General features: G+C 35.2%; 10 protein-coding genes, 2 non-coding genes and 1 pseudogene across 12 annotated transcripts; 5 read left to right on the forward strand and 8 right to left on the reverse strand.

The window, feature by feature from the left end:
• Positions 1–520: 520 nt before the first annotated feature.
• Positions 521–2,434, reverse strand: LOC105558844. Its single transcript, XM_012006766.1, has one exon. It carries the CDS (start codon positions 2,432–2,434, stop codon positions 521–523), a length of 1,914 nt encoding a protein of 637 aa, XP_011862156.1.
• A 254-nt stretch (positions 2,435–2,688) lies between these two features.
• On the reverse strand, positions 2,689–3,357 carry LOC105558845 (annotated as a pseudogene).
• A 92-nt stretch (positions 3,358–3,449) lies between these two features.
• LOC105558846 (cytochrome b-like) lies at positions 3,450–4,682 on the reverse strand. Its single transcript, XM_012006767.1, has one exon. It carries the CDS (start codon positions 4,680–4,682, stop codon positions 3,450–3,452), a length of 1,233 nt encoding a protein of 410 aa, XP_011862157.1.
• A 362-nt stretch (positions 4,683–5,044) lies between these two features.
• Positions 5,045–6,022, reverse strand: LOC105558848 (ankyrin-1-like). The gene has a single exon (XM_012006768.1). The coding sequence runs from the start codon at positions 6,020–6,022 to the stop codon at positions 5,045–5,047; it is 978 nt and encodes a 325-aa protein (XP_011862158.1).
• A 2,297-nt stretch (positions 6,023–8,319) lies between these two features.
• Positions 8,320–8,904, forward strand: LOC105558849 (NFU1 iron-sulfur cluster scaffold homolog, mitochondrial-like). The gene has a single exon (XM_012006769.1). It carries the CDS (start codon positions 8,320–8,322, stop codon positions 8,902–8,904), a length of 585 nt encoding a protein of 194 aa, XP_011862159.1.
• LOC105558850 (histidine--tRNA ligase, chloroplastic-like) lies at positions 8,901–10,127 on the forward strand. Its single transcript, XM_012006770.1, has one exon. The coding sequence runs from the start codon at positions 8,901–8,903 to the stop codon at positions 10,125–10,127; it is 1,227 nt and encodes a 408-aa protein (XP_011862160.1).
• A 12,616-nt stretch (positions 10,128–22,743) lies between these two features.
• On the reverse strand, positions 22,744–24,396 carry LOC105558851. The gene has a single exon (XM_012006772.1). It carries the CDS (start codon positions 24,394–24,396, stop codon positions 22,744–22,746), a length of 1,653 nt encoding a protein of 550 aa, XP_011862162.1.
• A 5,168-nt stretch (positions 24,397–29,564) lies between these two features.
• Trnam-cau lies at positions 29,565–29,638 on the reverse strand. The gene has a single exon. It is a non-coding gene; the product is annotated as a tRNA-Met (tRNA).
• Positions 29,639–30,919: 1,281 nt separating this feature from the next.
• Trnag-gcc lies at positions 30,920–30,992 on the forward strand. Its single transcript has one exon. It is a non-coding gene; the product is annotated as a tRNA-Gly (tRNA).
• A 4,057-nt stretch (positions 30,993–35,049) lies between these two features.
• LOC105558852 (dihydrolipoyllysine-residue acetyltransferase component of pyruvate dehydrogenase complex, mitochondrial-like) lies at positions 35,050–36,345 on the reverse strand. Its single transcript, XM_012006773.1, has one exon. The coding sequence runs from the start codon at positions 36,343–36,345 to the stop codon at positions 35,050–35,052; it is 1,296 nt and encodes a 431-aa protein (XP_011862163.1).
• Positions 36,346–44,502: 8,157 nt separating this feature from the next.
• LOC105558853 lies at positions 44,503–45,498 on the reverse strand. Its single transcript, XM_012006774.1, has one exon. It carries the CDS (start codon positions 45,496–45,498, stop codon positions 44,503–44,505), a length of 996 nt encoding a protein of 331 aa, XP_011862164.1.
• A 1,107-nt stretch (positions 45,499–46,605) lies between these two features.
• Positions 46,606–48,926, forward strand: LOC105558854 (tropinone reductase homolog At2g29150-like). The gene is made up of 3 exons (XM_012006775.1): positions 46,606–46,664; positions 46,859–47,086; positions 48,158–48,926. The coding sequence occupies exons 1-3, from the start codon at positions 46,606–46,608 to the stop codon at positions 48,924–48,926; spliced, it is 1,056 nt and encodes a 351-aa protein (XP_011862165.1).
• Positions 48,927–49,324: 398 nt separating this feature from the next.
• LOC105558855 (carbamoyl-phosphate synthase large chain, chloroplastic-like) lies at positions 49,325–52,618 on the forward strand. Its single transcript, XM_012006776.1, has one exon. It carries the CDS (start codon positions 49,325–49,327, stop codon positions 52,616–52,618), a length of 3,294 nt encoding a protein of 1,097 aa, XP_011862166.1.
• The last annotated feature ends 965 nt before the right edge of the window (positions 52,619–53,583 follow it).

Here is a 53,583-nt window from a genome sequence, read left to right on the forward strand (position 1 = left end):
CCTTTTGTATTTGGATCAGCTCCTGCTTCTAGAACAAGCATTATATGTTGAATACCACTGAGATTATTTAATAGACTGATATTCCGTTCTAACTGATCTAAAATGCTAGATAATTCCTCATTTAAGTAATCTAACGCAGTTTTTCCATCTTGGCCTTTTGTATTTGGATCAGCTCCCATTCGTAGAAAAAACATTATATGTTGAATATAATTGTAATCGCTTAATGAATTGCTATTGCTTGCTAACTGATCTAAAACATTACGTAGATCTCTAGTGCTTGGTAACTGATCTAAAATATCACATAATTCCTTATTTGGTACCCCACCATTCATATTCTATAACCATTACTCACTAATTCTTTAGTAATTACCGTAATACATAGATAAGTCAATAAAAAAATGCACCTTTCCTTCTTCAATTCTAAGAAATTGTCAAAAATCTCAAAAAGATGAGCTAAAATAAGAAGGAGAATAGCAGGTTGTTTACACTTTCATGCTATGCCCATAGCATCATATATTACTTAACCTTGCAATAATTTTTTTATTCTTGCTGCTTCTTCAAACTCTAAATTTTCAGCATGCTCTATCATTTGCTTTCTCAAATCATCCTTATTAGTATTTACTTTCGGTTCTGCTATTGCCTTCTCCTGTAAGGTGTTTGATATAGGTTTTATTATAGTCTTTGGGACAATATTGTGCAATATATTATGTTCTTCTTGTTTTTTTCTTCTTCTTTCGGTCTCTCTTAATGCACGATCTAAAGAACCAGTGATTTTATCTGCATATAAAATTACTCTACCTTCAGCATTACGTGCAGCACGACCGATCGTTTGAATGAGCGATGTTTCTGATCGTAAAAATCCTTCTTTATCAGCATCTAAAATTGCAACCAAACCACACTCTGGAATATCAAGACCTTCCCTAAGCAAGTTAACACCTACTAAAACGTCAATTTCTTTAGATCTTAATTTACATATAATTTCTATTCTCTCTAGCGCACCAATATCAGAATGCAAATAACTCACTCTCATATTTAATTCACTCATATATTCAGCTAAATTTTCAGCCATTTTTTTTGTCAGTGTAGTGATTAAAACACAAAATCCCTTTCCTATTGTCACTTGTGCCTCATGAATTACATCATCAATTTGACTCTCTATTGGTTTCACAATGCAGATTGGGTCTGTAAGCCCTGTTGGACGAATAACTTGCTCTATAAATACGTTATTGGTTTGTGCTAACTCATACTTTCCGGGAGTAGCTGAAATGTAAATAGTCTGCGGCCTAACTTTCTCCCATTCTTCAAATTTTAATGGACGATTATCAAAAGCGGAAGGGAGCCTGAAGCCATAGTCAATCAATTTCTTTTTACGCGCCTCATTACCACTGTACATTGCACCAATCTGAGGAACGGTGACATGACTCTCATCAACAAATAAAATTACGTCTTTGGGTAAATATTCAAACAAAGTAGGCGGTGGATCCCCAGCTTCCATTCCATAGAGATAACGCGAATAATTTTCAATACCTTTACATATTCTTGTTGTTCTCATCATTTCAATATCAAAATTAGTGCGTTGCTCGAGGCGCTTTGCTTCAACAATCTTGTTTTGCAAGTAGTAATAATCCAAGCGTTCATGCAGCTCTTTTTTGATTAGCCCAACTGTCTGCAACAGAGTCTCACGTGATGTAATGTGATAGCTGTTTGGAAAAATGGTGATTGTATTTAGGCTTTTGGTAATATTACTCGTTATAGCATCAATTTCAGAAATTTCTTCTATTTCATCACCAAGCAGCGATAAACGCCAAGCTTTATTTTCATAATAGGCAGGAAATATATCGATAATATCGCCACGCACCCTGAAATATCCTCTCTCAAACCTGGTATCAGAGCGCTTGTATTGAAGATCAGCTAAGTTACTCAAGAAATCATTAACATGAATTTTATCTCCAACACTTAAAGATATAGTCATGCTGCGGTAGCTTTCAGGCGAACCAAGACCGTATATGCAAGAAACACTGGCAACTACGATCGTGTCCCTGCGCTCCAAGAGGGAGCAGACAGCAGAATAACGCAGCATGTCAATTCTGTCGTTGATTGCAGAGTCTTTTTCGATATAAGTATCAGTTTGCGGCAAATAAGCTTCGGGCTGATAGTAATCATAATAAGAAATGAAATATCCAACAGCATTATTGGGAAACAATCCTTTCATTTCCTCATAAAGTTGTGCTGCTAAGGTTTTATTGTGTGCCATGATCAGCGCAGGTCTGTTTGTCCTTGCTATAACATTTGCCATAGTGAAAGTTTTCCCAGAACCAGTAACCCCAAGTAAAACTTGGTCTCTTTTATTGCTATTTAGCCCCGCAATTAAACTATCGATTGCTTGCGGTTGATCTCCAGCGGGTCGAAAATGTGTAGTGATTTGAAATTTCATAGACTTCACTTACTATCTTTGATTCATTACATAGTGAACACTATATTGTTTTTAAGATAAGTTGTATAGCTATAAACTTTCCGTAAAGCCATAAAACATTAACCAACAATAGACTTCTTGCATAACCATATAACGAACTTTTCTTGGGAATAGAAACGAAAAAACTTGCTTGACACCTCTGGGCACTGCCGTCATAAAGGAACCAGTGTTAGCTACTTGGATGACAACCATTGTATTTAAGGCAAAATTGACTATCACTTCTTTTTATAGAGCTTGCTCCAAATTCTATTGTTAGTTAATACAAAAAACACTGTTAAAATTATAAAATACGCCACTACTTTTAATCCAAGTTTATGCCGGCGCTCTAATTCTGGCTCTGCTGCCCATTGTAAAAAATTTATCACATCATACGCCGTATTTTCAACTGTGGCTTGTCTTGCACCATCATATTCCACCATTCCTTCAGAAAGTGGTGGCGCCATAGCTAACCTGCCTGTTGAAAAGTAAGGGTTGAAGTATAAATCATTTTCATCGTGCTCGCCGTTTTGATAGCCTGTTAACAGTGAATAGATATAATTTGCACCATCATGCCTTGCTTTAATAATTAACGATAAGTCTGGTGGAACTGCACCATTATTGCTCGCTGCAGCTGCTTCTTTTGTATCAAAAGGTGCAATAAAATAATCCGAAGGTATTCCAGGTCTATCGAACATTTCACCCAAATCATTCGGACCATCTTTAACTTGGTAAGAAGCTGCAATCTGTTTTACATCTTCTTCAGAAAAACCAACATCTTGCAAATTACGAAATGCTATCCTATTCATTGAATGACAAGCAGCACAGACTTCTTTATACACTTTATAGCCTCGTTGAATTGACTCTCTATCGAAAGATCCGGTAATTCCATCAAATTTCCAGTCCATTTTTTTGTTTGGTGATGGCTTGAATTCTTCTGCACACACAAAATTAGCAAAAAACGATATGCAAAGTATAGCTAACATATTTCTCATCAGCATTACTTCATCTCTGGCACAGAATCACTTAAGGTTTTTGGTGGTTCTTTTGGCTTTTCATATTTACTAAGCAGTGGTAAAATTATCACAAAGTATGCAAAATAATAAAGAGTAGATAGCCTACTCATAGTGATGTAAGGCTCTTTCACCTCTTGTCCTCCAAGCCAGGCAAGAAGTGCAAAATTTATTGAAAAAACCCAAAAAAATTTCTTGAATACCGGGCGATAAGTACCACTTTTAACTTTTGATTTATCAAGCCAAGGTAACAAAAACCACACCAAAATAGACGCAAACATGGTAAGCACACCAGTAAGTTTATCTGGAATTGAACGTAGCATTGCATAAAAAGGTAAAAAATACCACTCTGGCACTATATGTACCGGAGTGACCATAGAATCAGCTTCTATATAATTGTCTGGATGTCCAAGATAATTAGGAGTATAGAAAACAAATGCAAACAAAACTACAAAAAACAGACCAAAAGTTATGCAATCCTTGACTATATAATAAGGATAGAGAGGAATGGTATCCTTATCTGATTTTACCTCCACTCCACTTGGGTTACCAGAGCCAAACCTATGCAAAGCTATCACATGAAGCATAGCTAAAGCAATAATAACAAAAGGCAGAAGATAATGCAGAGCGAAAAAACGGTTAAGTGTTGGGTTATCCACTGAAAAACCACCCCATAACCATATAACTATTTTATTGCCAATTAAAGGTATAGCTGAAAATAAGTTGGTTATGACTGTTGCACCCCAGAAACTCATCTGTCCCCAAGGAAGAACATATCCCATAAAGGCAGTTGCCATCATTGCAAAAAATATAAATATACCAACAAACCACACCATCTCTCTAGGTCTTTTATAAGATCCGTAATATAATCCACGCATTATATGAACATAGACTACCATAAAGAAGAGCGATGCTCCAACAGCATGAGTGTAGCGTATTAACCACCCGTAATTCACATCCCGCATTATACGTTCCACGCTATTAAACGCATAATCAACATGTGGAGTATAGTGCATGGCAAGAAATATACCTGTTATTACCTGTAAAATCAGTGCTATACCAGCCAAAGAACCAAAATTCCAAGCATAATTTAAATTTTTTGGCACTTGATAAGAAGCAGTATGTTTTAGAAAAGAAAATATAGGCAGTCTATACTCTATCCATCCTAATATGCCTTTTTCTTCTTCTATCGTTGTGTTTTTTTTAGTATCATCTTGCATAACTTAAAGCTTTCTCACCTTTAACTCGTTTTATTGTAGCAACTTATCCCCAGCACACAATAAAAAGTTTAAATTTAAAGGATGGAAATCTGTTTTTTTTCAAAAAATAAGCACTCAAGTTTGAGTGCTTATTTTAACTATAGCTTAAAAGAACTTTTGGTGATTTATGCCTTTAGATACTGTTGTGTTACTTAGTGAACTCCCAGGACACTGATTAAGCTCTTCAAACTTACTAATTGCCATTTTGACATCTCTTTCTATGGCGCTAAGCTTTCTTTCTTTAATTTGCTCCAATGTCAAAAGCGAATCATCCAATGGTCTTGAATATTTTCCCCCAGTGAACTTTCTGACTACCACATCAGCTAGCAGAGCTGTTCCACAAAATTGACTTGCGAAGAACCAGCTAGGCTTCCAGCCGAATGAGTAACAGGCTGCTGATCAGAAGATAAAGCAGGAGCACTTTGGAACAAGCGACTGAGTGCAGCAGTAGTTGAAGCTCCCATCCAATTAAATATACTATTAATAAAAAAGGAAGGTTTTACCGCGCTGCTTGCTACAGATATGGATTGCATAGCGTTGTCTAGACTTACATTTACACTCTCTGCTTCTGCAGCAATTTCTTTTATCGTTTTATCGGGATAAAATGTCTTAGCAAAATCTGAAGGTGTCTGGTTCCTTATATCTTTAACATTGTCAATATCAGCACCATTATCGTATAGCAGCTTTATTATCTTAGGATGTTTAAATCTAATAGCCAAATGTAGAGGTGTTTCGCCCTGTTTATTTTGAGCATTGACATTAGCATGATATTTAATGAAAACTTTTACCATTTCTGGATTATTCTTTATAACAGCAACATGTAAGGACGTATAATCGCCTCGGGAAGCATAAGGAAACTTTTCATTCGGGTTAGCACCATGCTTAAGCAGAATCTCTGCTTTTTCTGGGCTACCATCTTGTACAGCCCAAGCTAAAAGGCTAAAAAACTCATCACCATCTGTAAATTTACCACTAGCACTAGCACCATTATTAATCAGAAACTCTACCATTTGTGCAGAACAATACTTTGATGTAACGCAATGATACAAAACAGGACGTTCAGCATAATCTTTAGCATTAACATCAGCATAATTATCAATTAACAACTTTACCATTTCAAAGTTGTTCTTTAGGACAGCAACTTGTAAAGGTGTGTCTCCCTGTCTTTTAGAGTTAACAATCTTACTAATATTTTCTTCTGGTATTTTTTCAATACATTCTTTAGCTTTCTGAAGATTATCTTCCTTTACTGCAACAAATAATTCATTTTTTAACTGCTCAATTTCTGTATTTGTTACCATAAAACCCCTTAAAATATAATATTTTGGACTTATGTCATATAACTTGAGTATGTGCAAGTAAAATTTACAGAAAAAACTAATAATTTCTAATGGTTGAAAATCAATTCTTCAGCAACCTATCACGTGCCGCATTTAATTTTTGTGCAAAATATTCTGAGCCTCCCTTATCTGGGTGAACTGATTTCATTAAATTTTGATATGCTTTATTGATTTCATTTTGGTTCGCTCCAGAATCTATTCCTAGCACTTTAAACGCTCCATCTCTGAACATGTTACTACTACCGGACTAGTATGATTTTGTCTTGCAAATTTATTCAACAACCCTATTCTAACTATAGAATGAAAAATTATCTACAAAGTGTTTATAAAGATGGTATGAAAATCCAACTATCTAAAGTTAACAAATATTTATTAGTTTTACTGATTACTGTTTCAGCATTTCTCATATCTGGGCAGGTATCCAGTTCAAGCAATATCGAGAATGATTTTCAAGATTTACAAGAAAAGTTACCATTATTGAAAGATCATGATTTGTTATTTTTAGATCCAGCTTCAGCTTTAAATTATGGTGATAGGGCAGGTAAAAAAGTGTTAATGGTTATAGTTCACCATACTGAAACATCAACACTAAAAGGTACAAAAGATACGCTGAATGCTAGAGGATTGTCAGTTCATTTTATTGTCGATAGGGATGGCAGCATCACCTTAATGGTTCCATTAGAGAAAGAAGCATGGCATGCTGGTATTAGTTATGCAAGAGTTAAGGTAGATAGTAAGCTTGAAGAGTTACGGAAGCTTAACAACTATTCTGTAGGTATTGAAATTGTAAACACAGGACTTGAGCCTTTTCCGGAAGAGCAAATGAGGTCCGTTAAAGAGCTGATTTTATACCTTATGGAGCGTTTTAAAATTAAAAGGGATATGATATTTAGTCATTCTGAAATAGGAACTATAGTGTATGATCCAGAGCTTGGCTATACAATGCGTAAACCAGATCCACACAAATTGTTTGATTGGGAGTTATTAGAGAAAAATGAAATTGGATTGCACATAAGTGACAGAATAAACCCTAAAGATGCTAAACACAAAATGGGCAAAACATTGTATAAAGCAGGTGATAGAAATGAAGGTATTTTGAAATTAAAACAAAGGCTGAACAGATTTTTCTATAAGATAGAACCTTGGAATAATAAGAAAGGTAATGTAATTTTTCCTGATAATAATGCTGATTACTCAGATGAGTTTGATGAGAATTTTGTATGGGTTACTTATCAGTTTTCAATACATAATTTACCAAGAGAAATTAGAAAAGATCTACCTCTTAAATTAGAACAAGCAGATATATTTCCTGAATTCTTTAGTGAATATAGTCATGGCATTTCTTCTAGTTATCTAACCTTTAGTGAAAAAATTAAATCGACTCTACAACCATGTTTAAGCAAAGTAGATTATGAGAATTTATTATCTTCTCTTGCACAATATGAGAATAACATTTCTCCTGATGCATCTACCACTTTAATGTACAAAATTAAGTTATACTATGATTCTTATTTAAGATATCGCATATGGTCTTCACTCTATAAACCATTTAAGCTTAATGTATTGGAAGAGTTAGAGATTTTAAAGAGTGGAGTATTATCTTTAAAATCACTAGATAGCTCTGAAGCTGCAGAAGTTTCCGGTTTAATTGATAGCTTTAAAGAATATATTTCCTTAGAATTTCAGGATTTTGAGAAGCAGTGGTTTCAAGAGTTTAAGAATGCTTGGAGACAAGAATTTATACCTTCCCTGGAAGAACAGATAACATGGACTGCACTACATGAAGCAATATTGGAGTATTTAGAAAAAGCAAAGGAAGAAATTCGTTAAACGAAAACTTTTTTTTAGATCACTTTTTTAACAATTTATCACGTGCCGCATTTAGCTTTTGCGCAAAATATTCCGAGCCTCCCTTATCTGGGTGAACTAATTTCATTAAATTTTGATATGCTTTATTGATTTCATTTTGACTTGCCTCAGGATTCAGCCCCAGTATCTTTAATGCTTCATCCTTGGACATGTTATCACCAGTGTAATTTTCAGTATAACTTCTACTGCTACTAAATTCGTTCAAAAATTTACTCAATATAGAGTTCATCATGAAACTTATATTATTTTTTTTTGTCAGGAAAAGAAAAAATATAACAACGCTAGGCAAGACAAATGTAATTACTATGAATACTAAAAAAAGAAAAAAGATGAATGACATGTATATTTTTTTATCATTTTATGATTAAATAGTAACAATTATAATTGTCATGGTAAATAACATGTTCATCCAGATCGAAGAAACACCAAACCCAAATACGCTAAAATTCCTTCCTGGATTTGAAATTTTAAACGAAGGAGAAACTGCTGATTTTTCAAATGCGAATGAGATAAAAAATTCTAAACTAGCAGCAAATCTTTTTCAAATAGAGCATGTGGTAAGAGTATTTTTCGGTCATGATTTTATTTCAGTAACAAAATTGGATGGAATTAATTGGGATATATTAAAAGTAGAAGTTTTAACTACAATCATGAATCACTTTACTTCTGGTGGAAAAGCACTAGATAAAGAAGGAGTTAATGACAACAACGTGCCAGATGAAGAATTTTTCGATGAGAATGATATAGAAATTGTAAATAGAATAAAAGAATTGATGGAAAGTTATATCAAACCTGCAGTTGCTCAAGACGGTGGTGATATCAAATTCCGTGGCTATAAAGATGGAATAGTTTATGTTGAGTTACAAGGAGCTTGCTCTGGATGCCCAAGTGCTGCAATTACTTTAAAGCAAGGAGTGCAGAATATGCTGAGCTACCACATACCAGAGGTTGCAGGTATAGAGACCACACTATGACTAATCAAACGGTTAGAGGAACAAAAGATCTCCTGTTTGATGAATGGTACAAGTTTAAACACATAGAGCAAACAGCAAGCAGAATCTCAAGTCTATATGGCTTTTTGCCTGCTCAAACTCCAATATTTGAATATACGGAAGTTTTCACAAAAACTTTAGGTGATAGCTCAGACATCATCACTAAAGAGATGTATACCTTTAATGATAAAGGGGGAAAGAGCATAACTTTACGTCCTGAGTTCACTGCAGCAGTTGTCAGGCTACTCATTGAAAAAAAACTGCAAACGCCGATAAAATTATTTTCAACAGGGCCTGCATTTCGTTACGAAAGACCGCAAAAGGGAAGACAGAGGCAATTTCATCAGATAAATTTTGAGATTTTTGGTGTAGAAGATTCAAAAGCCGATGTTGAATTGATATCACTCGCTCAGCACTTACTAACTGAATTTGGCATCAATAAAAATGTAAAGCTGGAAATCAACTCTCTGGGTGATAGTGAAACAATAACTAAGTATAGAGAAGCTTTGATCTTATACTTTACAAAGTATCAAAACAATCTATCAGAAGATAGCAAAAATAGGTTGATCAAAAATCCACTCAGAATACTGGATTCTAAGGATGAGAAAGATAGATTAATAATTTCTGATGCACCTAAAATCAGTGATCACTATACAAAAGAATCTTCATATTTCTTTGACCAGGTGTTAAATGGACTGCAAGCTCTTGGCACACCTTACACTGTAAATAGCAAATTAGTTCGAGGTCTAGACTATTATTGTCACACAGTATTTGAATTTGTCACAGAAGATTTAGGTGCACAAGGGGCAGTTTTTGCCGGTGGAAGATACGATAATCTAGTATCTTCAGTAGGTGGAAAACACACTCCAGCAATAGGATTTGCTGGAGGTATTGAACGCATAATGGAGTTAATTAATTATTCTCCGAAAGAAGAGCGACCTATTTACCTAATTCCGATCGGCAGAGAGGCTGATGAACATGCTCTAACACTTGCGAATGAATTGCGCAGAAATGGTTTATATGTAGTCTACGAATATAGCGGAGCACTTAGAAACCGAATGAAAAAAGCAAATCAAGCAAATGCTAAAGCTGCTTTAATCCTTGGTGATGAAGAATTGAGTAGTAAAACTTTAAAGATTAAAAACATGGATACAGGTGAAGAAAAAATAATTGCTCGCGATAACACAATAGAAAACATCAATTAGGAGCAATGCAAATGTTTTTCTTAGTCAGCTATAGAAGAAAACTCGTCTGCACAAGAATTTTTCATAGCATTCAATGTATCATAATCTGTAAAATCTAATTTTACTGGTGTGATAGTAATAAATCCTTCTTTTATTTTATTTACACTACCACTGCCTGAGTGCTCTCGAGACCAATTTAAGCTAAAAGAGCCATTCGAATTTTCAGTAAAAGTTAAATCCCCATCAATGTTATATTCACCTTGTTCAGCAAATTCTACTCCTTTTACTTTTTCCGTAGCAGGAAAATTTACACTCATCACTATGTTTTTAGGCCAACCAACCTTAACGAGCTTGGCAATAACCTTTGGTGCAAAAACCTTTGTATTGTGCCAGTCTATTTTATCATGATAAACTTGGCTCAGCGCAATAGAAGGTATAGACCTTGCAGCACCTTCCATTACAGCACCAATTGTTCCTGAATAACAAATATCGTCCCCGACATTTGATCCAATATTTACTCCGGACAATATTAAGTCTGGTTTTTTATTCATAACTTTATTTAGCGCAATAATGACACAATCTGCAGGAGTACCAGACACACTAAATTCCCTTTCACTATGTTGTTTTATTCCAATAGATTGTTTCACTGGATAATCAAGAGATCTTGCAGCCCCGCTTCTATCAGTATCTGGTGCCACTATCCATATTTCTGACGCAAAATTCCGTGCAACCTCTTTGAGTAATTTTATTCCTTCGCTTCCAAAACCATCATCGTTTGTTATTAATATTATCATATACAATACTCAGCTATACAGTTCCAAATTATGTAAATCACTGGCTGTAAATAAACTCATGAGGCTTTAAGTTTCTTTGCATAACTATGAACTGTAACAAAGAACCTGCTGTTAATCAATAAGAAAAGGTTAGGAGTGCAAACAGGGAAGCTGTAAATTTTTTGCAAGACCTAAGCCGGCTTTTGATATAGCTAAAGGTAAGGTCACTCACTTTCTGCTCAGCATATCCATTAAATCAGATTCTTTGAGTTTACTATGGTCAACTTTACTGAACTTATTTACCATAGAGCTCATTTGATTATACTGCTTAATCAGAAGATTAACGTCAGTTACACTTGTTCCGGACCCCTTAGAAATTCTAAGTCTTCTTTTGCCATTTAAAATATCTGGATTTTGCCTTTCTTTTTCAGTCATTGAGCTTATGATAGCTATATATTTTTTCACTTTATTGTCATCTGGCACACTGCTACTTAGCTTTTTTGTGAATGAACTAGGAATGAATTTCATTATGTTACTAATACCATCCATTTTATTGAGAGTTTTTAACATTCCCACTAGGTCATTTAGGTCAAATTTACCCTTTTTTACTTTCTTTTGTAACTTATCAATTTCTTCCTGACCAACAATCTCAGCAGCTTTTTCAACCAATGAGACAACATCACCCATGCTAAGTATCCTTTTTGCAATTCTATCGGGGTAAAAATCATCGAGGTCACTTAATTTTTCACCACAAGCAATAAATTTAATTGGACAATCGGCGATCATTTTCATAGAAAGAGCAGCACCACCACGTGCATCACCATCAACACGGGTAAGAATAATGCCGGTTACACCTATTGCCTCATTGAATGATTTGGCAATGTTGACCGCATCCTGGCCTATCATTGCGTCGGCTACTAAAATAACTTCTGCAGGTGAAGCTATTTCCTTTACGACTTTCAACTCATTCATCATATTATTGTCAATATGAAGCCTGCCTGCGGTGTCTAGTATTAATACATCACAATTATCGTTCTTTGCTGCTGCCAGTGCCCTTTTTGTAATTGCAATAGGCCCCTCATTTATTACTATAGATAAAGTTTGTACGTCTATTTGTTTACCCACCACCTCAAGTTGTTTCTGGGCAGCCGGCCTATAAATGTCTAAAGAGGCAAGCATCACTTTTTTCTTTTGCTTTTTTAGCTTTAAAGCAAGCTTTCCTGAGGTAGTTGTTTTACCTGCACCTTGTAAGCCCACCATCATAATCACAGCAGGGGGTTTAACTGCTAGATTTAAGTCACTTTTCTCTGATCCGAGAACTGCAACTAAATTATCCTGCACAATTTTAATTATCATTTGTGCTGGAGAAACACTTTTTATGACTTTTTCCCCAATCACTTTATCTTTAATGTCATTGATGAATTTTTTCGCAACTTCAAGTGAAACGTCAGCTTCAATTAAAGCTATACGTATTTCACGCATGGCAAGATTAAAATCACCTTCAGAAATGATTGACTTTCCTCTCAGTTTACTAAATACAGAATTTAAACTTTCAGTTAACGATTTAAACATAATAGCGTTAGTAGAATACTCATTAAAAAGAGAGAAGAAGCTGAAACAAAACTCACTGAGTTATAATCCAGCACTTCTTTAAGTTTAGTAATATTATTAAAGTATAAACCAGCAAGTGAATTAGTCAAGTTTTGCACTATGCTGGCAAACATTTCTCTAGTTTTAGAGACTAACTGATTGAACAGCAAGACAATATAGGGTATGAAAGCTCTAAAAGTCCAATCAACATCCATTTTAAAATTTATTCTCGGGTAAAATAACTTGCGTAAAGGAATAAACAATAAAGTGGTACATAATAACAAATTAAATTGCGACAAAATATTTTTTGTGTTGTACACAAAATCGAAAATCGAAGATTTATTGTAAATAGGCAAGTAAGGATTGCCAGTGATTACGCATATAAATGCTAAAATGATCATAGTCGTTTTGCCCCCCCTCTCTGCTAAAGGTTTTGACTTACTTTTTGCAATAAATAAGTAATAAAGAAACTTTAGCCCCACGCTTAAATAAAGCAGCAAATTTAGAACCTTATATAAATTTTTATACCCTTTTAAGGCAACAGTGTTCATTTCAATTTCAGCTGTGATATATGATTTACTGATAAATCCAGCGGTTCCAGGAAATGCAGCCATTGTAAGTATTGCGATTATAGCACACATGCCTTCCACTGACATCAGTTTACCTACTCCATTAAAACTAATTGTTTTTGTTCGTGAAATAATTGAATTGCTGACCACAAACAATAATGATTGATAAACAAGGGAGAAGATTATATGCAGTATCAAAATTGGTATTGCCTTTTCCGAAGGGCTGAGTAAACCTCCTGCAATAATCAGCGAGCCCATTTGTCCGACAATATTATAGCATAAAAATCTACGAATATTTTGCTCAAGAGAAGCAAATATAATGCTGTAAATTGCAGTGATGGCGCCTACAAGCGCTAATATTTCAGTACAATCTTGCCATAGGTTATAAGTGTGTAAAAGCATCACTAAAAAAGAGACTTTAGTGGTAAATAAAGAGAGATATGTAGTGCCATGTAGCGATGCAGCAGGATATGCATCAACAACCCAAAACGAAAAAGGGAAATAAGCGCAGTTTATCAATAAACCTAAAATTATCAGGTTAGTGCTTTGAAGTGCCAATCCTGCTATTAATATAACTCCAACGAAAAAGTGTACACAAGCGTACCTTATTGCAGGTCCACTATCTCTACAGCCAGCTGCGATAGTAAAAAATGCACTGACGGTCATTAATTCACAGAATATTATAACCAATATCATATGTTCAGATAAAACTGCATAAAGTGAACTAATAGTGTAAGCAGCAAAAGATAGCATCTCTGAAAAAGTCAAATTTTGTGCTGGTAGAATAGCTAAAAATGCAGCTGATAAAAAAGATATTAGTATGGTACGAAAAGATAAATCAAAATCTAGAATTGGGAGAGACCAATTTACTGCAATGCTCAAATTTTCAGGTAATTTTAGGACTATAACTATTAATACAGTCAGTAGAAGTAACAGTGACGATTTATAAAGTTGCACAATAATTAAAACTAATATGGTTTATGCTATCTCAATATATGAATAAAATCAATTTGCATATTAACCACTAATTAAACTAATTATCATATAATTATATCAGAGTTTAGAGGGTTATAGAGAAACCGGTCAGATTAGGTTTTTAATCTAATCTGACCGATAGCTTTAATAGTGAGGTAAGCTTTAATATAGCATTCTTAATTCACAATGCTACACTCGTGCATAATTTATTTTTAATTTGTGCACGAGCGTTAATAAATTATTTACTTTTTGAAATAAAATTTGGCATCACTTTAATATCCAGACTTAGTAAACCTCAGTAGGGCTGCCAGTTGGACCCATAAGAATTACTTGTTCACCTTCTTTAAAACATTTACATAAATTAGTGGAACCACCAGTTTCAAGCACAATAGTGGAAATAATTCCTTTTTTTTTGTCTACTTCAGTGCCGGTTACGGCTATACCTTCCATAGCAAGGTTTGTATTATTGGCTTTTCTGCCATTGGTTTCAAAATTTTGCAATCTAAAGAATTGCCCAGGCTTAAAATTCTTTGCCGCAAGTGGTGCTTTGATCACTATTTCCACAACTTTGTCTGTTAAATATTGAACTTTTATAACCTTTGCAGTGAATTGCTCTTTGATTCTATTAAAGAATTCTTTATTAGCCAGGTCTTCAACACTTGACCACGCATTTTTTTTCTGGCCCACAACATCACACACTGGAATGACAGAAACGAAGCTATTAACTCCACTCAAAAGCTGAGAAATAATAGGGTAGCCGTTCTTAGCACTTGCCATAGCTTTCACGACGCTGCCGCTATACGAAGGGTGAAGATCACCAAAAAAGCTGATTGTTTTATTGCCTTGCTTGTACACTAATATTCTATCTTTATTTTGCATTTTAGGAGAGAATATTGGATCTATTTCTTTTCCTGATGAATTCAAATGAGTAAAATACCCATTACTTAATTTAAAATGCTTTTCATCTTCTGTTGCAATAACCGTATTTGGCTCAGTACCTGCTGCTATAAAAATAGAACGTGCTTTTATACGTTTGATTTCGCCGGATTTTGTGTCTATCAGTTTTATTGACTCAGCATGGTTATATTTATCTGTCACAACTTCAACTGGCTCTAAGTTTTCAATAAAGTAAATCCCTTCTGATAATGCGTTTTGCACCTCCTCGCTATTTAATCGATAACTTGGCGAGTCTTTCAGCTCTTTTCTATATATAACTTTCACTCCCCCAAGACTCTGCATTAACTCTAATATTTTTATTTCTCTACTCTCTTTTTTTGCTAACTTTTGCTTTTCTCGGATCAATTGTGCGTGTGATATAAACTCATTCGCAATTTCGCGCTCTTCCTCTGTCCAATCTTTTTCAACACAGTCCTTTCCATACTTATCAACTAATATCTCATAACGAAGAAGAAATTTTTCTGCTTGAATTGGATAATACGCTAAAGCTTCAGTGGCAGTGTCAATCGCAGTAAGCCCCGCACCTATGACAACTATCGGCATACGAACTTGCAGATTTGCTATAGAATCAAATTTAAGAGCGCCAGTCAGTTGTAACGACATCAGAAAGTCAGATGCCATACGCACTCCACGAGCTAGTATATTCTTTATTTTGATCATTCGTTGCTTGCCAGAGCCAAGTGCTAGTGCGATGTGATCAAAACCCAAGTTGAAAGCATCATCAACATTAATCGTGCCACCAAAACGAATGCCCCCATAAAGTGCGAAATTCTCACGTCTTTCCAGCAGTAATCTAATAATCTTTAAGTAATTTTTATCCCACCTAGAAGTAATGCCATATTCTGCCACTCCACCAAACCCACCTGCCGTGCGTTCACTCAATTTTTCGTATTCAAAATCTTTAATTAGCTGGAAATTATCGATTAAAGGTTCAATCTTCAGTCCATCAATGGCGATAACGTTATGCCCATCATTCAACAAATGATGAGCTAAATTAAAACCAGCAGGACCAAGGCCTACAACTAGAACGTTTTTTCCGGTGTTTTCTCTTGGCAATGAACGCTGAAAATTTAAAGGATTCCAACGGCTGAGCAGAGAATATATTTCAAATCCGTACGGTAAACTAAGCACATCATCCAAAATCCTTGTTTCAATCATTGGCACATTCACGGGTTCTTGTTTCTGATATATGCACGAGTTCATGCAGTCATTGCATATTCTGTGCCCAGTAGCCGCACATAATGGGTTATCTATCATCACAATTGCAAGGCTTGCTATGCTGTAACCTTCGCTTTTCACCAGATTCATTTCCGATATTTTCTGTTCTAGTGGACAGCCATGCAGCTCAACTTTTAGTGGGGACTGTTTAAAAGTATTGTCGTTATTAATTAGCCCCTTTGAGCAGCTGTCCTTATTTTGCTTATGACAGAATATGCAGTAGTGAGCGTTATCTAATGCTTTATTCAAACTCACCTTTTTGCTTGTTAGATCAAAACCATATCGTCTTTTTACTTCATTTGAATACAGCACTTCAGCTTTGTCTACTTCTTTTTTAGAAAATGGTATGAGGTTTTCGTGGTCGATTTTTTTATGAATACTGAATAATATACTCTGTTTATTTTTTACTCTCCACACTGCATATTGTGCCGCAAGTTCTATTTCTTCTTTGTGATTTTCTTTATCTTCAAACCAACGCATCACCTGCTCGGCAAAATTTTTTTCTGTTGTTGGCAAAGTGAGAAAATGACTTAGTTTGTTAGTAATATCTATATTCGCCACATTAATGTATTTCTTCAATGCGTAGCGTTGGACAAATAACCTTTTGCATTTATATATCACAGCAAAGTCATTATGTTTTTTCTTTAGCTCTTCTATTTCTTTTTTAATGTTGAAAAGTTTTGCAATAAATTCATCAAGTAAATACGAAAGGTCTATTATTAACTGACTATTACAACCATCTGTCATCCCAGTAGCTGACACTGGGATCCGTCCTTCTTGTTTTCTAGATCCCAGTGCTCGACACTGGGATGACGGGGGGTGACACTGGGATGACGGGGGGTGGCACTGAGATGACATCGAAGAAGAAGCTGCTTTTTCTCTTGCTTCAATTAATGAACAAAACAAGCTCTCATCACATGATTTGATATAATTCAAAAATGCCTCATCTAATTTTATTAATCCATCACGAGTATATAGATTCGAAAATGAGATTTTGAAATTCAGCTTCATTGCTATACTATAAAGTGTACATGCTGTTTCTTACAGATGAAGATTTTATTTATTTTGCAGTACTGCTGAGATTGTTGCTTCTGCAACTTTTTCTTCGCTAACAGATGCAATACACCTAAATTTGTGTACACCTAAACACACACTTTGAATGTTAGCTTGAAGAATCAATGTGTCCCCTGGAGTAACTAGCTTTCTGAATTTTGCATTTTCAATGGATCTCAAGTAAACAACTTTATTTTCTATTGTTTCTTTACCAAGAACACATATAGCAGATGCTTGAGCTAGAGATTCAATTATCAAGACTCCTGGCATTATTGGATGACCAGGAAAATGACCAATAAAAAATGGCTCATTGAAAGTCACATTTTTGATTGCTTTTATACTTTTGCCAGGGTCGCATTCTATAACCCTATCTACTAAGAGGAACGGATAAGAATGTGGTAATATTTTTATAATATCACTGATATTAAATTGCATAAGTCTATTCAATGCCTTTTAAAGCAAATTCAGGTATTTCCTTGTTTATATTGTTTAATACCATATCCGATAAATCAACTTTATCCATAGAGTATAAAACTTGGTCCTTTTTTGAAATAAATAGTACCAAATCTATGTTGTCTTTTTCTGCCGTTTTTTTAGCAACTTCTTTTATCTTATTAAAAACACTCTCTACTGCATCTCTATAACTTTCTTCTAAATACAACATTTTTTTAGCGTAAGCATCTCTAGCATTTACAGTATGCTTATTAAACTGTTCTGTCTTTTCCTTTTTTGCTTCTTCTGACAAAAGTTCAAATTCTTCTTTTGATGGCTTAAGTTTTTCTAACTCACTTTCAAATTCTTGTTGTAATCTAGAATTCTGCTCCTTTATTTGTTGTTGTATATTTTGCAGAGCAAGAGATTCATTGATGACTTTGTCACTATCGATAATTGCAGCCTTTGTGTTCTGAGGTTGATATCCTGCAAACTTATACCCCACAAATAAGGAAATAATTAAGGCAATAACTGATATAAATAACTGTATATATTTCATTCAAATCCCCGCTTCAATAGAAAATTTAACATTTGGTGATGGTATTATATCATAAGATTCCTTTACTAAAGGAAACCCAAAATCTAATCTAAGTCTACCAAAAGGAGAAGGCATTGAAAAGCCAAAACCTGGTGACACTCTTATAAGCTTACTATCATTATATTTCTCATTTTTATCATCTAAGCCAAAAAGTGTTGCATAGTCAACAAATAATGAGCCTTTGATACCAGCATAGTCATATAGTTTTGGTAGTGGGAAATCTACTTGCTGTGTTAAATTAAGATAAGTTTTGCCTCCTAACGAGCTTTTATTGTTGTCTATTGCTCTTGGTCCTATACCAGAAAGATCAAACCCTCTAATCTCATTACCCCCTTTAAAAAAGTGCTGGCCAATGTTTAAATCTTCATCGGTATAAGAAAAAATATGACCTGCCGCCATCTTAAAGCGTAGTATTATGCTATCGTCAATTTTACTTAATATAGGATGCGTGTAAAAAGACAAGAACTCAGATTTTAGGAAGTTTACATTCCCTCCCAATCCTGAAATATCCTGACTTATACGCAATAAATATCCTTCTTTTGGAGCATAAAGATTATCCAGTTTATTATATGCCAATGTGTATCCTACTGATGAAATCTGATGTTCACCTTCTTGCCCCTTTATTATATCAGAGATGTCATTGTCTTTTCCACCCTTATTATCCATGTGTATACGGTTATACTTGTAAGAGTAGCGAATAGAACTAGTTAAGTTTTCTATAACTTTGTATGATAATTTTGTTGAAAATCCCATGTCACAACTGTCGAAGCTAGTGTGTGGTTTATCTTGTTTTTCATAAAATACACCCACACCTAGTGATGTATCAGAATCGTTAAAATTATTTTCAACAACCTCTACATTAGTAGAAAGTGAATATTTATTTTTCTCAAGAGCAAAAGAGAGCTCTTTACCACTACCAAATAAATTACGATCTGTGAAATCAGTTTTTACAAATGCTCCGCCAGGAAAGGACATACCTCCTGCTAAAGATAATGAGGCAGTTCTTTTTTCTTTAACATTTAAGTCAAGATTTACTGCATTGTCATTAACTGCATAACTATTTACTTTTACTGTTTCAAAAAAATCACTACTCATTAGTTTTTTACGTGATTTTTGAATCTCAGATATATTGTACGCATCACCTTCTGCTATACTTAGCTTACTTCTGATCACCTTATCTAAAGTGCGATCATTACCATCAATTGTAATTTGATTTATATAAATCTTTTTACCCGGCAGCACTTTGTAAGTTACATCCACAACATTGTCACGTTGTGCATACTCTGGATTAACTTTTGCAAATATATATCCTTTCTCATTTAAATACTTGTTTATTTTTTCTACTGTATTATTAATTTTAACTCTATTAAATATCTTATCGTTTTCCTCTGTTATAAAGTCCAATATTTCTTTTTTTAGGCTCAAATCCTGAATTTCAGTTTCAATATTAACCTCATTATTTCCAAACAAATATTGCTGTCCTTCGTCAATCAAAAAAGTCAATTCTATCTGATTGTTATTATCAACCTCAACAATTGGTTGAATATTATTTTGAATATATCCCTTAGACGAATAAAAACGATCGAGCAATTCTGTGTTAATCAATAAATGCTGTGGTGAATAATGATTTCCGCCTTTAAAAATGGCTCTAAATAACTTACTAAATATATCGTTACTATGTCTTTTGATAACTTGCTCCAGCTCATTTTCGGAAAAGTTTTTGTTGCCTATAAATCTTATATCCTTAATTTTAGAGGTTTTACCTTCTTTTATTTTAAAAATTAGATTGACCCTATTACTATCAAGCTTATTCAGCTCATATGCAACGTTAACACCAACCTTACCGTTATTTCTATAAGCAGTGATTAAATTCATTAAATCGTTTTGCAATTTTGTTTCAGTGAAAATAGTTAGCGATTTTGACTGAATTACATTATTTAGCAGCTCTTTGCTGTTAAATAACTTATTACCCTTTAATATTACCTTGTTAATTAGTGGATTTTCTTGAATTTTTATTACCAAATTTTTTTTATCATCGATATAAGCGTTAACACTAGCAAACAACTTTGTTTTATATAAACCTTTTATAATCGAATCTATATCATCGTCGTCTACATAGCTACCAGGTTCTAACTTTATATAAAACCCTATTGTTTGATTGCTTACTCGCTCATTGCCAATACATTTGATATCTCTTATCTGTACTTTTTCCTTATTTTCTAAAGCAACAAGTAGAGCGGGAAAGGAGATAAAAATTACTATTAGTATGTAAAATAGCTTTTTCATATTTATTTTAAAAAAGACTCCTAATATCATTCGAAATTGCAATTGCCATCAGCAAGAACAAAATGAAAGCACCAAAGGTAGCCTCATATTTTTGATATTTCAAACTTAAATCTCTACGTATAACTGCTTCTATAATATAACGAAATAAATGCCCACCATCCAGTAGCGGAATTGGTAGCAAGTTAATCGCAGCTAAATTAGCTGAAATAATTGCCATGAGATACACAACCATAATAAATCCTTTTTTGGCTGATTGCCCTGAATATTTTGCAATTTTTATTGGTCCACCTATTTCACTTGCACTTCTCTTACCAATGATAATTTGAAAGATAGCTTTGATCGTTAAGCACATAGTGTGGTAAGTTTCACTGACTGATAAGCTCACAGCCCCAAGAAAAGATGACTGCTTTAATGTATTGACTGAAATAATCCCTATAGTTTCTCTTTCTATTACGTTGCCAAAAACATCTCTACTCTCAATTGTCAATGGAGTCAGGCTAGTTCTACGCTCCTCATTATTTCTGCTATATTTAATTTCCATTCTCGTCTTGGGGTTCGACATTATCACACGTGAAATATCTTCAAAGTATTTTATTTTATGCTCATTGATTTGTGTAATAGTGTCACCTGGTAATAGGCCAGCTTGTTTGGCTGCACTTCCTTCAATTACATCCCTAATCACCGGTGGAGTGCGGTAATAACCTGCCGTGCTAAAAAATATTGTAAAAGCTATAACAGCAAGTATCATATTTGCAAAGGGTCCTGCAAAAATCACTGCTGCTTTTTTATACCGCGGTTTTGTATGAAATGAATACAACTTTTCTTCTTCAGTTAATTCTTTTTGATCAGCTGGGACACTCGCTGCATTAGTATCCCCTAACATTTTAACATAACCACCCAATGGAACAGCGCTTAATTTCCATCTAGTTCCAGACTTATCGTTAAAACCAAACATTTCAGGACCAAAACCTATAGAAAAAGATTCAACTTTAACTTTGCATGCTTTGGCAACAACATAATGCCCATATTCATGCACAAACACTATAACAGAAATGATTAAGGCAAATGACAAAAAACAATATATTCCATTGCCAAACTGATGAATGAAATTCGAAATTAACTCCACCTGTGCATTTAGATCTTAAACAAATGTTAAGTATATTAAAACGCGCCTCGCTTGACAAGTATTTAATTTAACTTTTAAATTAAAAAAAAGTTTAATTGTAATGACAGATACCTCACTACTCAGAAGAAAATTGATGTATAGAAGCTGGCATAGGGGTTGCAAAGAAACCGATATACTTTTAGGGCATTTCGCATTGAAATATCTTGATAAATTTTCCTTGAGCGAACTAACCGAATACGAAAAAATAGTTGATCTTGATGATTACGAATTATATTGTTACATAACTCGTAAGACAAACCTCCCTCCTGGCTTAAATAGTCAGATAGTCAATTTAATTGCTTGCTTTATTGAAGCTAATCCTTTATGCACTCAAGATTAGTGATAATCTTATTTACCTTATCTAGTACCTCAATATATTCTATTCTTTTCTCGTTTCTATACTTTTCGCGCTCTTGATTTGCTTCATCCAACCGCTTTGTTAATTCTAAAATTTTATCCTCAAGAATTAGCGCTGCAAGTAAGAAATTTAATGCATTCGAACCCTTACCTCCAGTTTTTTGAGATACAGAACCAACTAGCTTATCAAAACTATTAGCAAGACGTAATAAATGGCTCTTCTTCCCACTTTCGCAAGATATTTTGTATGTGTTATTACGTATAATTATTTCTACTACTTGCATATGGTGCTAAAAATTTCTATCGTACAGTATAAACTCAAACCCCTACTTTCATCTTATTTATGGTATAAGTTTTTATTCATTTATCAAATCAGATAATTTTTTACTGCTACGAAAATATGTTTTAAAGTATTGATTCTTTGTAAACTTCTGTAACATTAAATGGCTTGTTTCTTTCAAGTTATAACTTCTAACTGAAAAAGAACCAAACCCCCTAATTTCAACTCTATTATGATGCTTCAATGTGCTTGAAAGTATCCCAAAAAATCTATCAACTATAGCTGCTATAACAATCTTATCTAAAAAAGGATGTCTTTTTGCTACCCTCGCTATTATATCAGACTTTGTTGCCATTTATATGAAGCCAAAATAAGTAAACCTTATCACTTAGCAGATAATACTATGTTATATTCTCCAACACCCAATACTTCAACTTCTATTTTTTCTGATATAGAGAACTTTTTATTTTCCGGCAAATGCTCTTGATCTATTAGAAGGGTTACATCGTTCTCAACTTCAACGACTAGTCCATTATCTTCTCTCTTACCTACAATAACCTGTATTTTATCGCCTACCTTAACTTTCTTTATCAGTTCTTCAAGAGGATCATACTCTATTTGTTTTACTCCAAGATAAATTCTTGCCCGATTCACGTTAGCCCTTATTACTTTTGCTTCTATTTTATCACCTACATTATACTTCTTTATCTCATCTGAGCTATTTTTAGACCAACTTAAATCTTTCACATATATTGTCCCTTCTACGTTCTCATCTATTTCAGAATCATTGAAAGCAATAGATACGTATGAGCCAGTATTATTCTTCACTTCACCAGAAACAATAGAACCAGGAGGATATTTCTTGATAAATACTTGCCAAGGGTTGTCTACACACCTTTTCATGCTTAAACTCATCCTACTCTTAGCAATGTCAATACTGAGAATTTTTACATACACTTCTTGTCCCCTTGTTACGAGACTACTAACTGGTAAATTACTCTTAACCCAAGTTATTTCTGACGAGTGCACTAAACCTTCAATTCCAGGTCTAAGCTCAACAAACAATCCATAATCTTCTATGCTTGTTACATAACCTTTATGCACACTATCAACTGGATATTTTGACTCTGCATCTTGCCAAGGGCTATCTTCTAGCTGCTTCACACCCAAGGAAATTTTAGCATTTTCCTTATCTATTTTTATGATTTTAACTTTTATAGTCTGGCCACAAGCAAAAACTGCAGATGGATGACTCACTCTACTCCAAGAGATATCTGTAATATGTAGCAATCCATCTATAACTCCCACTACATCTGATTCATGAATACCGACAAATACACCGTAATGAGTGATGCTTTTTATTTTTCCTTCTATTATATCGCCTTCATTTAAAGATTCTAAAAATTTAATTTTTTCACCAGCGTGCAATTTTTCTAACACCAGCTTTCTTGATACTACAATATTACCTTGCTTCTTATCCATTTTAAGCACGATGAACTTTTGTTCAGTTTCAATAAGGTGCTTCGCGTCTTTTACTTGCTTCAAATCCACATGACTCAGCGGTAAAAAAGAGCTTATTCCGTCACCAAGATCAACAATAAAACCACATTTAATTGAGCGTTTAATAACTCCGCTTACTTCAGCTCTTGTAACTGTATCTTCTTCCAACTTATTCCATTGCTCGTCTCTAATTGCTTTTTCACGGCTAAGAACAACATTACCATGATAATCTTCAATTCTTTCCACATAAACTCTAATTTTCGAGCCAATAATGATCTCATCATTACAACCGAGTTCCTTGATCAGAATTCTCCCGTCAGACTTTAAACCAATATCAACCACAACGTCGTTAGGGTTTATTCTTGTAATTACACCTTCTACCACATCTCCTTCTTTAATTTTGTTAACAAAAGAATCTTCAAACAAGGCATTATCTTGATCCTCAAATTGGCCTTGACATATCTCTTCTATAAACTTGTTTGATGATAGCTTTCTGATAGTAACCGGTAGATTTATAACTGGATCATTATTATTCATGCAATGTGACCTTTAATTTAAACTTTATTAGAACTCATATATTATATAATATTAATAATTATTGACAAGTAATTTTTCGTTAATTCATTTCGAGAATTGTTTAAGCTATATAAAATATAGTGAGAAAATTATATATGTATCAAGAATATGCTATTTAAGAATAGCAAGTGGATTAGATCATTCTCCAGAAGGTCCAGGTTAAAACCGGATGTTGATGAAATATTGGAAAAATATTCTATTCAAAACAGCAAGGAATCTATAGAGAAGATTGTAAATTCACGAAAAAGAATATGGGTAGAAATAGGCTTTGGCAACGGTGAAAATACGCTTTACCAGGTGCTCAATGAACCTGATCTATTATTTATAGGATGTGAGCCCTACTTAAAGGGGGTTTCTCGCTTGCTAACAAACATAGAAATACAAAACATAAAAAACATTTTAATATGGACAGAAGATGCAAGAGAATTGATTGCAAATTTTCCTGACAACAGTGTTGAAAGATTCTTTATCCTCTTTCCAGATCCATGGCCAAAAAGAAGTCACAATAAAAGACGATTAATTAATATGGTATTTTTAAATTTATTAGCAGAAAAAATACTTATAACAGGAGAAATATTCATTGCAACCGATCATCAGGACTATGCAGAGTGGATAGCATCACATATAAAGCAGTGTAACTCTTTGATTTATAGGGAAGACGATTTCACAAGTTATACTCTTACAAAATACCACAGAAGAGCACTCAAAGATCAGCGTAAAGTGAGGTTCTTTAAAGTAAGTAAACTTCTTGCATAACCCAAAGTAAGTAGAAAAAGGTATCATCCAAGTAGCTGACACTGGTTCCTTTATGACGGCAGTGCCCAGACACTGGAATCCAGGAAAAAGAATGGTGTCATCCAAGTGCCCTGACTACTTGGATCCAGAAGACTTAATTTCAACCAAGTGACTGCATAATAAAGACTAGATCCCAGTGTCACGCACTGGGATGACAAAAAAGGAGCACTGGCATGATACCTCTCTTGGGCTCTTTTAGCATAAATATTAAGAAATTTACCAAATAAAAAAAAGGCAAAAGAAGCCCCGTGGGCGAGTTTTGACCCTATATTACTGTAAGTGGCGCTGTAATAATGTGCTAACGCTTAAAATAAGCGCGATTTGGCTGAATGTAGAAAAAATAAAAAAGACATGCAGCCGCTATAATTTTATGTAATCCGCCAATAAATACTCTGAGTTTTTTACTGAATTTTGTCATTGAGCCTGCAGGTCAAAAACAAGTTTTGAGTCATAAATACCCTTGGCATTACAATAAGGGACCTGGCAAAGTTTGTCAAGTAAGTTTTTTGTTTCTATTCCCAATAAAAGTGTGTTATATGGTTATGCAAGAAGTCTAATAGCAAATTTTTAAGTTCCTCTTTAACTCTTTAACCAACGGGCTCCCATGAGGAGAGGAGAGTAAAGATCCTTTTTCATAGATATCTTAACACTTTTTTCTTCTTTTGTAGTTGGCGGACGAGTAAGAAAGTGAACCTTTGGTGCACCACTAATTATTGCCATTGGTGTTTGCTCTGCCCCTTCTCCCATAACTAAAACAGCAGATGTTGCCAGTGCATCAAGAAGATTGACTTGTGTTACTTGCAGTGATTGATTATAAAGATCTGGCTTGCCTATATAGGAATAAAGTGGTTCAAATCCACACCAACCAAGAGCAACGCCCGTAACCCCACGACGCATAGGTGTTACATTACTATCTGTAATCAAAATACCAAGATGTTTTATGCAGTGTTTTGTCTTGAGATAGTTCCATATTGATAGAGCTGTTTTCTGAACATCTTTTGGATATAGAATATACACCTCATTACCATTTGATTCATCAATACCAGCAGATGGAATTAAGATATTATCTTTAATCGTTAAACGGATACTGTGAGCCACATCAATAATTGCATCAGCTTCTCTTTTGATTAGCTCTTCTTTAGAACAAGCAGTTTTGCAAACTACTTGTTTTTGACAAACGGAAATGATTTTTGATGTGATAGCAAGAACAACTTCCTCTTTTAGCAACTCTGAAACATAGCAGTCAAGAACTTGCTCTAATACTTCTCCATATTCAATGCGGTGGGTATAAATTGCTTTAACATACATACTATTACATCAAAAAGTTTCTCATAAAGCCCTCTTGCCTGTTGTTTCAGTTGGCATAATTTACAATTAAGAGACTTAATGAGCTTCACAATTTTTTCTTCCATCTTTATCACGTGTTAACCTACATATAGTATAATCTTTTGTTTTAGCAAGAGCGGTTTTATACCATCCATCAAGAAGTGTTAAGTTGAAATATACATCACCTTTATAAAGTCTGTGAATTTCTGTTATGATAAACTCTGAAATTAGATCATACTCCAAGAAAAGGTGCGCTATTTGTGCTCCACCAATAATGAAGATTTGAGGGTAACTCCAATTACCTTGGATTGACAAGAACTCTTGCATAGAAGAAACAATAGTGCATTCTATGCCTTTATTAAAACAAGGACTTAATTTGTTACGAGAAAAAACAATAGGCTTTAATATGTTTTGTGGTATTGTTTCAAATGTTTTTCTTCCCATAACAATAACTTGCCCGTAAGTCACCTTACGAAAGTGATCTAACTCACTTGGATAATGCCAGGACAATCCATTATTTATTCCAATCACCCCCTTGGGATCAACAGCCATAATTCCGATAATCTTCATTCCTGTAAAGCAGCTTGAGCTACAAAAAATCGCATGTGATCACGCACATTATGCACTCGAAGAAAATCAACCTTATTGTGCAATACAGATGATAAAGCAATTGTTTCTAAATCTCGGTTAAAGACAGGTTCTGTAGAAAAAGAAGAAATAAATGACTTTCTAGAATGACCAACCAGAACTTTGCAGCCAAAACTTTGCAATGCTTCTATATTGCGTAAAAGCCAGATATTTTGATATAGAGATTTTCCAAAACCAATACCAGGATCAATAATTATTGAACTTTGATCAAAACCTAGAGCTAGTAATCTATTAATGTTCCTTTCTGCCCAATGGTTTATGGTACTAGTGTCATCTGGAATAATGTTATCCTTATGTGGTGGTATGGAGAGCGAATGCATAATAACGATGCTACATCCACTGCTAGCAACTGCTTTTAAGGTATTATCATCTAGATCTCCCTTCTGATTGTTTACCCAGGCAATGTTGTAGTGTTCCAAAACATTTAAAATAACGTCTGGCCAGAAGCTATCAATGCTGACTTTAATATCACCAACTTTCGTATACTGATTGAGATGATCAAATACTGGTTTTAAGCGTGCATATTCTGCTTTTGGAGTTTGCATTAAGGAGCCAGGTCTTGTTGATTGAGCACCAAGATCAACTATACTTGCACCGTCTGATACCAGTTGCAGTGCCTGCTTAGTTGCTTGATCTGCATCATAATAAAGACCACCATCTGAAAATGAATCAGGAGTAATATTGACAATACCTACAAACTCTGGTGAAAGCGTAAAACTCTTTAAAAAACAATCTTGAATGTTAGGGACATCATAAGCAACAGTACCGAACGTCTTGTTGATTATTGTAGTATTATCCATAGGGTTCAGCATTGCCATCAAGTGAAGCAAAAATGGTCTGTTTATCAATTCTGGGTGAGGAATTCTAAGGTAGGGTGTATCGAGCGTTAGATCATCCCATAACAAAATATCCAAATCAATAACGCGAGGTGCCCACTTTTCATAGACCTGCAGGCGGCCAATATCACACTCAATTTGTTTTAGGCCTTTTAATAGCTCTTCAGGAGAAGAAGAACAACTTCCATAGACAATCATGTTGAGAAATGGCTTATCCCACCCAGATGGTGCACCATCTGGTAAAATTGCCTTAGTTTCTAGAATGATCGAAGATTTTAAATCTTTAAAATAGCGTTCCTTTAGTAACTGAGCAGCCCTTTGTAAATGGGAAAAGCGATTTCCTATATTTGAGCCAACAGAAATGTAAATCATTCTTGCAACGCATTACGATAAGTAAAGAAAACACCTCCATGCACACTGGGGACAGGTGGTGCAACTTTGTGAATAGTTACGCCTATAGAAGAAATAATATGCTTTTTTTGCATCACAAAGTTATTAATGGTCCTGTATATATCATGAGTTAAATGCTCGATTAAGTTGAATTGCTTGCTTTGAACGAGAGATTGAATACTCTGAACTACCTCCAAGTAGCATATAGTATCCTCAAGCCGGTCAGTTGTAAGTCCTAAAGGGGGGGATTTAAAGGTAAAATCAATATTAACACTAACTAATTGAGAATGAAACTTCTCTTCTGCACTACATCCTAAATGAACCCAAAGCCGCAGGTCAGATATAAGAAAATTACATTGCATTTTAATATCACTGAGTTTAATCTACTTACAATTAATGACACACACTAGCGTTCATCATCCCGTCAAGAAAACCCCACAAGAGTTTTGCTCCTTTTTTAGCGCCTTGCATGGCTTTCTCTTGCTCTTCTTCGCTTAAGTCTGCAATAAGATTTGCACATTCCTCAGAATGCCATTCATCAGCATGCATATGAACTACAAAAAATTGAAGAGAACGCTCATCACTTATTGAATAGTGTTTTTTTAAACCTTCAATTTTAGACTTAGAAACCTCTGGAGTTTGACGTTCATAAGCATAAAGTGCACCCAAACCGGAAGCAAAGTCTGACCGTACAATATCAAAGTAACCATCAACTAACTTCTGTGTCTCTTTAATCTGTGCATCCTTACGGAGATCAGACCGTGTTACACCAAGCCCTTCAGCAAAACGTTTCCATAACTCTGGGTGATTTTCATCACCTTGTTCTTCTTCTATCAAATTACCAAGCAAAACCTGTCGCATTTTTAGATCTGGGCACAGAAAATGTATACCACTGATATAACGAGGAAACGCAGCAACGTGGTGATAATATTCTTTAGCGTAGGTTTGTAAAGCTTGCAAGCTTAAGCTTCCTGTATTCCATGATTGGTAGAATGGATGATTTAGTAAGTGCAACTCATCTAACTCATTATTCAAAGATTTAGTAAACTCCATTATTCCCCCTATTATATCAACATATAATTCATATACTATAGTTTTCTCATTGTCACGATCATGCTAAGATCAACACAATGGTGGGATTGGTAGGACTCGAACCTACGACCACTTCGTTATGAGCGAAATGCTCTAACCGACTGAGCTACAATCCCTTTTATCAATATTTATAATACACACAAAAGCAAATTTGTCTATTAGCTTATTTCACTATCAACCCAACTTAGCAAATCATTTGTTGCACCAATTTTGCGTGCAATTTCCTTACCATCTTGAAATATGATTAAAGTAGGTATAGATTGCACTCCATACCTACTTGGCACTTCAGTCCCTTCATCTATGTCGAACTTGCAGATCTTAATCTTGCCTTTTCTGTCTTTAGCCAACTGTTCAATACGCGGCATTAGACTTTTACATGGCCCACACCATTCTGCCCAAAAGTCTATCAGAACAAACCCTTTATAGTCAGTGACTTCAGATTTGAAACTTTGATCATTTACCAATGTAATATCATCACTCATAAAATACCTAAATTTTTGTAAAATATAGCGCATCAATCAACAGTTAATCAACTAAATTCTTCTGAAAAATTGCCCTAAAGTGTCTTGCACGAACAAAAAACTTCTCACAAATTGTTATATCTGATGATTAAAGATATCCACGTTTTCCCAACCCATTAAGTCTAACTCAATGCGAGTAGGAAGAAATTCAAAGCACTTTTGGGCCAATTCTTTTCTATTTTCACGTTCCAACATTAAATCTAGCTTTTCCTTTATCTTATGGAGATACAAAACGTCAGATGCAGCATAACTTTTTTGTTTGTCTGTCAAATTTTCATTTCCCCAATCAGAAGATTGCTGTTGCTTATTTAATTTGGTGTCAAGTAGTTCTAAGCACAATTCTTTTAAGCTATGATTATTTGTGTAAGTGCGAACTAACCGTGAAGCTATTTTCGTGCAATAGCACGGAAGTGCCCAAGTTTTCAAGTAATAATGTATTATGCTCAGATCAAATCGCGCGAAGTGAAATATTTTAGTTATATTTTTATCCTCTAATATTTTTCTTAAATTTGGCGCTGTGTAATCGTTCTTGAGTTGAACTAAGTGAACGTTGCCATCATTAAAAGAGAGCTGCACAAGGCATAATCTATCTCTGCTATGAAGTAACCCCATTGCCTCGGTATCAACAGCTATAGACCTTATATCATCTAGTATTGAACTAGCTGGCAAGTCGTCTTTATATAAAAATATTTCCATAAAACTAATACATTTTTTGGCACAATTGAAAATCCATGATAATCAAAAACGAGCCTTAAGTATACGAAAAGATCATAGAAGGAACCACGCAAACTTATGGGCTCTCACATTTTTCGTGTACACGGGGTTTACAAATCGCTGTGTATGCCTATAATTAAGTAAATTTAGGTTAATTTAATTGCGGGAGTAGCTCAGTTGGTAGAGCGCAACCTTGCCAAGGTTGAGGTCGAGGGTTCGAACCCCTTCTCCCGCTCTTTACTTTCAAAATCATTTCGTCAAAAATCCCTTGACAAACTCCGCCAGCCCTCTTATCATGATAGTGAAGGTATTCAGTTATCTTCATCTGTGCAGATTAAACAGCAAGAAAACAACGTAGTTGGCGTCTTATTTTTAATTTTTTGCACTATGTGCACCTTATGTCTTCACAACATTTCTGGGTTTTTACCTATATAAGCTGAAACGCGCTTATAAGTCGTTTAAGACAGTATAGTACGCCAATTTGCAGGATTAGAGAGTGACAACTAGCTAACGCGGGGTTTCTTTTGCCTTTTTTTCTGCTTAGTAAATTTCTTAAACATTTATAGCTAAACGACAACCGTCATCCCTGTAAAGGTCAAGTATCCCGCTACGTGTTAGCGGATGAGATACCGCGAATGAATCGCGGTATGACGGTCTGCGGTGGAACGACGGTTCGTGGCGGTATGACGGTTAAGCAATTCGTCATCCCGCAGCGGGATCTCTTGTTAGCGGATGAGATACCGTGAATAAATCACGGTATGACGGTCTGCGGCGGAATGACGGTTCGTGGCGGTATGACGGTTAAGCAATTCGTCATCCCGCAGCGGGATCTCTTGTTAGCGGATGAGATACCGCGAATGAATCGCGGTATGACGGTCTGCGGTGGAACGACGGTTCGTGGCGGTATGACGGTTAAGCAATTCGTCATCCCGCAGCGGGATCTCTTGTTAGCGGATGAGATACCGCGAATGAATCGCGGTATGACGGTCTGCGGCGGAATGACGGTTCGTGGCGGCATGACGGTTAAGTAATTCGTCATCCCGCTGCTTGTTAGCGGGATCTAGAGATACTGTGGCGGTATAGCTATACCTTTTTTCTACTTAGTTTTGGTTATGCAAGAAGTCTATTATAATCAGGCTTTAAGTGTGCGGAAGTAATTTTTTGCATTAGAGTAAAAAATTTTTTCTATAGCTAATCAAAGTGGGATCAAGAGAAACTTACCACTTTCTTTACAAAGGGTTTGATGTTACCATTTGATGAACTATTCTGAATTTATTGAATGAACATTAACATAAAGAATCTAGTTCATGCTTTTTCTAAATTGCCAAGTTTAGGACCATCATCATCACGCAGGTTGGTTATACATCTACTCCAAAACAAAGAGAAAGTTATGCTACCACTTGTATCTTTGATTAAAGAGCTAGCAGATCTTATAGTAGAATGTGAGATTTGTGGAAATCTAGATAATAAGTCACCTTGTTCTATTTGTACTAACCCAAAACGTGACACTAAGTTACTGTGTGTAGTAGAAGAATTAGGTGATCTATGGGCGTTTGAAAAAGGAAATATATATTCAGGTTTATACCATGTTTTGGGGGGTAGATTGTCTGCGATAAATGGCATAGGTCCAAAAGAACTTAACCTTGATACTATTCTGGAAAGAGTGACAAAATCTAAAGTTGAAGAGATAATTATTGCAATTAATCCGACATTAGAAGGTCAAGTTACTGCACAATATATAATTGAATTGCTAAAAAATTTGGATGTGAAAATATCACGTCTTGCTTGCGGCATACCAATGGGCGGAGAAATTGACTATCTAGATGAAGGAACGTTAAAAGCAGCTCTCACTTCAAGACAAGAATATGAGTTAAATATAAAATAAGACATGTGCTTAAAAAAACTTATATCGCTAGTAACATTCAAAAAGAAAGGAATAGCGCCACCACTTTAAGTGGTGGCTTGGGAAAATGACCGTCTAAACTATAAGCAATTTTCAGGTAAATTCAACACTATAATTAAAACAATTGATCGGTCTTTTACAATAATATCTTTAGAAGGATATGATGGATGGGGCAAGACGTTTTTTTTGAAAGAATGGGTAAAAGAGCTAAAGCAACAAAATGAAATTGCAGCTTATTATAGCGCATGGGATATCAATGCACTGGATCAACCACTTCCTTCTTTTTTAAATTTTCTATTTGAAGATTTATTTGCATCGTATGAAGTAAAAAGAAGCGTTATACAACAGTTCAAGAACATAAACCAAGAACTATTTTCTCTAAACACACTAGGAAAGCTGATCAGTAAATCTCCACTTGCTATGCTTTCCGTATTGCTTGACGCTACAAAAGAGGCTGATAGGAAAGATATTGGTTCTGTGCTGAGAGAGTTGAATACTCTTCAAAGAAGAGAAGAAAACATTAAGGATTTTAAAACACAATTGGCAAAGGTAGTTAATAGAATTAGAAAAGACAAAAACATTTATATAATGGTGGATAATCTTGATGTGTGCCGCCCTAAATTCGTTGTCGATTTTTTGGAATCTATAAAGTATATGCTTGATGTGGAGGGGCTGGTTTTCATTATTTCTGTAAGTAAAGATAAGAGTAATGTACAAAGAGCAATCAGTACAATACTTGGACCAAATTTTGACCTAAAATCTTTTACTGACCTCTCTTTACATTTGCCAAAACAACCGATAGAAAAATTTACAAAAGAACTATTTGAAAATATTAAATTACCGAAAAAATCAAAAAGTTCAATTATAGATAGTTTTATATTTTATGCAGAAAGCTTCTCGTTATCATTAAAAGCAATACAATACTGTGTAAAGAAAATTAAGCTATGTTATGTAAAAGAAGAATTACTTGATCCGAATTTATTTACATTTTTAGTAATATTACAGTCAGTAGATGCTGATTTGTATGAGGAATTATATTCATCACATGAGAAAGCACTGGAGAAGATTGAGAGTCTAAATAGTCAAAAAGAATGGGAAAAGCTTAAAATTTCTCTCGAGGCTACCTTCAAAAAGAAAGATTCAGAAAGTATAAAACAAATAAAGAACATTTTGTTTTAAAACCCCTGCCTTTGATGTTTAGTGTATGAATATTGTCACCTGCAGGTAATTTTAGTAATGGATGATGTCATCCCAGTGTCAAGCACTGGGATGACATCTTTCTTGGTCTCTTGTATCATAATGTTCGTACAGTTGTGCCCTTAATGCAGAAATTTTAACCGCGGAATTTATTTGCTAATTCCTTCACATTAACTTTAGATAAATCTGATAAAGGCTCTTGCTGTTCATATGAAGCATCAGGTCTGATATCTCTTTTATCATTACCTTTAGTAATAGAGCACGTTGCCGTATCAGCCTTTACATGCTTAATACTTGGATCCGATTGAAATCCATGCTTTCTCTCCATTTTTGCTTCAAGTTTACTACTATCATGTGTAACCTTACACCTTTCTAGATTGTGATTACGTTTGTCAGGAGCTACGTATCCATCTATATCGCTGCATAAGAATGGACGAACTTTAAACCTATCTGGACTAACACCATCTTCAACACTTACGGAATTACTAGCTTCACGCATTCTATCCAAAGCTTCTCTTACTTTCTCTTTTGATGGTTTTGGAAACAGTGCTGGCTTGTATGCACATGCTGGTAGTTCTGGAAATGTGTCCCCATCAGATAAGGATTGACTTTGAACTTCCTTGCCATCTGATTGCTTAGAAGAAAAACCAAGATTTTCTCTTTCTGTCTTGCTTAGTGTTTTGAGAAATTTTACAGTCTCTAGTTCATCTTCTCTTTTATTCTGCTCAAATGTATCATCAACATTTTCGTATACTGGCATAGTTTCCATCAGTGCCTTAAAAGGGTTTGACTTTTTTGCTTCTCTTTCCTTTTGCATCATGTATTCAGAACGAGTAGGAGTTGGAGTAATATGGTACTCTGGATTCACTTTCTTCTTTTTTGCAACGCTAAGCTTTGGAGCAACAGAATTAGCTTCCTTTCTTGCATTTAACTCATTAAGTCCGTCCCCAACGTTATTTTTTCTTGCTGTAGTGTGAATAACACCTGGAAGTTTTACTTCATACTTAAATTTCTTACCAATAGAGTCTATTGACTCATTGGACGAAGAATCTGTTAGAAGTCCGTTGTTTGAAAATTTTAATTTTGCATCATCAAAAGATATATTGCGTTTTTCTATTTTTATATTAGTCATATTTTTACCTCTAAATCTATCAACTAATAAAAGTATAAACTAAGGGGTATTAATTTTATACTAATAATACTCAAGAAACATCGCCACAGGATTCTCTATATAACGCTTAAAGGCATTTAAAAATTTTGCTCCGAGTGCCCCATCAACTGCTCTATGGTCAACAGAAAGTGTTACTGTCATTATTTCTGCTATCTCTATTTTCTCATTCATAACAATTGGTTGTTTTTTGGATACACCAACTGCCATAATGCAAGATTGCGGTGGGTTGATTATAGCACTGAAAGCTTTTATACCAAACATCCCTAAATTGGAAATAGTAAACCCACCTCCTTGAAATTCTTCTGGCCTTAATTTTCCAGATCTTGCTCTGCTTACTAAATCTTTCACTTCTTTTGATATAGATAAAATACCCTTTTTATCAGCATTTTTGACTATAGGAGTAATTAGCCCATCTTCAAGTGCCACAGCGATTGAAATGTCTGCATTCGAGTATTTAAGTATTTTATTATCTATCCACGAAGAATTTATATCAGGAAATTTTTTCATGCTAAAAGCCACAGCTTTTATAATTAAGTCATTAATTGTTACTTTATTGTTTTCATCTGCTGAGTTAATCTCATTTTTGAGCGATATTAACTTATCAACCTGGCAGTCTACAGTCAAATAAAAATGTGGAACATTCTGTTTGGATTCAGTCAGGCGCTGTGCTATCACTTGGCGCATGTTGCTTACTTCAACTATGGTATCTTTCTCAGGACTTTCAGTGCGTATACCACTGTCTAAAAACTCCAACACATCAGCCTTAATTATGCGACCGTATGGACCTGTACCTTTTAATTGCTGCACATTAACCCCTTCATTTTGAGCTATTTTCTTAGCTAATGGGCTTATTTTTATTATACCTTCTGTTCCTTCCTCTTTTCTAGATCCCAATGTCACGCACTGGGATGACATTGAGGAGTTCGATGACATTGGAGAGTTGGATGATATTGAGGAGTTCGATGACACTGAAAAATTGGACGATGTTGAGGAGTTGGATGACATTGAGGAACTAGATGGCACTGAGGGATTGGTTTCAACTTCTTTCTTAGCTTCAATATTGGTAGCAGAAGTTGAAACATAGTTACCGAGTGCACTTTCATCTTCTCCTTCTTCCAGCATTAAAGCTATCGGTTGATTTACAGGCACACCACTTGTTCCTTCTGTTACTAAAATTTTTGCTAAAACTCCTTCATCTACAGATTCAAACTCCATTATGGCTTTATCAGTCTCTATCTCAGCAATGACGTCACCTACTTCAACTTTGTCTTGTTCTTTTTTATGCCACTTTACAATTTTTCCTCCAGTTTTGCTCATTGTCGGTGAAAGAGCAGGCATTAATATTTCTATAGGCATTGATTTTTCATTTAAAGATCTATTCAATTTTTAATTTACTCTTTATCTTATGTCAATCTAATCGTGAATTATGATGAATAAGTCTGTTACATTATCCCTCACGTCATCCCAGTGCGTGACACTGGGATCTTGGTTCAGTACTATTATCCTATTGTTTTTATTATTTAGCCATAGCTTGTTTGCTAATACCTTTGTTTCAACCAAATCAAATAAAATCAACATGAGAACGGGGCCAGGGTTTCACTATCCTGTAAAATGGATATACACTTGCAAAAATCTGCCCCTGAAAGTGATAGAAGAGTTTGAGAGTTGGAAAAAGGTCTGCGATATAGATGAAGACTGCGGATGGATAAAAGGCAATCTGCTTAGTGATAAGCGCTACGCGATTTTAAAAGAAGATACTTATGGATATCAAAAACAGAGTGTAGACAGCAAGATTACTATGAAAATAGACAAGTTTGTTGTAATAGAAATAAAAAAATGCAGTGAAAAATGGTGTTTGCTGTCCTCATCGAAACGCAAAGCATGGGTACAAAAAAAACATATATATGGGGTTGATTAGGTTGATAAAGGATCTGGATTAACACTAGTTTCCGGAGCTTCTGTAGCAGGTGAAGCAGAGGATGCACTGACTTCTTCATGCTCTGGAGAATTACTCTCCTGTAAAGGGCTATCACAGAAACTCCTTAACATCTCCTCAGCGGATGAGTTTAAAATTTGTACAATAGACTTTTCACTTTGTTCTCTTAGCGATTGATCCATTCTAGAAATCAACTTAAGAAACTCACTACCTAGCTTCGCTTTTTATTTTACTTTCTATGCTTGCAATATTACCTTGGTCAATTTCTTCTTTTGTTATGTTGAATGAATTTGCAATATCTTGATACTTGATCTTGCAATCACCACTGCCAGTTATACAAAAAGCAATAGAATTAGATATTTCACTTGCAGCCCACTTGTGTATAGTGTAAGCCAAATAATTGTCATGGTATTTAATGCTAAATTGTTGTTCTATTAGCTCAGAAATTTTATTCTTTAGAGACATAAAGCACCCTCCTTACATTCGTTATACCTTTTTGTTAAGATACAGCAATTACACCATTTACTACACACTTTACTTTAATTAATTGTTAAAACAAGAGCATCATTTCCAGAGCTATATATTTTTACCTTAACAATTCTTTTTTGACTTCCTCTTCAATTATCCCACTTATATTCACGTTAAGGTCCCCTACCCAAAAATCAGTCATAGTTTCAAGATCGTATTGATCCTCTATTACTTTTTTAATAGCAGCATTTATTTCTTCTTCGTCAAATTCCTTCATAATAGGTCTAATCTTCACATACCCTGGAGAGCCTTTACCATAAATTCCTTTCTGCATATGTCTTGGGGAGTTTTTATCATGAATTTCTTTGTTTTTATCAATGCAACCACCTGCACCAGGTTTATTGCTTCTCAAACCACTTTTGCACTCTACTGTTTCATACTTGATTTCACCGTTTTCTATATATGCTATTTGATTGTCTTGTGTAGACTTCAGTTTATCTGCCCTTACAATTTTCTCCTCTAGCTTTAAATCTTGCTTATGAATTACTGTTTTCTTATATTTCTTACCACCGTATTTTCTATACTTACCTCCACCTGCAACAGTGATTAATGGCTTGCAATCTTGTTTGTCTGAACGACACATTTTTATAAAAATAGGTCCTCCATCCTTATCTGAGGAGTTATTTTCCTGGTTACCCCCTCCCTCTGTGACTTGCACCTTAATTATAGGATAATTAGGATCAATTTTCAGTTTAGCTTTAATATAATCTCCTGGCATCCCTACTCTGCTTTCAGTAGAATGGCATTTTTGATTGTCACAGCCACTACCTTGTATATGACCTGCTTCACCACTTCCCCACGCTTCTATTTTAATACGATCAAATTTTATTGATAAGTCATCTGTATAAACATCTTTATTTTTATGATCATAGGATTTTTCATTATTTTTTTCAAGATCTGGTTTCTTATTTTTCAGCTGTTCCTTGATTATCTCTTTTAATTTTTCTTTTAATTTCTTTTTGAGACCTTCTAAATCGAACCTACACAATTTATCAGCGTAAAAGACCTCTGTTCTGTTTGCTTTAATTGGTGCTTCTTGTTGCGTGACAACGCCATTTGCATCTTGTGAAATCTTTGTATAAAAAGATTGGGTGTTTTCTTTGTCTACATATCGTGTTGAACGGCTGCATGTTCCATTAAAGCAGATGCAACCATCATCACCTTGATTACATTTTTCTCTATGCTCTACATCCGTCAATTTGTATACTACTTTCAGTCCTTTATTAGATTTAAATGCATCGTCTATCTTATCATTTCTTTTTACACAGTAACTGCATTTCCCCTTTTCCTGTTTATTGTCGTCAGGGAAGAAAACATACCCTTGCTTATTAAATATTATTTTATCCAACTGATTTTGAGGTCTTTTCAAAAGGTCACCTATTTCCTTGCTTGGAAGATAATAGAACTGATTTGATTCTTTTGAATAAACAGAATTGTATTCAATATATTTTGTTCCCATTGATTTTAGTGGTACTACCTTACCTTCTCTTTCAAGAACAAACTCCCCTGGTTCTGGCTGCCATCCAGAAAGACAAAGTATTTTACTGTTGGAATTTACTTGATTTTTTACTCCCATATATCCCACTTCTATTTTTGGTTGTCCCATATTATCTAATTCTAACTTAGTGAGTTCACATTGATTATGTTCCCTAGGATTTGTTAGACTGCAAGAATCACCATTAGGAAGCTCAATCCCAATATTGGGAACGTAACCATATTGTTCTAAAATTGTAAATCGAGAACTATTTTTAAATATATTTTCTATAATATCGTTAATATTACTTTTATTGTCACTAGTACTAGTTGTTCTTTCAACTATTTTCGGTTTTACTACTTTTAAAGATAGGGGGCCAATATTTACAGGATGGTTGGTAACATTAAAAGTACAGGAACCATTGCTGTAGACCCCATGTGCTCTATAAGTACAAGTGCTCTCGCTCATCTTCATTCTTATCTTTAACGTGTCACTCTGCTTTCCAGACGCGTTACTTTGTACTATTTCTACTACTTCAGGCTCTGGAGCAGGTGGTGCTGGGAAACAGCGAATAAACTGCAGACTCTTTTCATCTATACCTTGAGTTCCATGGTATTTAGCACAGAGTTTATCTTTCTCTCTATGTGTTTTAAAGTAATATTTAGTGCCATCTGTACCTGGAATAGAGCGCCCCCAAGCTTTACTTTCTCCATACTTTTTAGGGAAATCTAATTTTTCTCCAATCTCTCCGTCTCTTCCTTTTAGATCACCAATTATTACCTTAACCTTAGGATCAAAGTAATCATTGTCTTTATCTGTTATAGGAACAATTCTAACTTGTGGAGGTGACATCGCGAGTTGTTCACAAAATGGAGGAGGACCAGGTGCAAGTGGTATAGGAGCACATTTTACTTTTGTTTGGTAGCAAGTGTCACAAATATTCTCCATTTCTCCAGGGCGAAAAATATTTTCCCCCGAAAACACTCTAGAACCCCATGAAGAAATTCCTGACATACAAGCCCCTTTTTGACTGCAAGCGCATATCTTAGGGGAATTAGCAAATTTTATTTTCTCTTCATCAGTAACACCATCTGCCCATTCCCATTCAAGACCCTGAGCAATTTCTCCTCCAGCTTTTGTTTTATCCCCTTCCCAATCGATAAAAACTGCTGCCGAAACTCCAGCACCTGTGCCTTGCGTACCATATATTTGGCGGCAGGATGTCCTACCTTGTAAGTCATAGCAATAACTTTTTCCATCATAAGCACATACTCTAATTTTAGGATTAAAATAGCCATCAACTCCTTGATCTTTTATTGCTTGTACTTTAATTTCTTTTACCCAATCTCCGCCAACTATTGCTTCCCACCAAGTATTACTTTCTACAAAGCGCGGACAATCAGCAGACCCTTGATATGAAAGACCAAGTATCAAAAAGAACATCAATAAGAAATTAAGCTTTACACTTCTCATAAAACACCGGTAACCACTCATTAACTTCTTCTCCTTTTTCCTTTATTGCCTCGTACATATACTTTATCGTCTCTTTGTTAGCTGAAAGTACATGTATTTCTTGCATATTCTTTAAATCTAAATTTAAAGTCACTAACCCTTTATACTGCTTTATCAAAAATAAACCTTCCTGTGTTGGCGTCTGCAGAATTATATTCAGCTCCTCTTTTGATAAAGAAAATGCCTTCATGTATAATCTATTTGCATTGACATTCGGCATCAAGATTCTTGTATCAACATGTTTATCTAAATATTGAGTAAATTTGCTAGCAAATGCGAGATTTAAATTTTCAGTACTTAGGATTACCACAACATTTAGTTCCGTCATTCTTTGCATCCAGTTATCAAACTCTTTCTCTGTAGGAAAGATATTACTTATCTCCCATGCTTCATCTAAAACAAGTATTGCAGGCGAGCCATCACATTTTGCCTCAAAAGAATATAAAAAATAGTAAAGTATCACGGACATACATTCTTTTCGTTTTGTGAGGTTTGCGGTGTTGAGAGATATAATTTTTGTTTCCCAGTCAATATCTGATTCATTATCATCTTGAAATAAGTAAGCAAACTCACCACCGTCACACCATCTACTTATTTTACCCCCGAGGAGCAAAAGCACCTCAGAAATTTGCGCAATAGAACGTGACTCCTTGGGTATAGCAAATATAGAATCCACAATTTTTCTTATCTTTTCTTCTACGTCCACCAAGCTCGTATCGGCTACCATTCTTTTGATCAGTTCAATCAGCATATTGCGACTGGAAGCACTATCTTCAATATTTAGTGGATTAAATTTTAGGCTTTTGTCCTTATACTTCGGATCGATTATATAATATTTACCACTCACTGCTTTAGTAAAAATTATCGACTTTCCAGTGTTATCCAATATGACAATTCTTGGGTTAAACTTTCTTGATTCTGATAATAGGAAATTAATGAGTGAAGTTCTGCCTGAATTTGGAGCTCCAAGTATCGTAGTATGGCCATTATTTCTTTTTCCATGGAAATTAAAGAAGTAAGGATTTCCTTCTTTTGAGAAAAAAACTGTTACCGCTTCTTTCCACCTTCCTCCTTTTAATGTACCTGACGTAAAATCATGCAGCATAGCAAAACTGCAAGCATATTTTGCTAATATATTTTTCGGTTGTGTAATGAAAGTAAAATTGCCCGGAAGTTGTGCCCAAAAATGACTTTCCATATGTAGATCAGTTCTAAAGGTCATGAAGCCAATCAATGACATTATAGAGGATAAATCACCAATACTTTCAGCTAACTTACTCCTATCGTCTGCAAATATTGTAAAAATAATTTTCTGTTGGCAGAAGTCTATACTAGAGGTCTTTTCAAGCTCCATTATTTCTTCAATTCCTGAATTTTTAAGTAAGGTATTATCCTCACTAATTTGCAGCATGTTAATTTGTTTATTAAATTCTTTTACTGCCTTACTATTACTACTAAATATCATTATTTCTGTAATGATAAATTCAGATTCAAGCTGCAAGCACCTATCTATATTGCCTAAGGAGATTTCTCGGTATTCCTTTATGCTGAAAACAGAGCCAAATTTCTGTTGATTTTCAAAGATTGTCTGAAACGTATTGAAACCAAAAGCTATTTTAAAATTTCTAATATATTGCGACAGATCCCTTTCATGTATTGGATAATCTTTGTGCGTTAATGTAACAATATAGTGGAGAAATTCTATCATTTCAGAATATATTTTACCTTCACTAAATCTTAGACCCAGTTTTTTAGCTCCAAAAGGTCCTAAATCATCGTGAATTAAGTCAGTTATCTTTTGCAACTCCTGGTGACTTTCTTGTAAAGACAGCTTATGCTTATTCTTTATTCTACTAAAAAAAAATGAATTATTGGTATGCTTACCAAAATCGCTAAACAATATTACAATATATAATTCATTTATATACTGTAATTTACTATCAGTGAGTTTATCAAACCGCGCTGAATGTAGCTTATCAGAGAAGTCTTCAGTTTTATTCCATTTTAAGCTCAATTTATTGCGCTTTCGGACAGTATTAATCCAAACGGTAAAATATAGGCTATTAATATTTTTTGATATGCTTTTTCTAATTTCAGTTCTAAGGTCGCTGTAGTTATCAACAGAAGAATAATCTTCTAACTTGATTATTTTTAACAACTCTCCCTGTTTTGTTAGTATAGTTTCTTCATTGTAATGACAAACATAGGGAATGAAATCTAAATCAATGCTCTCTAGTAATGCTAAGTTGTTCTTTTTTTCAAACTTAGAGTTAATTGCTGGCACTTTTAGCTGCATATGCGTATTCAATAAAGATAATTAGAAAAGATAAAAATACTATCTTAATTTTTATCTTTTTTTTCGCTATCGGATTGTAATTTTATATCTTTTGCAAAATTAAATTTCTCTTTTAAGTAGTCTGTTGCTTTTTCTGTACTACCAAACATCATGATCAGTACACCAAACATTATCATAAAAAAGATTAGACCTCTGAACACTACTGCAAGTATCACCGCAGCTATACACAACCCTATGATTGTTGAAGGACTCATATTTTCTACAGTATCTTTAATTGAAAATGAAGAAATAAAATCTTTTACCGTTTCTTGTACATCCTTTAATTCATCACTCACCGAAGCTTCGCTAGAATATGATGCAAAAATGAAACTTAATAAGGCTATAAAAACCAAAACTTTATTCAATTGAATGCGCATCAACTAAACACCTTTTAAACATTCCTCAAGTATAACAACTTTTATATAATAGGCAAGAACTGAATTCACTTATCCACTACAAGTAACACATATTTAATTTTTACAATGCTGTAAGCTCTTTATCATCAACAGGACGACTCAAATTGGTGGATGTTAATTCACTTGAAGGGGTTAAACACCATGTAGTTATTGCCTCTATAGCAAATACTGCTCCTATAGCAAATACTGCTCCTATGACACACAATATTCCTGATTTTGCTATTGCTGCTGCAACAAGACATCCCACTGCTAGAAGAGCACAACCTGCTGCAAGTGCAACGTGAAGATTTCTATCATTGGATTGTTTTTTAGATAGGATATCTTTAGAAGCTTCTTGTTTGCTTGAAACAGCTTTCTCCTCTTTTTCTTCGGGTTGCATTGGATCTTTCTTCTCATGATGTTTAGAAGGAGATCTTCGTCCGCTTGGCCCTTGTTTTGGTCAGATGTGCTAATTTTGTCTCTCCTTCATCCTCTGGTTGCAAACCATTATCTTCTTCAACAGAGTTTAATGTTGAGTTTAAACTTTCCTCAGATGAAGTGCTTGTTACTAAAATTAAACTGCTCCTTCTGCTACTTACTGGTGATTCTAAACTTTCTTCATTCGTTCTAGGTGATTCTATTCCACTATCTAAATCACTACCGCTACTGAGTTTAGAAGTATTTGCACCGCTTGGCACTTCTACAGCACCTGCAGTTGTATTTTGATTTTGCATGGTGCTATCAGAATGATCTTTATTGTCGTTCTTGCTAACAGCATCTAAAGTTATTAGTTCCATAATTATTTTTTCTATTTCCGTTTTTTCTGTTAGGTTTAGCTTTTTTGACTTTGTTATTTTTGCTTTCAACGCTGGAAGAAAGTGTTGGGTATAATTATTATAATGTTTTCTGTTTTTTTGCGCTGATTTTTCTAACTCAGCTAATGCTTCAGAGCTAGCTCCTGGCTTGGATGACTCTAAGTGTTTTGCAATAGCCTGCTTGTTTTGTCGTTCTCTCAATATTTTTTCCAATTCAGCCAATGTTTTAGGACTAGCTCCCTGCTTGAACAACCTTTTGCATTCTTTGGAAGTCTCATCTTGATTTTCCTGATAATTTTCTGCTGTTACCTTTTTGTATATAGTGGTGCTCAATTGTTGGTTAATATCTCCTTTCTTACTCTTAGGTTTTTTAAAGGGACTGTGCATAACATTCCTCCATACATAATAAAATGTATAGATACCTCTTTAGCGTTAATTTTACATTAAAGCTGGGCAACTATGCCCTATAATGGGCTCTTTCAGAGATAATTATGATTTGCTTGATGGTTAACTATTTGCTTTGCTGCTTCTACAGATTTGCTTTTGATATAATTGTTCGCTTGTTGAACTAACATGTCTATCACTTCTTTCACAGGCTTTTCCTTATCAACCATGCCAACACTTTGACCGGCCATTAGAGATCCTGTTTCAACATCTCCATCAATTACTGCTCTTCTTAAAGCTCCAGCCCAGAATTTTTCTATTTCAAGCTGCCCATCTTCTTTTGAGATCTGGCCCTTTTGGTATTCATCAATAACTTTTTTTTGATGCTTCATAAAATCATCACTCGCTTTGTTGGCTATGGCTCTTACAGGAATTACAGGAAAATCAGCACTTATCTGCATAGAAGACACTGCATTACGCGCAGCTGATTTAATAAACACTTCCTTAAAATTTTTGTGGGCAATTGATTCATTGGTGCAGACAAATAATGTGCCTATTTGACAGCCACTTGCTCCCATTTCTAAGTAATTAACTATCATTTCACCTCTTCCTATTCCACCTGCAACAAACACTGGTACTTGTTCATTTTTAAAATGAGGCAATATCTCTTGTGCAAGAACAGAAGTGCTAACTGGCCCTATGTGCCCGCCTGCTTCCATTCCCTCTATTATTAACGCATCTACTCCCATTTTCACTAACCTTTTTGCAAGGCTTAATGCTGGTGCAAAGCACATAACTTTAATGCCCGCACCCTTGATTTTTTCTATATTAGGCTTTGTTGGCAGTCCACCGGCAAGCACTATATGGCTTACTTTCGTTTCAATACACACATTTATCAACTCACTCAACTTTGGGTGCATAGTAATTAGGTTTACACCAAATGGTTTGTTAGTTAATTTCTGTGTCTCTATGATTTCTTTTTTCAATAGGTCTGGAAACATTGCACCACATGCAATTACACCAAAACCACCAGCGTTTGAGATTGCTGAAACCAAATTTCTCTCTGAAACCCAGCTCATAGCACCACCCATTATCGCAAACTCACTGCCAAGAAAATCTGTTCCTTTTTTCCAGAGGCTACTTAACATATAACCTATATCATACGTTTAAAAATGTTTTGCTTATCTATAAATGTGTGTTTCAAAGCGCCAAGTATATGCAAAATTATAAAGAGTACCATAAAACATGCAAGCATCGAATGTAGCTGATTAGCTATGTTAGCTAGATCTTTGTTTTGATTAATCAACAAAGGGATATGAAAAAAATACTTGATCTTTTTGCCAGAAGCAGAAGACATAACATAGCCAGATAGTGGCATTAGTATCATTAAAGAATATAAACCAAAGTGTACTGTTTTGCTTACATTGATTACAAATCGAGAGAAATTTGCTGGAAATGGTGGAGCATAAGTAAAGATGCGAAAAAATATGCGTACTATGATTAGTCCAAGAATAGTGATACCGCAAGCCTTATGAATAGCGTATATGTTGAACTTAATTTCATTGCTAAGTGGTAAGCTTTTCATATAAAGTCCAGAGCAAAGCATACCAATAATAAAAACAGCCATCAACCAATGGATAACTCTTAAATCTAGGCTATATTTATCGTCTTCCATTTTGATTGCCCTAAAGTAGCATTTATATAATAGAAAAACTATTTTTCAATCAAAATTATTAAAGCAATTTAGATTTACCGACAATGTAGCTATACAAATTCGACCCAGCCGAGAGTCAAGGTCACCTAAGCCATAGAAACGGATTAAATGCAAAACTTACTTGACAAGCCTCGCAAGCCCCCTTATTATGATAATAAGGGTATTTATGACTCAAAACTTGTTTTTGACCTGCAGGCTCAATGACAAAATTCAGTAAAAAACTCAGGGTATTTATTGGCGGATTACATAAAATTATAGCGGCTGCATGTCTTTTTTATTTTTTCTACATTCAGCCAAATTGTGCTTATTTTAAGCGTTAGCACATTATTACAGCGCCACTTACAGTAATATAGAGTCAAAACTCGCACCACGGGGCTTCTTTTGCCTTTTTTTTCGTTTGGTAAATTTCTTAAACATTTATAGCTAAACGACAACCGTCATTCCGTTACGTGTTAGCGGGATCTCTTGTTAGCGCCGCGGCGGAATGACGGTTCGTGACGGTATGACGGTTCGCGGCGGTATGACGGTTCGTGGCGGCACGACGTAGAACTGCTGTCATCCCGCTACTTGTTAGCGGGATCTCTTGTTAGCGGATGAGATACCGCGGCGGCATGACGATAAGCCTTGTCATTCTAGCGCGCGACGCTGGAATCCAGACTTTAACTGATATGATTACAGAAAGAGAATTTATTAGGTAGTTATAGACACTGAAAGTGGTAAAACTTACCACTTTCAAGTAAAGAAAACTACGTTTACGCCTCCTATAATTTCTATGGATTATTCGCTACTGCACCGTCTTTACAAATCACACCTCCTGGTGTTATTTTTGAAACGACTACAGGAGCGCCAAAAAACACAGCAGTAAATGCACCGAGTGCAAAAAGCGCTGGCCATGGCATTCTGCCGAATATTGCAAGCAACGCTGCACCAATTATCACTATTGTGATCATTGGGCCACCTATGCCGTGAGTATAGCCTATTATCTTGCATATCACCGATGATGTTGTATCACTTGTATCAACAAAAGTAGTACTTTTGTTGGGAACAGGAGGAGCACCTGCATCAAATGCAAAGGAGAGAATTAAAGCTACAAGTAGAAGAAAATTTTTCATTATGCCTCCGATAATTTCTATTTAATGCTGGATTATCCTTCACTTTGATTAAATTTAAGTAAATGGTGAGGATTTTTTGCTTAAAAGTATCCTTTATTTCATTTAGAATACTTTTCTTGGTTCGTTTATATTACAGTGCTACAGAAATTTTACAGCATCGTTTATTGCCTTTATCGTGCTTTGATTGACACAATTCATAATGATGGAGTGGAGCATGCAGGGTATTTATCATTTTTAATTCTGTTATCAATATTTCCTTTTCTCATCGTTTTAATGGCTGTGGCATCAACATTCGCAAATTTCTTAGACCAATATAACGTCGGCTGGGCATTTATTGTTGATAACATGCCACAGGATATCTTAGCATCTTTGATGCCGCGCATTAGGGAGATAATATCAGGCCCGCCACAAAGCTTACTAACTTTAGCAATTGTAGGCGCTGTTTGGACCGCTTCATCGACAATTGAAGGATTTAGAACGATATTGAATAAAGCCTATAAAGTTCCGGTTTCGCCACCTTATATCTTGAGAAGAGTGCTCAGTATATTACAATTTTTAGTGATCACACTTATTATAACTCTAACTATAGTGTTCTCTACATTAGTGCCAATGCTAATTGATTTTTCCTATCAGGGGATTAGTTATACTAAATATCTCCTCATTGAATTTGTACTTTTCACAGTAGTCTCTTGGCTATATTTTATGTTGCCAAACATAAAACAAAATTTATCAGACGTCTTTCCTGGATCTTGTGTGGCTGTTATTCTTTGGACAATTTCCGCTTCAGCTTTCAAGCAATATTTAAAAGCTTCCTTTGACCAACTGAATTTGATATATGGGAGTTTAGGTGGTATGGTAGTGTCATTATTATTTTTTTATATGCTAAGTTTGATTTTTATATATGGAGCAAAATTTAATTTTCAGCTCAAATATTCCAATGAATCTCGCTAAGGAGAAAGAAATGGGTAAGTTAGAAGGTAAAGTAGCTTTAATCACCGGAGCTTCAGGTAAAATAGGTTCTGCTGTTGCAAAAAGGTTTATAAGAGAAGGTGCATGTGTGATTCTGATTTCAAGATCTCTTGATAATCTCAAGCCACTATATAATGAAATTGAAGAGCTTGAAGAATTTAAAGAAGGCTCTGTGAAACTAATTCAGCTTAATCTTTTAGACTTTGAGAATGTAAAGATACTGACAAACATGATAGAAAGCCTGAAATTATCAGAATCTGGAGCACTTGATATATTAGTTGCGTGTACTGGAATTTCAGGCAAACTGAACCCCATTCACGACTGTGAGATTGAAGAGCTACAGAACGTAATGAATACAAATTTTACTGCCAATTGGTACTTACTAAAAAACTTAGATCCAATGCTAAAGAAGTCTAATGCTGGAAGAGTGATATTCATGACCTCAGAGGTGACACTTTCTCCTTCCTCTTATCCATATTGGATGCCGTATGCTGCAAGTAAAGTTGCACTAGAAATAATGGTGCAGATATATGCATCTGAGACAAAACATACAAAATTATGTGTAAATGCTGTATACACGAAAGGACCTGTGGGTAGTGAGCAAGCATTTCCTGGATCTGAATTGGTGTCACCTGATAAACTAACAGACAAATTTGTGGAGTTAGCTTCTGAAGATTGCAGCGTATCAGGAGAAATCTTACCGCTTAGCAAATCTCCCGAATAAATTACATATAGCTAACGACGATTTGAGAAACCATCATCCCGCTACGTGTTAGCGGATGAGATATCGCGAATGAATCGCGGTATGACGTGTTGAAACAATCCGATAAGGTAAGCCTCGTCATCCCGCTACGTGTTAGCGAATGAGATACCGCGAATGAATCGCGGTATGACGTGTTGAAACAATCCGATAAGGTAAGCCTCGTCATCCCGCTACGTGTTAGCGGGATCTAGCTTTGAGATACCGCGGTGGTATGACGTAGGGAGATCTAATTTGTGCTAGCTATATAACCATAGTAATAGTCGTCAAGCCTAAAAGTAGTTAGCTAATAGGTTTAATAAAAATTCACATACACAGGAAAGATTGGTAACATTATTTGAACAGAAATCGTTATTGTAATTATGCCAAAACGTACAGATATAGAATCTATATTAGTAATAGGAGCAGGCCCAATAGTTATAGGTCAGGCATGCGAGTTTGATTATTCCGGAACGCAAAGCTGTAAAGTATTAAAAAGTGAAGGTTATAAAGTCATTTTGGTTAACTCCAATCCTGCAACTATAATGACAGATCCTGAGTTTTCTGATGCGACGTATATTGAGCCGGTGCTGCCTGAAATCATAGAGAAAATTATAATTAAGGAGAGGCCAGGCGCAATATTGCCAACAATGGGCGGGCAAACAGCACTTAATTGTGCAATAAAACTTGCAGATGATGGAGTGTTAGACAAACACAATGTAGAATTAATAGGGGTAAATAGAGAAGCAATAAAAAAAGCAGAGGATAGAGAGTTATTCCGTCAGTCCATGGATAAAATAGGGCTAAAATACCCCAAAAGTATCATTATAAAAAATCAAGAACAAATAAGAAAGACTTTGGATTACATTGGATTACCAGCAATCATCCGCTCGTCATTCACCCTTGGTGGTGCAGGTAGCGGCATAGCATACAATAAAGAGGAGTTTTTCAATATTGCAGAAAGTGCTCTCAAAATTTCGCCAATAAATGAAGTTCAGATAGATGAATCAATTATCGGCTGGAAAGAATATGAAATGGAAGTTATCCGTGATTGTAAAGATAACTGCATAATAGTCTGTTCGATAGAAAATATTGATCCAATGGGAGTGCACACTGGGGATAGTATCACGGTTGCTCCTGCTTTGACTCTGCGTGATGTAGAATACCAACAGATGAGAAATGCATCTATAGCAGTGCTGAGAGAAATTGATGTTAGCGCCGGTGGTGCAAATGTGCAGTTTGCAGTGAATCCTAAAGAAGATGGAAGCCTCGTTGTGATTGAAATGAATCCAAGGGTTTCTCGCTCTTCTGCACTTGCTTCAAAAGCAACAGGTTATCCTATTGCAAAAGTTGTAACTAAACTTGCTATCGGCTATTCACTCGATGAGATACGTAATGATTGCGCTCCAGTTATACCTGCTGCATTTGAACCAGTGATTGATTATATCGTCACTAAAATTCCTCGTTTTGAATTTGAGAAGTTTAAGGGGACGAATTGTGAGCTATCAACTTCCATGAAATCAGTGGGGGAAGTGATGTCTATAGGCCGCACTTTTAATGAGTCACTACAGAAAGCTTTCCGTTCACTTGAAACTGGTCTTACAGGACTTGATGAAGTGTTTTCTGAAGACACAGATGTTAAATCTCAATTAGCAAAATTGCTGCCAAACAGATTACTGATTGCTGCTGACGCATTGCGTCATGGAATAAGCATAGAAGAAATAAATTCGATTACAGGATATGACTTATGGTTTTTGCAGAATATACAGCAAATTATATTAGCTGAACAAAAAATCAAGGAAAACGGCCTTCCTGAGACTGCATATGAAATGTTAGAGCTGAAAAAAATGGGGTTTTCAGATGCAAGATTGGCAAAATTAAGCAATAAGAAAATAGAGCAAATTGAAGCAATAAGAAAAAGATTTGGCATTAAACAAGTTTATAAGCGTGTAGATACCTGTGCAGCTGAATTTGAATCGAGCACTGCTTATATGTATGGCTGTTATGAGGGTAACACAATGATGTCATTCCAGCGCATGACGCTGGAATCCAGAGATAAGGAAGAATGGATCCCAGTGTCAGCTGCTCGGATGACAGAGGGAATGGAGTGCGAAGCAGATGTTTCTGACCGAGAAAAGGTTGTCATTTTAGGAAGTGGTCCAAATCGCATTGGTCAAGGTATTGAGTTTGATTATGCATGCGTACATTCAGCTTCTGCCGCCAAAGAAATGGGGTATGAAACAATAATGATTAACTGTAATCCAGAAACCGTTTCAACTGATTATGATACCGCTGATCGTTTATATTTCGCCCCACTGATTGCAGAGGATGTGCTTGAAATACTAAGCAAAGAGCAAGAAAATGGTACACTGGTTGGTGTAATAGTTCAAATAGGTGGTCAAACACCTTTAAAGTTAGCCAAAGTGCTTAACGAGAGAGGTTTCAAAATTCTGGGAACTTCGTTTGATTCTATTGACCTTGCAGAAGATCGCATGAGGTTTAAAAACCTTGCTTTGCAACTTAATTTAAAACAACCTGAAAGTTCTACCTGCCATTCAGTAAAAGAAGCGTTAACCAATGCAGAAAAGGTGGAGTTTCCACTAGTAGTCAGGCCATCATATGTCCTCGGCGGTCAGTCTATGTCGATTAGACACGATTCTCAGAGCTTTAAAGAGTATGTCTTGAATCAAACCAAAATTTTTGAACACGGATCGCTTCTTCTTGATAAATTTTTAGTCAATGCAGTTGAGGTTGACGTTGATGCTGTGTGTGATGGGGAAAAAGTTTTCATTGCAGCAGTCATGGAGCATATTGAAGAAGCTGGTATCCACTCTGGCGATTCAACATGCTCAATACCGACAAATACATTGAGTGACGAAGTAATAAAAGAGATCGAGCTCCAAACTGAAAGAATAGCTCTTGCACTAGAAGTGAAAGGTCTGATAAACATTCAGTTTGCTGTTCAAGAGAGTGATGTATACATACTTGAAGTAAATTTACGAGCTAGTCGAACCGTTCCTTTTATTTCCAAGGTAATCAATATTCCTATTGCAAAGCTTGCCACTCAGGTTATTTTGGGTAAAAATTTGAATCAGGAAAACAAGCCTTTCAATCATTTTGCAGTTAAAGCTGCTGTTTTTCCATTTACCCGCTTTGCAGGAGTTGATACTTTACTTGGTCCTGAAATGAAATCAACAGGAGAAGTGATGGGAATTGACTCATCTTTCGAAGCTGCACTTGCAAAAGCGCACATGGCTGCAGGATACAAGTTACCAACAGAAGGAACAGCTCTGGTTTCAGTAAAAGATGATGATAAAGAGTATATATTGTCTGTTGCACGAATGTTGAAAGAACTGAGTTTTGAAATATATGCCACCAAAGGCACAGCTTCGTATCTGAACAATAATGGCATTGCTGCAAAAGCTGTAAATAAAGTGAGAGAAGGCAGACCCCACATAGTTGATATGCTCAAAGATGGAAAAATAAATCTAGTGATCAATACCTCAAAAGGTGTAAAGTCAGTCTCAGACAGCAAAGATATTCGCAGAACTGCTATTTTGCAAAATATAGCTTATAGCACCACAGCTTCTGGGAGTAAAGCGTTAGCGCTTGCAATTCAATATGTAAAGAATAGCAAATTGGAAGTGAAATCATTACAGCAGATACAAAACGTTTAAATATCAAAACTAAAATAATTCATTCCTCTGTCTCGAAATCGTGGTAGAGGAATGTAAGTCAAATTTCTTTACTAACTTGCCTATGTATTATAGCATTTGTCAAAGAATTAATGGTTATATAACATGACTGATGAGATAAAAAAGCAACAAACAATAGATCAACAAAGTTTTGGAAGTAATATAAAAGATCCGATGGAGTTCTCTCGCAGTGATTTGTCAAACAAAACAGATGAACACGAAAGTGATAATCGACTACAGAACTCTAGTGATCATGATTCAGATGATAGTTCCGCTGATAGACGCCTTACCGAACCAAGTGATTGGGACTCAAATTCGAGCTGTAGTTCAGATTATTCTTATTTTCCGGAAGGTGGCTCACTTTTAATGGATCTAGAAATACCATTAACTGAAAATGAAGAGAAGCTGATTGATGAATTTTGTAAGGAGATGAAAGGCAAAATAGAAGAAAATGAACGAGAGTATAAAACAAAGATATCTAAGCAGGAAAGTATAGAAAATTGGACAGAGGGTGCTTTAGAACGTATTAAAAGCGTAGTAGATAAATACTTAGAGGAAGGGATAAAGTTAAATTCACGTTGTAATAGCAGTGAAGAAACTGTAGTAAACTTAATATTTAATGAAATAGTAGGTGTTCTTGAAAGTACCACAAATACAACCTCTGGTGGTAGATCATCTAGGCTTGACCCTATAGACCTTCTAGATTATAGTAAGGATGAAGATGAAGCAACAAAAGATGAAAATATAAGCATTATACAAAGCATTGTTCGTGATTTATTGTTAAAGGGCGGGAGGGTAAAACGACATCTCTTCCATCATGATAGGATAGGACATGCAACTACTGCATTTGTAGATAATTCTTCTCTTCAGTTTGACGAGCATGTCTTTGCGGAATGTAAGGAAATTGAAAACGATCTAAAAAATGTAGCATATGAAAGTATTGTAAA

This window comes from Vollenhovia emeryi, unplaced genomic scaffold (assembly GCF_000949405.1).
Source record: "Vollenhovia emeryi isolate VEMERY1.0 unplaced genomic scaffold, V.emery_V1.0 DF939306.1, whole genome shotgun sequence".
NCBI classification, from domain to species: domain Eukaryota; kingdom Metazoa; phylum Arthropoda; class Insecta; order Hymenoptera; family Formicidae; genus Vollenhovia; species Vollenhovia emeryi.

Coding starts and splice junctions, on each gene's coding strand:
- LOC105558849 (XM_012006769.1), top strand. CDS start 8,320: ATGGTAAATAACATGTTCATCCAGATCGAAGAAACACCAAACCCAAAT.
- LOC105558850 (XM_012006770.1), top strand. CDS start 8,901: ATGACTAATCAAACGGTTAGAGGAACAAAAGATCTCCTGTTTGATGAA.
- LOC105558848 (XM_012006768.1), bottom strand. CDS start 6,022: ATGGTAACAAATACAGAAATTGAGCAGTTAAAAAATGAATTATTTGTT.
- LOC105558855 (XM_012006776.1), top strand. CDS start 49,325: ATGCCAAAACGTACAGATATAGAATCTATATTAGTAATAGGAGCAGGC.
- LOC105558846 (XM_012006767.1), bottom strand. CDS start 4,682: ATGCAAGATGATACTAAAAAAAACACAACGATAGAAGAAGAAAAAGGC.
- LOC105558853 (XM_012006774.1), bottom strand. CDS start 45,498: ATGGGTGGTGCTATGAGCTGGGTTTCAGAGAGAAATTTGGTTTCAGCA.
- LOC105558844 (XM_012006766.1), bottom strand. CDS start 2,434: ATGAAATTTCAAATCACTACACATTTTCGACCCGCTGGAGATCAACCG.
- LOC105558852 (XM_012006773.1), bottom strand. CDS start 36,345: ATGAGCAAAACTGGAGGAAAAATTGTAAAGTGGCATAAAAAAGAACAA.
- LOC105558851 (XM_012006772.1), bottom strand. CDS start 24,396: ATGAATAATAATGATCCAGTTATAAATCTACCGGTTACTATCAGAAAG.
- LOC105558854 (XM_012006775.1), top strand. CDS start 46,606: ATGACGGTTCGTGACGGTATGACGGTTCGCGGCGGTATGACGGTTCGT. Junction 46,665..46,858: donor ACGGTTCGTGGCGGCACGAC/GTAGAACTGCTG, acceptor ACCACTTTCAAG/TAAAGAAAACTACGTTTACG. Junction 47,087..48,157: donor ATCATTGGGCCACCTATGCC/GTGAGTATAGCC, acceptor TTTAATTTTCAG/CTCAAATATTCCAATGAATC.